We start from the raw sequence: 68,531 nt of genomic DNA on the forward strand, positions 1-68,531 counted from the left end.
AGCTATAGATAGATAGATAGATATAGATAGATATCGATAGATGATAGATAGATAGATAGATAGATAGATGATAGATAGATAGATAGATAGATAGATAAAATATAGATAGATAGATAGATAGATAGTGATAGATAGATAGATAGATAGATAGATAGATAAATGACAGATAAAAAAGATAGATAGATAGATAGATAGCTATAGATAGATAAATGATAGATAGATAGATTAGAATAGATAGAACAGATAAAAAGATAGATAGATAGATAGATGATAGATAGATAGATAGATATAGATAAGATAGATAGATAGATGATAGAATAGATAGATAAATGACAGATAAAAGATAGATAGATAGATAGATAGATAGATAGATAGATAGATAAGATGCAGATAAAAATAGATAGATAGATAGATAGATAGATGCATAGAGACATAGTACTATAGATAAGTATATAGATAGATAGATAGATAAGATGATAGATAGATAGATAGATAGATGATAGATAGATAGATTAGATAGATGATAGATAGATAGATAGATAGATAGATAGATTAGATAGAATGATAGATAGATGCATAGATAGATAGATAGATAGATAGATAGATAGATGATAGATAGATAGATGATAGATAGATAGGATGATTGATAGATGCATAGATAGATATATAGATAGATGATAGATAGATAGATAGATAGATGATAGATAGATGCATAGATAGATATATAGATAGATGATAGATAGATAGATAGATGATAGAATAGATGCATAGATAGATATATAGATAGATTGACAAAAAGATAGAGAGATAGATGATAGATAGATAGATGATAGATAGATAGATGATAGATAGATGCATAGATAGATAGATGCATAGATAGATAGATAGATAGATAGATTAGATAGATAGATAGATGCATAGAAGATATATAGATAGATAGATTGACAAAAAAATAGAGAGATAGATGATAGAATAGATCCATAGATAGATAGATAGAAGAGAGAAAAATAAATAGATAAAAATCTTGAACAACAGAAAGTGACATCAGTGAGAGAAATAAAGAATTGATGAGGGTCCGGCGGAGCCCAGGCACGGGGAGGGGGGGGCACAGGGACAGGAGATGGGGGACCCCCCGGGAATCTGCCGCTGCTACAAATTGCTTTCTGGGGGCGCTGAGCCCCATAATGAGGAGGGGGAAAAAATGAAGAGAACACGAGGGATCAGTACCCCAGCCCCTCCCTGTGGCCCCCCAAACACACACTGCCCCCCCCCATACACACATACTGCCCCCATACACACACACTGCCCCCCAACACACACTGCCCCCCATACACACACATACTGCCCCCCCATACACACACACTGCCCCCCCATACACACACACTGCCCCCCATACACACACACTGCCCCCCATACACACACACTGCCCCCCCATACACCACACACTGCCCCCCCATACACCAACACTGCCCCCCAAACCACACACTGCCCCCATACACACACATACTGCCCCCCCATACACACACACTGCCCCCCATACACACACACTGCCCCCCCATACACACACACTGCCCCCCATACACACACTGCCCCAACACTGCCCCCATACACACACACTGCCCCCCATACACACACACTGCCCCCCATACACACACACTGCCCCCCATACACACACCACTGCCCCCCCATACACACACACTTGCCCCCCCATACACACACACTGCCCCCCATACACACACACTGCCCCCCCATACACACACCACTGCCCCCCATACACACACACTGCCCCCATACACACACACTGCCCCCCATACACACACACTGCCCCCAACACACACACTCCCCCCATACACACCACACTCCCCCCCATACACACACACTGCCCCCCCATACACACACACTGCCCCCCATACACACACACTGCCCCCCCATACACACACACTGCCCCCCATACACACACACTGCCCCCCCATACACACACACTGCCCCCCATACACCACACACTGCCCCCCCATATACACACACTGCCCCCCCATACACACACACTGCCCCCCATACACACACACTGCCCCCCATACACACACACTGCCCCCCCATACACACACACTGCCCCCCCATACACACACACTGCCCCCCATACACACACACTGCCCCCATATACACACCACTGCCCCCCATACACCACACACTGCCCCCCCATACACACACACTGCCCCCCATACACACACACTGCCCCCCCAACACACACACTTGCCCCCCCATACACACATACTGCCCCCCCATACACACACACTGCCCCCCCATACACACACCACTGCCCCCCATACACACACACTGCCCCCCCATACACACACACTGCCCCCCCATACACACACACTGCCCCCCATACACACACACTGCCCCCCCATATACACACACTGCCCCCCATACACACACCACTGCCCCCCCATACACACACACTGCCCCCATACACACACACTGCCCCCCCATACACACACACTGCCCCCCATACACACACACTGCCCCCCCATACACACACACTGCCCCCCATACACACACACTGCCCCCCATACACACACACTGCCCCCCCATACAACACACTGCCCCCATACACACACACTGCCCCCCCATACACACACACTGCCCCCCATACACACACACTGCCCCCAAACACACACTGCCCCCCATACACACACACTGCCCCCCATACACACACACTGCCCCCCCATACACACACACTGCCCCCCCATACACCACACACTGCCCCCCCATACACACACCCACTGCCCCCCATACACACACACTGCCCCCCCATACACACACACTGCCCCCCATACACACACACTGCCCCCCCATACACACACACTGCCCCCCATACACACACACTCCCCCCATACACACACACTCCCCCCCATACACACCACCCACTGCCCCCCATACACACACACTGCCCCCATACACACACACTGCCCCCCCCATACACACACACTGCCCCCCCATACACACACACTGCCCCCCCATACACACACACTTGCCCCCCCATACACACACACTGCCCCCCATACACACCCACACTGCCCCCCCATACACACACCACTGCCCCCCCATACACACACACTGCCCCCCCATACACACCACCACTGCCCCCCCATACACACACACTGCCCCCCATACACACACACTGCCCCCCCATACACACACACTGCCCCCCATACACACACACTGCCCCCCATACACACACCACTGCCCCCCCATATACACACACTGCCCCCCCATACACACACACTGCCCCCCCATACACACACACTGCCCCCTTCTCCTTATAATTCAAAATATTTATCATTCCCACATGATTGTAAATAGCGAGAGCCCAATCTACTGATAATGATAATTGTGCAGCAAAATATCTGCTCCCCCCCCCCCCCCAGTGTTACATTTATTCATTCCCCAGTTTGTATCACTCAGTGCCGGGGCCTCACATCCATGTCTGCTCTTCTGTCAGAGTAGCAACCGGGTCTGAACCCCCAAACCTTGTATTCAGAATTTAATATTCACAATGGGCACAGAACCCCTCAGTGACTGCTAATATCCTTATCATTTACAGTAGGGGGTACATTATCCCTTATAATACATGAGTGATACTCAGAGTTCCCTGTATAACTCAGCCTGCAGCCTTGTGCCTTTATATGGGGGGCACAGAACCCCTCAGTGACTGCTAATATCCTTATCATTACAGTAGGGGGTACATTATCCCTTATAATACATGAGTGATACTCAGAGTTCCCTGTATAACTCAGCCTGCAGCCTTGTGCCTTTATATGGGGGGCACAGAACCCCTCAGTGACTGCTAATATCCTTATCATTTACAGTAGGGGGTACATTATCCCTTATAATACATGAGTGATACTCAGAGTTCCCTGTATAACTCAGCCTGCAGCCTTGTGCCTTTATATAGGGGGCACAGAACCCCTCAGTGACTGCTAATATCCTTATCATTTACAGTAGGGGGTACATTATCCCTATAATACATGAGTGATACTCAGAGTTCCCTGTATAACTCAGCCTGCAGCCTTGTGCCTTTATATGGGGGGCACAGAACCCCTCAGTGACTGCTAATATCCTTATCATTTACAGTAGGGGGTACATTATCCCTTATAATACATGAGTGATACTCAGAGTTCCCTGTTTAACTCAGCCTGCAGCCTTGTGCCTTTATATAGGGGGCACAGAACCCCTCAGTGACTGCTAATATCCTTATCATTTACAGTAGGGGGTACATTATCCCTTATAATACATGAGTGATACTCAGAGTTCCCTGTATAACTCAGCCTGCAGCCTTGTGCCTTTATATGGGGGGCACAGAACCCCTCAGTGACTGCTAATATCCTTATCATTTACAGTAGGGGGTACATTATCCCTTATAATACATGAGTGATCCGTAGTCTGCTGGTTCTTCGTTAAAGGGATATAACACAACAGGGGGCTATGGGAAGAGAAGGCTGTGGCTAGACTATGGAGAATAATGGAGTTTTAGGGAAGTCTGAAGCTGCAGGGAACCCAGTCTGTATATAAATATAAAGGAATTATGGGTATTTCCCCATGCAGCAAACACAGCTGCCGGCAAGACAATGGCTGTCAGCTCCGCACCAACAAGAAGGCACCCACCTGTCACAGCCACTGCCCCCCCGTCCCGTCACTCAGTCACCTGACTAGGGTGCCCTGTAGCTGCTATGCCTCACACCTTAAAGGGCAACTAAAGCAGTGACATGGGGTATGGGACAGGCTGGGAGAAGGCACAATCATACTGGTGCCCCAGGGCAGGAAGTGGCCCAGACAGACAGGGGCCCATTTGAGGGCTTTGGCTCCGCCCCTGCCAGCCTATATTGCACGGCGCCAGTGCAGGCTGCAGCATGTATCTCCCTTTATCTTGGGAGCGGTTCTGCGTATTCTGGATTCTGAGCGCAGTTTAGTGATGGGGCCCAGTGCGTACCCCACACGCAGCGCTAAACCCACTTTAAAGCTTTACCTGAAAAACAACCCAATGAAAACACACGTTTCCTGCAATAACGGCGCTGGGTAATCCGGGCGCAAAAACTGCGGCCAAAGTAACCCCCCCGGAATCTTCCCTTTCCCATAAACCTGTCACTCACACCGACTGCTAATAGCACTGACAGGTTTATATGGAACGGCCAACTCCTACCCCCCCCAGCCGGCAATGCACTGACCCCCCCCCAGCCGGCAATGCACTGACCCCCCCCCCAGCCGGCAATGCACTGACCCCCCCAGCCGGCAATGCACTGACCCCCCCCCAGCCGCAATGCACTGACCCCCCCCCCAGCCGGCAATGCACTGACCCCCCCCCCAGCCGGCAATGCACTGACCCCCCCAGCCGGCAATGCACTGACCCCCCCAGCCGGCAATGCACTGACCCCCCCAGCCGGCAATGCACTGACCCCCCCCCAGCCGGCAATGCACTGACCCCCCCCAGCCGGCAATGCACTGACCCCCCCCCAGCCGGCAAATGCACTGACCCCCCAGCCGGCAATGCACTGACCCCCCAGACGGCAATGCACTGACCCCCCCAGCCGGCAATGCACTGACCCCCCCCCAGCCGGCAATGCACTGACCCCCCCCAGCCGGCAATGCACTGACCCCCCCCCAGCCGGCAATGCACTGACCCCCCCAGCCGGCAATGCACTGACCCCCCCCAGCCGGCAATGCACTGACCCCCCCCCAGCCGGCCAATGCACTGACCCCCCGGCATGCACCCCCCCAGCCGGCAATGCACTGACCCCCCCCCAGCCGGCAATGCACTGACCCCCCCCCAGCCGGCAATGCACTGACCCCCCCCCCAGCGGCAATGCACTGACCCCCCCAGCCGGCAATGCACTGACCCCCCCCCAGCCGCAATGCACTGACCCCCCCAGCCGGGCAATGCACTGACCCCCCCCCCAGCCGGCAATGCACTGACCCCCCCCAGCCGGCAATGCACTGACCCCCCCCCCAGCCGGCAATGCACTGACCCCCCCCCCAGCTGGCAATGCACTGACCCCCCCAGCCGGCAATGCACTGACCCCCCCCCCAGCCGGCAATGCACTGACCCCCCCAGCCGGCAATGCACTGACCCCCCCAGCCGGCAATGCACTGACCCCCCCCCAGCCGGCAATGCACTGACCCCCCCAGCCGGCAATGCACTGACCCCCCCCCAGCCGGCAATGCACTGACCCCCCCAGCTGGCAATGCACTGACCCCCCCCCAGCCGGCAATGCACTGACCCCCCCCCCAGCCGGCAATGCACTGACCCCCCAGCCGGCAATGCACTGACCCCCCCCAGCCGGCAATGCACTGACCCCCCCCCAGCCGGCAATGCACTGACCCCCCCAGCCGGCAATGCACTGACCCCCCCCCCAGCCGGCAATGCACTGACCCCCCCAGCCGGCAATGCACTGACCCCCCCACAACAATAACAGCCTCAACTGGATTCCTTTATTCATGAAAATGCTAAAAAAGTGACTTTTAATGTAGTTTATCCAGATCTTGTATTTTATGTCAAATATATATATTGAACTCAAAGGGCTGTTCCTGCTGAATTGTGCTTAGTACAGGGGAATCCCTGTATCAGGAGTCAGAACCAGCAGTGCAGGGAAGGGAAAGGGACAGACACAGTGACAGTTACACATAACTATAAACCCAGTGAGAATGAGGAATGAATGGATATTGGGGAGTTGTATCAGGAGTCAGAACCAGCAGTGCAGGGAAGGGAAAGGGACAGGCACAGTGACAGTTACACATAACTATAAACCCAGTGAGAATGAGGATGAATGGATATTGGGGAGTTGTATCAGGAGTCAGAACCAGCAGTGCAGGGAAGGGAAAGGGACAGGCACAGTGACAGTTACACATAACTATAAACCCAGTGAGAATGAGGGATGAATGGATATTGGGGAGTTGTATCAGGAGTCAGAACCAGCAGTGCAGGGAAGGGAAAGGGACAGGCACAGTGACAGTTACACATAACTATAAACCCAGTGAGAATGAGGAATGAATGGGTATTGGGGAGTTGTATCAGGAGTCAGAACCAGCAGTGCAGGGAAGGGAAAGGGACAGACACAGTGACAGTTACACATAACTATAAACCCAGTGAGAATGAGGAATGAATGGGTATTGGGGAGTTGTATCAGGAGTCAGAACCAGCAGTGCAGAGAAGGGAAAGGGACAGACACAGTGACAGTTACACATAACTATAAACCCAGTGAGAATGAGGGATGAATGGATATTGGGGAGTTGTATCAGGAGTCAGAACCAGCAGTGCAGGGAAGGGAAAGGGACAGACACAGTGACAGTTACACATAACTATAAACCCAGTGAGAATGAGGAATGAATGGATATTGGGGAGTTGTATCAGGAGTCAGAACCAGCAGTGCAGGGAAGGGAAAGGGACAGACACAGTGACAGTTACACATAACTATAAACCCAGTGAGAATGAGGGATGAATGGATATTGGGGAGTTGTATCAGGAGTCAGAACCAGCAGTGCAGGGAAGGGAAAGGGACAGGCACAGTGACAGTTACACATAACTATAAACCCAGTGAGAATGAGGAATGAATGGGTATTGGGGAGTTGTATCAGGAGTCAGAACCAGCAGTGCAGGGAAGGGAAAGGGACAGACACAGTGACAGTTACACATAACTATAAACCCAGTGAGAATGAGGAATGAATGGGTATTGGGGAGTTGTATCAGGAGTCAGAACCAGCAGTGCAGAGAAGGGAAAGGGACAGACACAGTGACAGTTACACATAACTATAAACCCAGTGAGAATGAGGGATGAATGGATATTGGGGAGTTGTATCAGGAGTCAGAACCAGCAGTGCAGGGAAGGGAAAGGGACAGACACAGTGACAGTTACACATAACTATAAACCCAGTGAGAATGAGGAATGAATGGATATTGGGGAGTTGTATCAGGAGTCAGAACCAGCAGTGCAGGGAAGGGAAAGGGACAGACACAGTGACAGTTACACATAACTATAAACCCAGTGAGAATGAGGAATGAATGGGTATTGGGGAGTTGTATCAGGAGTCAGAACCAGCAGTGCAGGGAAGGGAAAGGGACAGACACAGTGACAGTTACACATAACTATAAACCCAGTGAGAATGAGGAATGAATGGATATTGGGGAGTTGCTCAGAATTATATGTTCTGCCATTAGGCAAAAAAAACCAATAGTTTTTGGGTTGAGTTCCCCTTTAAAACAAATCCCATGTATTATACATTAAGACAAATACCAGGGAAGGATCAATAATAACACGAGGGGGGAAAAAGCTCAATAAATGAAATACATTTCTGTCTTTCAGGAACAGATGTTGCTCTTTGAATCAAGTGGAAGTGGGGGGGGGGAGAGGGGGGCAGAGAGGAGGGGGCGGGGCTAATAATAGAATTCTACTGACCGGCTCCGTCTAATCAGCAGCTTCACTCTGGGACGGGTCCCTCCGCTCAGGGGCCACAGGGTGAAACGCAAACAAGAGATCAGGGATGAGAATGAATTTGATGTTGATTCATTTATTAACCCCTTATTTCCCCTTATTACCCCTTAGTTCCTTTATATCAAGCTCAGTTATAGGATTCAGTCAGTTTGTGTGAAACCATCAGGAAAAGTAACCCACTATCCCCCACCCAGAACCCACTATCCCCCACTCTGAACCGACTATCCCCCACCCAGAACCCACTATCCCCCACCCAGAATCCACTTTCCCCCACCCAGAATCCACTATCCCCCACCCAGAACCTACTATCCCCCACTCAGAACCTACTATCCCCCACCCAGAACCTACTATCCCCCACTCAGAACCTACTATCCCCCACCCAGAACCTACTATCCCCCACTCATAACCTACTATCCCCCACCCAGAACCTACTATCCCCCACTCAGAACCTACTATCCCCCACCCAGAACCCACTATCCCCCACCCAGAACCCACTATCCCCCACCCAGAACCTACTATCCCCCACCCAGAACCCACTATCCCCCACCCAGAATCCACTACCCCCCACTCAGAACCCACTATCCCCCACCCAGAATCCACTATCCCCCACCCAGAATCCACTACCCCCCACTCAGAACCCACTATCCCCCACTCCATTACCCCCACTCAGAAACCACTATCCCCCACCCAGAATCCACTATCCCCCACCCAGAATCCACTACCCCCCCACTCAGAACCCACTGTCCCCCACTCCATTACCCCCCACTCAGAACCCACTATCCCCCACCCAGAACCCACTATCCCGCAACCAGAATCCACTATCCACCACTTAGAACCCACTAAACCCCACTCAGAACCCCACCCAGAAATCGTTCCAAACACTGTGGGGGTCATTTTTAAAGTTTTTTGCAAATGGTTGTAAGCTCACTGGGGCAGGCGCTGATGGGAATGGGATAGGGACCTTAGATTGTAAGCTCACTGGGGCAGGCGCTGATGGGAATGGGATAGGGACCTTAGATTGTAAGCTCACTGGGGCAGGGACTGATGGGAATGTGATAGAGACCTTAGATTGTAAGCTCACTGGGGCAGGGACTGATGGGAATGTGATAGGGACCTTAGATTGTAAGCTCACTGGGGCAGGGACTGATGGGAATGTGATAGAGACCTTAGATTGTAAGCTCACTGGGGCAGGGACTGATGGGAATGTGATAGGGACCTTAGATTGTAAGCTCACTGGGGCAGGGGCTGATGGGAATGGGATAGGGACCTTAGATTGTAAGCTCACTGGGGCAGGGACTGATGGGAATGTGATAGGGACCTTAGATTGTAAGCTCACTGGGGCAGGGGCTGATGGGAATGGGATAGGGACCTTAGATTGTAAGCTCACTGGGGCAGGGACTGATGGGAATGGGATAGGGACCTTAGATTGTAAGCTCACTGGGGCAGGGACTGATGGGAATGTGATAGGGACCTTAGATTGTAAGCTCACTGGGGCAGGGACTGATGGGAATGGGATAGGGACCTTAGATTGTAAGCTCACTGGGGCAGGGGCTGATGGGAATGGGATAGGGACCTTAGATTGTAAGCTCACTGGGGCAGGGGCTGATGGGAATGTGATAGGGACCTTAGATTATAAGCTCACTTGGGGCAGGGACTGATGGGAATGTGATAGGGACCTTAGATTGTAAGCTCACTGGGGCAGGGACTGATGGGAATGGGATAGGGACCTTAGATTGTAAGCTCACTGGGGCAGGGGCTGATGGGAATGTGATAGGGACCTTAGATTGTAAGCTCACTGGGGCAGGGGCTGATGGGAATGGGATAGGGACCTTAGATTGTAAGCTCACTGGGGCAGGGACTGATGGGAATGTTATAGGGACCTTAGATTGTAAGCTCACTGGGGCAGGGACTGATGGGAATGAGATAGGGACCTTAGATTGTAAGCTCACTGGGGCAGGGGCTGATGGGAATGGGATAGGGACCTTAGATTGTAAGCTCACTGGGGCAGGGACTGATGGGAATGTGATAGGGACCTTAGATTGTAAGCTCACTGGGGCAGGGGCTGATGGGAATGGGATAGGGACCTTAGATTGTAAGCTCACTGGGGCAGGGACTGATGGGAATGGGATAGGGACCTTAGATTGGAAGCTCACTGGGGCAGGGACTGATGGGAATGGGATAGGGACCTTAGATTGTAAGCTCACTGGGGCAGGGACTGATGGGAATGTGATAGGGACCTTAGATTGTAAGCTCACTGGGGCAGGAGCTGATGGGAATGTGATAGAACCTAGATTAAGCCACTGGGGGGGGTTAGGGGCTGTGGATGAGGGACCTTAGATTGTAAGCTCACTGGGGCAGGGGCTGATGGGAATGTGATAGGGACCTTAGATTGTAAGCTCACTGGAGCAGGGACTGATGGGAATGGGATAGGGACCTTAGATTGTAAGCTCACTGGGGCAGGGACTGATGGGAATGTGATAGGGACCTTAGATTGTAAGCTCACTGGGGCAGGGACTGATGGGAATGTGATAGGGACCTTAGATTGTAAGCTCACTGGGGCAGGGACTGATGGGAATGTGATAGGGACCTTAGATTGTAAGCTCACTGGGGCAGGGGCTGATGGGAATGTGATAGGGACCTTAGATTGTAAGCTCACTGGGGCAGGAGCTGATGGGAATGTGATAGAGACCTTAGATTGTAAGCTCACTGGGGCAGGGGCTGATGGGAATGTGATAGGGACCTTAGATTGTAAGCTCACTGGGGCAGGGGCTGATGGGAATGTGATAGGGACCTTAGATTGTAAGCTCACTGGAGCAGGGACTGATGGGAATGGGATAGGGACCTTAGATTGTAAGCTCACTGGGGCAGGGACTGATGGGAATGTGATAGGGACCTTAGATTGTAAGCTCACTGGGGCAGGGGCTGATGGGAATGTGATAGGGACCTTAGATTGTAAGCTCACTGGGGCAGGGACTGATGGGAATGTGATAGGGACCTTAGATTGTAAGCTCACTGGGGCAGGAACTGATGGGAATGTGATAGGGACCTTAGATTGTAAGCTCACTGGGGCAGGGGCTGATGGGAATGTGATAGGGACCTTAGATTGTAAGCTCACTGGGGCAGGGGCTGATGGGAATGTGATAGGGACCTTAGATTGTAAGCTCACTGGGGCAGGGACTGATGAGAATGTGATAGGGACCTTAGATTGTAAGCTCACTGGGGCAGGGACTGATGGGAATGGGATAGGGACCTTAGATTGTAAGCTCACTGGGGCAGGGGCTGATGGGAATGGGATAGGGACCTTAGATTGTAAGCTCACTGAGGCAGGGACTGATGGGAATGGGATAGGGACCTTAGATTGTAAGCTCACTGGGGCAGGGACTGATGGGAATGGGATAGGGACCTTAGATTGTAAGCTCACTGGGGCAGGGACTGATGGGAATGTGATAGGGACCTTAGATTGTAAGCTCACTGGGGCAGGGACTGATGGGAATGTGATAGAGACCTTAGATTGTAAGCTCACTGGGGCAGGGACTGATGGGAATGTGATAGGGGCCTTAGATTGTAAGCTCACTGGGGCAGGTAACACGGGGGATACATTAGTCGCTGCGCAGGGGGAACATGTGATACAGTTGCTGAGACCCTGTGACAATAGAGTTAGGGGGAGAAGACGCCAGGGAACATATGAGGGAGTTGCGCTCGGCTCCGGCGTAGGCTGAGAGGTTGCAGTTCTACTATACCCGCAGGCACTTAGCCACAAGGACATTCTCCATTGAAAAACAACAAAATATTCTTTTCATTCGGGGGCAGCGGTTGCCGCAGTAACGGGGAGACACTCAGAAGCATCACACGAGCCGCTTTGTTCCGTCCCTATTGAATCCTGGCGGCTTTATTCCTGCAGCCTTGAGCCCCCGGCGCATTGTGCCCCACCGAGAATTGCGAGTCGGGCGATGAGACATTCAGTAACGAGCGATGAGCTTTTAATTAAAGGCACCATGTACTGATTCAATCTGATCCCCCCATTGTAAGCAGCAGTCCTGCCCTGCTTTATGGCTGAGATTCTAGCTATCTGTATAACAGAGCATTCTGTCACAGTGGCACAGATCCTATCTGATCCCCCCCATTGTAAGCAGCAGTCCTGCCCTGCTTTATGGCTGAGATTCTAGCTATCTGTATAACAGAGCATTCTGTCACAGTGGCACAGATCCTATCCCCCCCATTGTAAGCAGCAGTCCTGCCCTGCTTTATGGCTGAGATTCTAGCTATCTGTATAACAGAGCATTCTGTCACAGTGGCACAGATCCTATCCCCCCCATTGTAAGCAGCAGTCCTGCCCTGCTTTATGGCTGAGATTCTAGCTATCTGTATAACAGAGCATTCTGTCACAGTGGCACAGATCCTATCTGATCCCCCCCATTGTAAGCAGCAGTCCTGCCCTGCTTTATGGCTGAGATTCTAGCTATCTGTATAACAGAGCATTCTGTCACAGTGGCACAGATCCTATCTGATCCCCCCATTGTAAGCAGCAGTCCTGCCCTGCTTTATGGCTGAGATTCTAGCTATCTGTATAACAGAGCATTCTGTCACAGTGGCACAGATCCTATCTGATCCCCCCATTGTAAGCAGCAGTCCTGCCCTGCTTTATGGCTGAGATTCTAGCTATCTGTATAACAGAGCATTCTGTCACAGTGGCACAGATCCTATCTGATCCCCCCCATTGTAAGCAGCAGTCCTGCCCTGCTTTATGGCTGAGATTCTAGCTATCTGTATAACAGAGCATTCTGTCACAGTGGCACAGATCCTATCTGATCCCCCCCCATTGTAAGCAGCAGTCCTGCCCTGCTTTATGGCTGAGATTCTAGCTATCTGTATAACAGAGCATTCTGTCACAGTGGCACAGATCCTATCTGATCCCCCCATTGTAAGCAGCAGTCCTGCCCTGCTTTATGGCTGAGATTCTAGCTATCTGTATAACAGAGCATTCTGTCACAGTGGAACAGATCCTATCTGACCCCCCCCCCCCCCCCCCATTGTAAGCAGCAGTCCTGCCCTGCTCTGTTATACAGATAGCTAGAATCTCAGCCATAAAGCAGGGCAGGACTGCTGCTTACAATGGGGGGATCAGATAGGATCTGTGCCACTGTGACAGAATGCTCTGTTATACAGATAGCTAGAATCTCAGCCATAAAGCAGGGCAGGACTGCTGCTTACAATGGGGGGATCAGATAGGATCTGTGCCACTGTGACAGAATGCTCTGTTATACAGATAGCTAGAATCTCAGCCATAAAGCAGGGCAGGACTGCTGCTTACAATGGGGGGGGGGATCAGATAGGATCTGTGCCACTGTGACAGAATGCTCTGTTATACAGATAGCTAGAATCTCAGCCATAAAGCAGGGCAGGACTGCTGCTTACAATGGGGGGATCAGATAGGATCTGTGCCACTGTGACAGAATGCTCTGTTATACAGATAGCTAGAATCTCAGCCATAAAGCAGGGCAGGACTGCTGCTTACAATGGGGGGGGGGGGGATCAGATAGGATCTGTGCCACTGTAACAGAATGCTCTGTGACCTGTGCTCTGATAAACTTCAGGCACACTTTACTGCTGCGCTGCAAGTTGGAGTGATATCCCCCCCCCCTCCCCCCCAGCAGCCGATCAGCAGAACAATGGGAAGGGAGCAAGATAGCAGCTCCCAGTAGGTATCAGAATAGCACTCAATAGTAAGAAATCCAAGTCCGGCTTGGGACTCCTCCAGTTACATGGGAGTAGGAGAAACAATAGGTTAGCTGAAAGCAGTTCTAATGTGTAGCGCTGGCTGAAAGCTCAGACTCAGGCACAAGGCACTGAGATGGCGCCTACACACCAATATTACAGCTACAAATACATTTGTTGGTTCAAGAATAAAAGGTTAAATGGCAGAGGGAATTATTTGCTGTGTAACAGTGTCATTTAGAGATAAAAAGTGCCCCATAAATATCATGGCGCTGGCCCTTTAAGCACTTCCCTCTCTATAGGACGCGGTTGGGCTGTCATCAAACAGACGGTAATTTTCTGCCATTAAGTAAAATTGAGGGAACACACACGGCTGTTTAACTGTAGTCAAAGCCTCAATCAAGATATATTAGGGGCACAAAGGCACAATATCCCCCGGCAGGTCAGGGCCGTTTATCCCACTTACAGGAACAATTGGCCAATCTCTCCCCGCACTACAGATTCTAATTGATCTCTCACCTTAATCCTCTATCAGATAACAATTCCCTTGTAATGTCGGGTTATTTATACAGTAAATGCCCCTCAATTACTCCTTATCTGCGGCCTGTCAGCGGCCCCCACTACTGCACTGTCAGCAGGAAACCTATAGGGAAACTACTGGGAAAGGGAAACTAAAGGAAATACATTTCTGCGTGCATTACATGTATTATAGGGATAATGTACCCCCTACTGTAAATGATAAGGATATTAGCAGTCACTGAGGGGTTCTGTGCCCATATAAAGGCACAAGGCTGCAGGCTGAGTTATACAGGGAACTCTGAGTATCACTCATGTATTATAAGGGATAATGTACCCCCTACTGTAAATGATAAGGATATTAGCAGTCACTGAGGGGTTCTGTGCCCCCCATATAAAGGCACAAGGCTGCAGGCTGAGTTATACAGGGAACTCTGCGTATCACTCATGTATTATAAGGGATAATGTACCCCCTACTGTAAATGATAAGGATATTAGCAGTCACTGAGGGGTTCTGTGCCCCCCATATAAAGGCACAAGGCTGCAGGCTGAGTTATACAGGGAACTCTGAGTATCACTCATGTATTATAAGGGATAATGTGCCCCCTACTGTAAATGATAAGGATATTAGCAGTCACTGAGGGGTTCTGTGCCCCCCATATAAAGGCACAAGGCTGCAGGCTGAGTTATACAGGGAACTCTGAGTATCACTCATGTATTATAAGGGATAATGTGCCCCCTACTGTAAATGATAAGGATATTAGCAGTCACTGAGGGGTTCTGTGCCCCCCATATAAAGGCACAAGGCTGCAGGCTGAGTTATACAGGGAACTCTGAGTATCACTCATGTATTATAAGGGATAATGTACCCCCTACTGTAAATGATAAGGATATTAGCAGTCACTGAGGGGTTCTGTGCCCCCCATATAAAGGCACAAGGCTGCAGGCTGAGTTATACAGGGAACTCTGAGTATCACTCATGTATTATACGGGATACTGTACCCCCTACTGTAAATGATAAGGATATTAGCAGTCACTGAGGGGTTCTGTGCCCCCCATATAAAGGCACAAGGCTACAGGCTGAGTTATACAGGGAACTCTGAGTATCACTCATGTATTATAAGGGATAATGTACCCCCTACTGTAAATGATAAGGATATTAGCAGTCACTGAGGGGTTCTGTGCCCCCCATATAAAGGCACAAGGCTGCAGGCTGAGTTATACAGGGAACTCTGAGTATCACTCATGTATTATAAGGGATAATGTACCCCCTACTGTAAATGATAAGGATATTAGCAGTCACTGAGGGGTTCTGTGCCCCCCATATAAAGGCACAAGGCTGCAGGCTGAGTTATACAGGGAACTCTGAGTATCACTCATGTATTATAAGGGATAATGTACCCCCTACTGTAAATGATAAGGATATTAGCAGTCACTGAGGGGTTCTGTGCCCCCCATATAAAGGCACAAGGCTGCAGGCTGAGTTATACAGGGAACTCTGAGTATCACTCATGTATTATAAGGGATAATGTACCCCCTACTGTAAATGATAAGGATATTAGCAGTCACTGAGGGGTTCTGTGCCCCCCATATAAAGGCACAAGGCTGCAGGCTGAGTTATACAGGGAACTCTGAGTATCACTCATGTATTATAAGGGATAATGTACCCCCTACTGTAAATGATAAGGATATTAGCAGTCACTGAGGGGTTCTGTGCCCCCCATATAAAGGCACAAGGCTGCAGGCTGAGTTATACAGGGAACTCTGAGTATCACTCATGTATTATAAGGGATAATGTACCCCCTACTGTAAATGATAAGGATATTAGCAGTCACTGAGGGGTTCTGTGCCCCCCATATAAAGGCACAAGGCTGCAGGCTGAGTTATACAGGGAACTCTGAGTATCACTCATGTATTATACGGGATACTGTACCCCCTACTGTAAATGATAAGGATATTAGCAGTCACTGAGGGGTTCTGTGCCCCCCATATAAAGGCACAAGGCTGCAGGCTGAGTTATACAGGGAACTCTGAGTATCACTCATGTATTATAAGGGATACTGTACCCCCTACTGTAAATGATAAGGATATTAGCAGTCACTGAGGGGCTCTGTGCCCATATAAAGGCACAAGGCTGCAGGCTGAGTTATACAGGGAACTCTGAGTATCACTCATGTATTATAAGGGATAATGTACCCCCTACTGTAAATGATAAGGATATTAGCAGTCACTGAGGGGTTCATTCACCTCCTTATGGTTTATCAGACAGAACCTCTGTTTGGACCCAGACAGAATCTGAAACCTGAATTTAAGGGATTTTGTGACTAATAAGAGAAAGGGAGAACTTATAATTCCTGGCTGTGCCTGCTCAGTACACCCTGTCGTTCATAGGCATCTCAACTGGGGGGGCCAGGAGGGCCATTGCCCCCCCCCACCCCCCAGGACTCCCCCAGGATGAGTAAAGATTCATAATGAGAAAGCGAAGTGGGTATCAGAACAGCACTCAATAGTAAGAAATCCAAGTCCGGCTTGGGACTCCTCCAGTTACATGGGGGTAGGAGAAACAATAGGTTAGCTGAAAGCAGTTCTAATGTGTATCACTGGCTCCTTCTGAAAGCTCAGACTCAGGCACACTTTACTGCTGTGCTGCAGCATATAGCTCCTGTTTCTATATAGTGACGGACATTTAATGCTGATGCATTGGGAGTGGAGGGATTGTACAACTGTACCATTATAATATAATATTAGTGTCTAACCAGCAGAAAGGGGTCAGCGCAGTGAGAGGTATGTATTGATGAGTTTTCAGCAATGCAGCGAGTCACTCCCTGCGACTACACAGTGCCCCGGGCCTACAGCCCCAGTACCTTGCTTTATGGCAGGGCAGAGAGCCAGGCAGTGCTTGGGAAGACTCATATACTCAGAGGGCCTGTGCTCACTGCTTCCGGCAACTTGGCAGTATGAATTTAGTACAAAGGTTTATTGCTTTAAAAGTTTTGTGCAAATGTAATTGCTATTGAAAGACTCCTCACTGTTTGAACAATGTTGCAAAGCTCAGTCTCCCCCAGCGAGTCAGGTCTGTCAGACTGCTGCCTTGTGTTACAGTGTTTCATATGCCTGAGCCCCCAGGGCAGGGAATAGAGAAGGACAAATAAACTCTGCTTCTATTGGCAATTATATATACAAACATGTCAGGAACCATTGTAAATTAGTAATGAGTGTATATTGCAAAGTTGCTTAGAATTATGTTTTCTTTTTGTCTTTTTGCCGCCCCTGGTACCTTCATGGGTTTCTCAGCAGCAGCCCTCTGAAAGTACGACAAGATGGAGACAGTAGGACAAGATGGAGACAGTAGGACAAGATGGAGACAGTAGGACAAGATGGAGGCAGTAGGACAAGATGGAGACAGTAGGACAAGATGGAGACAGTAGGGCAAGATGGAGGCAGTAGGGCAAGATGGAGACAGTAGGGCAAGATGGAGACAGTAGGGCAAGATGGAGACAGTAGGGCAAGATGGAGACAGTAGGGCAAGATGGAGACAGTAGTGCAAGATGGAGACAGTACAACAAGATGGAGACAGTACAACAAGATGGAGACAGTAGGACAAGATGGAGACAGTACAACAAGATGGAGACAGTAGGACAAGATGGAGACAGTACAACAAGATGGAGACAGTAGGGCAAGATGGAGACAGTACAACAAGATGGAGACAGTAGGACAAGATGGAGACAGTAGGGCAAGATGGAGACAGTAGGGCAAGATGGAGGCAGTAGGGCAAGATGGAGACAGTAGGGCAAGATGGAGACAGTAGGGCAAGATGGAGACAGTAGGGCAAGGTGGAGACAGTAGGGCAAGATGGAGACAGTAGCACAAGATGGAGACATTAGGGCAAGATGGAGACAGTAGGGCAAGATGGAGACAGTAGGGCAAGATGGAGACAGTAGCACAAGATGGAGACATTAGGACAAGATGGAGACAGTAGGGCAAGATGGAGACAGTAGGACAAGATGGAGACAGTAGGGCAAGATGGAGACAGTAGAAGATGGAGACAGTAGGCAAGATGGAGACAGTAGGGCAAGATGGAGACAGTAGGGCAAGATGGAGACAGTAGGGCAAGATGGAGACAGTAGGGCAAGATGGAGACAGTAGGGCAAGATGGAGACAGTAGGGCAAGATGGAGACAGTAGGGCAAGATGGAGACAGTAGGGCAAGATGGAGACAGTAGGGCAAGATGGAGCAGTAGGGCAAGATGGGGCAGTAGGGCAGGAGTAGGGCAAGATGGAGACAGTAGGGCAAGATGGAGACAGTAGGGCAAGATGGAAACAGTAGGGCAAGGTGGAGACAGTAGGGCAAGATGGAGACAGTAGCACAACATGGAGACATTAGGACAAGATGGAGACAGTAGGGCAAGATGGAGACAGTAGCACAACATGGAGACATTAGGACAAGATGGAGACAGTAGGGCAAGATGGAGACAGTAGGGCAAGATGGAGGCAGTAGGGCAAGATAGAGACAGTAGGGCAAGATGGAGACAGTAGGGCAAGATGGAGACAGTAGGGCAAGATGGAGACAGTAGGGCAAGGTGGAGACAGTAGGGCAAGATGGAGACAGTAGGGCAAGATTGAGACAGTAGGACAAGATGGAGACAGTAGCGCAAGATGGAGACATTAGGGCAAGATGGAGACAGTAGGGCAAGATGGAGACAGTAGGGCAAGATGGAGACAGTAAGACAAGATGGAGACAGTAGCGCAAGATGGAGACATTAGGGCAAGATGGAGACAGTAGGGCAAGATAGAGACATTAGGGCAAGATGGAGACAGTAGGGCAAGATGGAGGCAGTAGGGCAAGATGGAGACAGTAAGACAAGATGGAGACAGTAGCGCAAGATGGAGACATTAGGGCAAGATGGAGACAGTAGGGCAAGATGGAGACAGTAGGGCAAGATGGAGACAGTAGGGTAAGATGGAGACAGTAGGGCAAGATGGAGACAGTAGGGCAAGATGGAGACAGTAGGGCAAGATGGAGGCAGTAGGGCAAGATAGAGACAGTAGGGCAAGATGGAGACAGTAGGACAAGATGGGGACAGTAAGACAAGATGGAGACAGTAGGACAAGATGGAGACAGTAGGACAAGATGGAGACAGTAGGACAAGATGGATGGAGACAGTAGGACAAGATGGAGACAGTAGGACAAGATGGAGACAGTAGGACAAGATGGAGACAGTAAGAGAAGATGGAGACAGTAGGACAAGATGGAGACAGTAGGACGAGATGGAGACAGTAGGACGAGATGGAGACAGTAGGACAAGATGGGGACAGTAGGACGAGATGGAGACAGTAGGACAAGATGGAGACAGTAGGACAAGATGGAGACAGTAGGACAAGATGGAGACAGTAGGACAAGATGGATGGAGACAGTAGGACAAGATGGAGACAGTAGGACAAGATGGAGACAGTAGGGCAAGATGGAGACAGTAGGGCAAGATGGAGGCAGTAGGGCAAGATGGAGACAGTAGGGCAAGATGGAGACAGTAGGGCAAGATGGAGACAGTAGGGCAAGATGGAGACAGTAGTGCAAGATGGAGACAGTACAACAAGATGGAGACAGTACAACAAGATGGAGACAGTAGGACAAGATGGAGACAGTACAACAAGATGGAGACAGTAGGACAAGATGGAGACAGTAGGACAAGATGGAGACAGTACAACAAGATGGAGACAGTAGGGCAAGATGGAGACAGTACAACAAGATGGAGACAGTAGGACAAGATGGAGACAGTAGGGCAAGATGGAGACAGTAGGGCAAGATGGAGGCAGTAGGGCAAGATGGAGACAGTAGGGCAAGATGGAGACAGTAGGGCAAGATGGAGACAGTAGGGCAAGGTGGAGACAGTAGGGCAAGATGGAGACAGTAGCACAAGATGGAGACATTAGGGCAAGATGGAGACAGTAGGGCAAGATGGAGACAGTAGGGCAAGATGGAGACAGTAGCACAAGATGGAGACATTAGGACAAGATGGAGACAGTAGGGCAAGATGGAGACAGTAGGACAAGATGGAGACAGTAGGGCAAGATGGAGACAGTAGGACAAGATGGAGACAGTAGGGCAAGATGGAGACAGTAGGGCAAGATGGAGACAGTAGGGCAAGATGGAGGCAGTAGGGCAAGATAGAGACAGTAGGGCAAGATGGAGACAGTAGGGCAAGATGGAGACAGTAGGGCAAGATGGAGACAGTAGGGCAAGGTGGAGACAGTAGGGCAAGATGGAGACAGTAGGGAAAGATGGAGACAGTAGGGCAAGATGGAGGCAGTAGGGCAAGATGGAGACAGTAGGGCAAGATGGAGACAGTAGGGCAAGATGGAAACAGTAGGGCAAGGTGGAGACAGTAGGGCAAGATGGAGACAGTAGCACAACATGGAGACATTAGGACAAGATGGAGACAGTAGGGCAAGATGGAGACAGTAGCACAACATGGAGACATTAGGACAAGATGGAGACAGTAGGGCAAGATGGAGACAGTAGGGCAAGATGGAGGCAGTAGGGCAAGATAGAGACAGTAGGGCAAGATGGAGACAGTAGGGCAAGATGGAGACAGTAGGGCAAGATGGAGACAGTAGGGCAAGGTGGAGACAGTAGGGCAAGATGGAGACAGTAGGGCAAGATTGAGACAGTAGGACAAGATGGAGACAGTAGCGCAAGATGGAGACATTAGGGCAAGATGGAGACAGTAGGGCAAGATGGAGACAATAGGGCAAGATGGAGACAGTAAGACAAGATGGAGACAGTAGCGCAAGATGGAGACATTAGGGCAAGATGGAGACAGTAGGGCAAGATAGAGACATTAGGGCAAGATGGAGACAGTAGGGCAAGATGGAGGCAGTAGGGCAAGATGGAGACAGTAAGACAAGATGGAGACAGTAGCGCAAGATGGAGACATTAGGGCAAGATGGAGACAGTAGGGCAAGATGGAGACAGTAGGGCAAGATGGAGACAGTAGGGTAAGATGGAGACAGTAGGGCAAGATGGAGACAGTAGGGCAAGATGGAGACAGTAGGGCAAGATGGAGGCAGTAGGGCAAGATAGAGACAGTAGGGCAAGATGGAGACAGTAGGACAAGATGGGGACAGTAAGACAAGATGGAGACAGTAGGACAAGATGGAGACAGTAGGACAAGATGGAGACAGTAGGACAAGATGGATGGAGACAGTAGGACAAGATGGAGACAGTAGGACAAGATGGAGACAGTAGGACAAGATGGAGACAGTAGGACAAGATGGAGACAGTAAGAGAAGATGGAGACAGTAGGAGAAGATGGAGACAGTAGGACGAGATGGAGACAGTAGGACGAGATGGAGACAGTAGGACGAGATGGGGACAGTAGGACGAGATGGAGACAGTAGGACAAGATGGAGACAGTAGGACAAGATGGAGACAGTAGGACAAGATGGAGACAGTAGGACAAGATGGAGACAGTAGGACAAGATGGATGGAGACAGTAGGGCAAGATGGAGACAGTAGGACGAGATGGAGACAGTAGGACAAGATGGAGACAGTAGGACGAGATGGAGACAGTAGGACAAGATGGAGACAGTAGGACAAGATGGATGGAGACAGTAGGACAAGATGGAGACAGTAGGACAAGATTAGGGGGAGGGGGGAGATTAACAATTTTTCTATCCGTGTTGCCACTTGCAGGCCCTAAGCTACAGTTGAAATGACAGCGAGGCTGGGGGCGGGGAATAATAAGGGCCAATGGCTGTTAAGAGAGCTCACTCCCCACGTCTCCCCGTGACTCCGCCCCTCAGTACAAATCACACACCGCAGTTTAAGAATAAAACAATATCTTGTTTATCTTGTACATTTTCTTCCTTTTATACAAAAAGATAAATAGCATTTTATTAACACTTTTCTTGCACCGACACAGCGACACAGCCCGACACCTCCCCATTACACACAGCGAAAGCGCGCACGTCACACCACTCCGAGGCACAAAGCGAGGGGTTAAAGAAATCGGCAGAAAATGATCCCGGATTCTCGAGGCCGTGAAAATTTTTTGCATTTTTTTGTTGTTTTTTTTTTTAAAGATTTTTATTTTCAAGGTTGATATTGCGGTTGGTCGGCCTCGTGTCACTATCACAAAACAAAGAACGGATTGAGGGTTCCGAAGGGACCAATAACACTCACACAGGATAACGTGACGCCGGCGGCAAATGAATTATATGAACTGAATGGCTCAGATTGGCGTCACCCCCAAACGCCATTTAATAAGGATAAATTAGAGAAACCCAAGCAATTTCCTCTACTTGCTGCCCCTCGGCGTCCCTTTAACTTATTGCTTGATACGTGGACTTAGACCTTTTATACAGTTTGTCCTGTAATTCTCTCATTGTTACTGATACAGGGGGACAGTCCCCCAAAATATCCACTTACTGTGGGTACCCCTGGAACTATAGGGGGGCGACTGTTACCCCAATGTTTCTATATATCTGTAACCTTGTTATGGGCTAAGGGGGCCCAGCCTGAAGGCCAGTTAGGGGGGGATTTGGGGTGAGTGCTTATTTGTGCCCTGGGTACCCCTGGAACTATAGCAGGGTGACTGTTACCCCAATGTTTCTATATATCTGTAACCTTGTTATGGGCTAAGGGGGCCCAGCCTGAAGGCCAGTTAGGGGGGGATTTGGGGTGAGTGCTTATTTGTGCCCTGGGTACCCCTGGAACTATAGTGGGGTGACTGTTACCCCAATGTTTCTATATATCTGTAACCTTGTTATGGGCTAAGGGGGCCCAGCCTGAAGGCCAGTTAGGGGGGGATTTGGGGTGAGTGCTTATTTGTGCCCTGGGTACCCCTGGAACTATAGCAGGGTGACTGTTACCCCAATGTTTCTATATATCTGTAACCTTGTTATGGGCTAAGGGGGCCCAGCCTGAAGGCCAGTTAGGGGGGGATTTGGGGTGAGTGCTTATTTGTGCCCTGGGTACCCCTGGAACTATAGCGGGGTGACTGTTACCCCAATGTTTCTATATATCTGTAACCTTGTTATGGGCTAAGGGGGCCCAGCCTGAAGGCCAGTTAGGAGGGGATTTGGGGTGAGTGCTTATTTGTGCCCTGGGTACCCCTGGAACTATAGCGGGGTGACTGTTACCCCAATGTTTCTATATATCTGTAACCTTGTTATGGGCTAAGGGGGCCCAGCCTGAAGGCCAGTTAGGGGGGGATTTGGGGTGAGTGCTTATTTGTGCCCTGGGTACCCCTGGAACTATAGCGGGGTGACTGTTACCCCAATGTTTCTATATATCTGTAACCTTGTTATGGGCTAAGGGGGCCCAGCCTGAAGGCCAGTTAGGGGGGGATTTGGGGTGAGGGCTTATTTGTGCCCTGGGTACCCCTGGAACTATAGCGGGGTGACTGTTACCCCAATGTTTCTATATATCTGTAACCTTGTTATGGGCTAAGGGGGCCCAGCCTGAAGGCCAGTTAGGGGGGATTTGGGGTGAGTGCTTATTTGTGCCCTGGGTACCCCTGGAACTATAGCGGGGTGACTGTTACCCCAATGTTTCTATATATCTGTAACCTTGTTATGATATTTTATATCCAGAAAATGACTATATTTGGTTTCAGTGTATAAATTTCCCACAACCTTTTCATTGCAAATAAAATGACAAAACAGAGAATGAAAACAAATGGCAGCAAAGTGAATACAGTAAATACACGTTGGACTAATTGGGGAACTGATTAAAGAGAGTGGAGTTTGTTCTCGGCTCGTTAAAGTGTTGAACACTGAGCTGCTCTTTATCTCAGATCCTAATAAGCTGCAGCTGGGAGGAGGGGGATGGGGTTTGGTTATACAGAGGGCTTCCAGTGGGCTGCTGGTTTGTTTTGATTGTGCTTGTAGAAATCAGGAAGTAGGGACTCAAAATAAATGAAAGCAGCAAACAAGATGGCAGCTTAATTTCCCAAAAAAGCCTGGGAATAATAATAATGCCAGAAATATATACTTTTTCTTATTAATTTTAACCCATTTTATTATAAAGTTTAAATTGGGTTTTGGACCTTGTTACTCCTTAAACCAGACCAGTCCCCTTGTACAGCCTGCGGCCTTCCAGCTGCCGTTTTACTACAAGTCCCAGCATGCTCCACTAGCTGAAGGAATGCTGGGATATTTACTCCGGCCAACCCTGAGTTACAATATAGTAGATATTACTCCCCCCCCCCCCCCCGGGGTATAAAGGAAAGGAGTAGCTGCCTCTGTGTAGCACAGGACTCTGACAGATATACACAACTTACTACAATCTCACTCAATGCAAATATTTTTCCAATATATAAAAAAAACATTTTTTGGTTAAAAATGGCTAAATCTGCTGGATTTTGATCTACAGCTCATGTCATATACAGTATTCTGTTCCTTTCCATATGGACAGTAGTCACCACATATTGCATTCTAGTCTGGCCCATTCAGGGGCTAGCCACCATAGACTGCTCAGTAGCCACGCTCGGATATATCTATGTATATATATGGTATATCTATATAGTTATCTATAAATATATGTATGTGCCCCAATAATATGGGTAGATATTGGCTGCTGGTTGAGCAACTGGCCTATCCCATTGGTTCATGTTTGGCCCTAGAATAATACGAGAAGTCTTAATAGCCCCCTTATGTTATCAGCCCCCCTAGGTCGGGGGCGAGCAGTGAAATGGGTGGGCTAGGCAGGGGAAGGGGCGGAGAAATGGGTAGGTGGGAGGGGATAGCGGGCAGGGCAAAGGCTGCCATGGAAAGAGTCAGGGAAAAGATGGATTATAGGTAGGGTTGTCACCCATAGATTGCAATTTTCCAGTCAAATACCAGCTGGGTGGCCACCCTAGGGGGGACAGATAATCAAATCAGCAAGGTTTGACCAATGGGCATCTATAGATGTATCTGGGTATTACCTTATTAAAGGACAACTAAGCATTAGTAGTTCATAGGGATGCTGGGAAAGCAGCTCAATGGTTCCTTGAACCCCATGTCAGGGGCCAATCATTTAGCCCTTCTAGCCCTTGGGGCCAATCACCTAAGCAGCTAAAGGCTGGGGACGAGGGGTGTTCAAACCCTAAGTAGATTTTCTTTCATTGTGCTATTATAACAACAGTCCTGTCTTGCTTTATGGCTGGTGTTGTAGGTCCCTTGACATTAAGATCAATGCAAGGCGAGGTCAGTGATCTACAATATAAGAGATAGGGAGTCTTATAAAACTGGTCTATAATGTAAAAGTGCAGGGCCGCCGCCGCTGCTGCAAAAGGGGGCGGAGTTTGGGGGCGGGCCAGGGACGAGGTCAAGCAGGGATATGGACCACCATGATTTCTGCTGATATGAATTGTAATGATAAGAATGCATGTATAAAAATGTCGCTGCTATGTAATACAAAATGGCCGGTGTTCAAAAAATACACCCCGAGATATTTAAAAGCTTATTGGCCTGCTCCCTCCGCCTAACGTTATTGGTCCAGCTCCAAAATAACCATATGATTAGGCACTAACATCACTTGTGCGTCACAATTAAAAAGAAAAGCACTAGAGGTTGTCATGGAGATCCAACATTCACTGCCATTGGGTGGATCATCATCATCAACTGTGTGGGGTTATAGACTAAAACTGGGCATTTTGTTGCCTCGTAACCAACGGCGATAGCCCAAGGAAGATTTAGGATGTGCTCTGTTCGTTTGTGCTCTGACCTGCTAGAGAAGACGCGGCTCCTATAGTAAATGACTAGTGGCCTTGGCGGCCGTGCCCAATTAGCGCGAATCCCCATAGGATGAATACACGTAGCCAAGGTAACAATGGTTCATGAGATGGCGCTTGCTCCCCAAGCAAGACGGATGTGTGTGCTTAACGAGTTCACACCACGGCTTTTTGTGCAAAATACCACAATGAAATTCATCACGGACACTACGAACAAAAATAAAATAAATATATATATATATAGATCTAGATATGAAGAGATTTGTTAGGAATAGTTCTCCTCCTCCTCCCTGTAATGGTAAGACTCCTGTCCATCTCCTTGAACGCCTTCTTCTCGCTTTTCCCACCCGTTCGGCCAACCCGTGTTCATCTGCGTGGTGGCCCCGTAAGATTTAGCGGTGCCATAGTTGATGTAATTTTGACTAATATCCCCGGCTTCTTCTGCCAGTTCGTCCTCGTTGATGAAACCGCACTTCTCGTCGCTGGTCTGCTCGGGGTCTGCCCACGGCTGTTTCTCCCCAGACGCAAATATTCCATAGAATATGACTCCGCCATAATGGACGAGAGCAGCGATCAGGAAAACGTATTGCCATTCCTCTCTGCTCTGGGGAAGCGATAAAAAGGGGAACGGTGGATTATTGGCAGGTCCAAAGAAACTGTAGGCAGAACAGCCCTATTAGGTTTATTTAATGGTTAAATGATTCCCTTTTCTCTGTAATAATAAAACAGTCCCTGTACTTGATCCCAACTAAGATATAATTACCCCTTATTGGGGGCAGAACAGCCCTATAGGGTTTATTTAATGGTTAAATGATTCCCTTTTCTCTGTAATAATAAAACAGTACCTGTACTTGATCCCAACTAAGATATAATTACCCCTTATTGGGGCAGAACAGCCCTATTGGGTTTATTTAATGGTTAAATGATTCCCTTTTCTCTGTAATAATAAAACAGTACCTGTACTTGATCCCAACTAAGATATAATTACCCCGTATTGGGGGCAGAACAGCCCTATTGGGTTTATTTAATGGTTAAATTATTCCCTTTTCTCTGTAATAATAAAACAGTACCTGTACTTGATCCCAACTAAGATATAATTACCCCTTATTGGGGGCAGAACAGCCCTATTGGGTTTATTTAATGGTTAAATGATTCCCTTTTCTCTGTAATAATAAAACAGTACCTGTACTTGATCCCAACTAAGATATAATTACCCCTTATTGGGGCAGAACAGCCCTATTGGGTTTATTTCATGGTTAAATGATTCCCTTTTCTCTGTAATAATAAAACAGTACCTGTACTTGATCCCAACTAAGATATAATTACCCCTTATTGGGGGCAGAACAGCCCTATTGGGTTTATTTCATGGTTAAATGATTCCCTTTTCTCTGTAATAATAAAACAGTACCTGTACTTGATCCCAACTAAGATATAATTACCCCTTATTGGGGGCAGAACAGCCCTATTGGGTTTATTTAATGGTTAAATGATTCCCTTTTCTCTGTAATAATAAAACAGTACCTGTACTTGATCCCAACTAAGATATAATTACCCCTTATTGGGGCAGAACAGCCCTATTGGGTTTATTTTATGTTTAAATGATTCCCTTTTCCATAATTTAATTGGAAATTAAGCAAGCTAAGTTAACTACATTGAGGCCATTGCTTGGATAACGGTATTATGGCTACACATGTGACTCTACCAACCAGTTTAGGACGATTAGCTCAATGGTCTGCAAGTGGGGAACCAGTTGACCCCAAACTGCTATTGGCAGCTTCTCTGAGCAACAGAGCAACTCAACTTTGACCAAATTAATGACCAAGTGAGACAACCAAGACGGAGATATGTAAACCTTTCATATATCATAACAAAGGCACCTCCAACATGGCAGTGTCGATCCATTAAACTTACTTTGTGCTTGGTCATTGCTCCAACGATAAGAGGACAAACCATGCCGGATAAGGTGCCGACACCGTTGGAGATACCCATGAGGATACTGGCATAGCGAGGAGCGATATCAAGGTGGTTAACATTGAATCCTAAAGTGAACAAGAATGGCAAGATCTACATTAAATGTATATGAACCATTGGACTGGGCTGTGGGTGGGAGGGTGGTGTATTGGCAACTGGGCCTCTCTTGCTTGGCCAGAGCAAACCAAAAAGTTACCATGAAGTAAGGTTCTCAACCTGCCCAATGGGTTTGGTGTGTATAAATCCAATATGAGTTACCAGAAATGGCGAATCCACTGAAGCCGACTGCAAGGACCAGGAATGATATTGCAACACCTTTACTGTGGGAGTAGCCGACGACAAGCAGTAGGGTAGCCTCCATGCCGAATCCTGCAAGGAACCAACAGAATTGTGGCATCATCAAAAGCAAGAGTTTGCCATGTACCCAATAACATGGCGGCTTTGGAGAGAATCAAGAAAAGTAGGTTAAATGTAAAAGTTATGTTGAGCTGGTTACTCACCTCCACAGTTCATAATTTTTCGCACCGTGGTTGTTGAGAGAATTTGTTTGCTTCTAAGGAAGTCAGCAATTTGTCCTCCAATAGGTACAATAATTGTCATGACCAGATGGGGTACGGCAGACAACATTCCCACCTAACAGGCAACACACAGTTACATACTGGAAATCTTGGGTTTAATATGAGACAGAGACAGGGGAAAGTGTTGGAAGGGTTACTGCCTGCCCTGCTCTCATATCCCTACGGAAATAGGGGTTGGTAGCACTAGGTAGGTACCTAATATATAGGGGCAGAGACAGGGGAAAGTGTTGGAAGGGTTACTGCCTGCCCTGCTCTCATTTCCCTACAGAAATAGGGGTTGGTAGCACTAGGTAGGTACCTAATATATAGGGGCAGAGACAGGGGAAAGTGTTGGAAGGGTTACTGCCTGCCCTTCTCTCATTTCCCTACAGAAATAGGGGTTGGTAGCACTAGGTAGGTACCTAATATATAGGGGCAGAGACAGGGGAAAGTGTTGGAAGGGTTACTGCCTGCCCTGCTCTCATTTCCCTACAGAAATAGGGGTTGGTAGCACTAGGTAGGTACCTAATATATAGGGGCAGAGGCAGGGGAAAGTGTTGGAAGGGTTACTGCCTGCCCTGCTCTCATTTCCCTACAGAAATAGGGGTTGGTAGCACTAGGTAGGTACCTAATATATAGGGGCAGAGACAGGGGAAAGTGTTGGAAGGGTTACTGCCTGCCCTTATCTCATTTCCCTACAGAAATAGGGGTTGGTAGCACTAGGTAGGTACCTAATATATAGGGGCAGAGACAGGGGAAAGTGTTGGAAGGCTTGGAGTCAGTCATGGAAAATATATACAGGGTCCTTACCTTGCTAATCTCAAACCCAAAGACTTCTTCAAAGTAGGCTGGCTGGCTGATCAGGAGAAGATAAAATGTCCAACTCCTACAGAAGTTTGCAACGATAATTGCATAGACCGGCATTGAGGTAAAAAACTTCCTCCAGGGAGTCTTGAATTTCTGAAACAGCAAACAGAGCGCTGATCAGACACATTAGAAATAATCAGGGAGTCAATAGACGTAAGGACCCAGAGGGGGCCGTGGCATTTGATTTAGCATTAAACTGGATATTATAGATTGTGGGATTGGCCCTGGAGAGAAGCGAGTTGATTATAGTTGGTAGAAACAATGATTGGAGGCAGCACAATTACTTTCTAATCAACTTATTTTGTATAATGTTCTCCTAGTTCTTCATGTGTATTCAGCAATTTGCCCTAACTGGCCTTCAGGCTGGGCCCCCTTAGCCCATAACAAGGTTACAGATATATAGAAACATTGGGGTAACAGTCACCCTGCTATAGTTCCAGGGGTACCCAGGGCACAAATAAGCACTCACCCCAAATCCCCCCCTAACTGGCCTTCAGGCTGGGCCCCCTTAGCCCATAACAAGGTTACAGATATATAGAAACATTGGGGTAACAGTCACCCCGCTATAGTTCCAGGGGTACCCAGGGCACAAATAAGCACTCACCCCAAATCCCCCCCTAACTGGCCTTCAGGCTGGGCCCCCTTAGCCCATAACAAGGTTACAGATATATAGAAACATTGGGGTAACAGTCACCCCGCTATAGTTCCAGGGGTACCCAGGGCACAAATAAGCACTCACCCCAAATCCCCCCCTAACTGGCCTTCAGGCTGGGCCCCCTTAGCCCATAACAAGGTTACAGATATATAGAAACATTGGGGTAACAGTCACCCCGCTATAGTTCCAGGGGTACCCAGGGCACAAGCACTCACCCCAAATCTCCCCCTAACTGGCCTTCAGGCTGGGCCCCCTTAGCCCATAACAAGGTTACAGATATATAGAAACATTGGGGTAACAGTCACCCTGCTATAGTTCCAGGGGTACCCAGGGCACAAATAAGCACTCACCCCAAATCCCCCCCTAACTGGCCTTCAGGCTGGGCCCCCTTAGCCCATAACAAGGTTACAGATATATAGAAACATTGGGGTACCAGTCACCCCGCTATAGTTCCAGGGGTACCCAGGGCACAAATAAGCACTCACCCCAAATCCCCCCTAACTGGCCTTCAGGCTGGGCCCCCTTAGCCCATAACAAGGTTACAGATATATAGAAACATTGGGGTAACAGTCACCCCGCTATAGTTCCAGGGGTACCCAGGGCACAAATAAGCACTCACCCCAAATCCCCCCCTAACTGGCCTTCAGGCTGGGCCCCCTTAGCCCATAACAAGGTTACAGATATATAGAAACATTGGGGTAACAGTCACCCCGCTATAGTTCCAGGGGTACCCAGGGCACAAATAAGCACTCACCCCAAATCCCCCCCTAACTGGCCTTCAGGCTGGGCCCCCTTAGCCCATAACAAGGTTACAGATATATAGAAACATTGGGGTAACAGTCACCCCGCTATAGTTCCAGGGGTACCCAGGGCACAAATAAGCACTCACCTCCACTGGCCCCAAGATGTTCGCGCTTTCCCCAATACTCTCCTCTATGTAGTTCCGCTCCTCGTCGGTGATGGTCGGATGCTTCGCTGGGCTTTCATAGGACACCAGGATCCAGAAGAGGTACCAGACGAGGCCAAAGCACCCTGCACACACACATGACAGAGGATCCATCAGCAACCAATGGCAAGGCTATATTATTATTATGTAGAGTTTATCATGGGGCGCAGGAGTAAAGGGGTCACTCACCGTAGACGTAAAACACAGACGACCACCCAGTATATTGCACAAGAATCCCGGCCAATGGCATAGCGATAACTGCTCCTGCATAGGATCCTGGGAACAAGGCAGAAACATTGTCACGGCACTGGCCGAGGGCCTTAGGTAGGTTGTATGGAGGGTAGTTAGGGCAATGGGATAGTTACCACAAAATGACGTTGTTGCCAGGCGACTTCTTTCCAAAGGCGGGGCCCATTTACTCCATATCCCGTGGCAGGCCGGATAGGTGACCCCCTGGTAATGAGAGTAAAGCCGTTGGTTAGAATTATAAAGTCCTGAGATAGATGAATCTTTGTGTGTCCTTCCATCCTGCCACCACTAGGGGGGGCATGAAGTGAACACAAAGAAAAATCCTCGGAAACTGGCATTGCTGCAAAGGCTCCAGTTTTGAGACCAGCCCTCCCAGCAGTCTTAGCAACCCCCTCTAGATAAACTACAACACCTCGGCACAGGTTGGTGCCATAGACTTCTTATTTAATGTGACTGTGACCCAAAGGATTCAATTGGTGGAGAATGCAGAAAAGTGAGACCTAGTTGCTGCGTCGGCACAGAGCATTTATTATTATTTTATCTGGGCAGCGTATAAGCAGAATAATATCATGGGGCAAGAGAGTGGCTCGTTTTCTCGTATTCTCGCCTAACCACCAATGCATCGGCCCCGCCCCTTACCTCCACAAGCCCTTGCAAAATCCTGACGAAGATCACGCAGCCGTAGTGCACTCTCGCCGCCGAGGGGATCAGCATGTTCAGAGTTGAGGTGAGGACAATGGCAGCCCCAAACACCCTGGAATGTCAAGCAAATGATATATATTTATATATGTGGTTACATAGTAGCTGCTACTAAGTAGCTCCGTGTGTCTTCACCCTTAGGCTCCATAACATATTGATGGGTGCAATTTCCACTAAATATCCCATGGGCGCCCCTTGCCAATAGGTACTGCCGACAGGAGGAAGAGGATGCTGGGACTTGTAAGTACGGGGTTAAATATTGTACTGGCTTTTTAAGACTAACTTGGCTTACGGTGCTAATAATATCTGTAACCTGCTGTCACATTCCCATTAATTATAACTCCACACCTGTGAGTGGCAAAGCCCCATGGGATCCCACCGAGACTGCAACACTGTGTTCCACCATCTTCCCACGGGCACCAGGGTAACAGAGCCATGTTATACTTAGTCTCCTCCCTTGTGTCTGCTGCTATTGGGCACCTCCCTACCCATATGTATAAATACAAATATACAGAGAAGGGATGTTCTGGGCACACAATAAGCTGTACCCCCATACTGTACTGTCTAAGGGAAACACTATGGCACCTCCTACCCATATGTATAAATACAAATATACAGAGAGGGAATGTTCTGGGCACACAATAAGCTGTACCCCCATACTGTACTGTCTAAGGGAAACACTATGGCACCCCCTACCCATATGTATAAATACAAATATACAGAGAAGGAATGTTCTGGGCACACAATAAGCTGTACCCCCATACTGTACTGTCTAAGGGAAACACTATGGCACCCCCTACCCATATGTATAAATACAAATATACAGAGAAGGAATGTTCTGGGCACACAATAAGCTGTACCCCCATACTGTACTGTCTAAGGGAAACACTATGGCACCTCCTACCCATATGTATAAATACAAATATACAGAGAAGGAATGTTCTGGGCACACAATAAGCTGTACCCCCATACTGTACTGTCTAAGGGAAACAGTATGGCACCTCCTACCCATATGTATAAATACAAATATACAGAGAAGGAATGTTCTGGGCACACAATAAGCTGTACCCCCATACTGTACTGTCTAAGGGAAACACTATGGCACCCCCTTCCCATATGTATAAATACAAATAAACAGAGAGGGAATGTTCTGGGCACACAATAAGCTGTACCCCCATACTGTACTGTCTAAGGGAAACACTATGGCACCCCCTACCCATATGTATAAATACAAATATACAGAGAAGGAATGTTCTGGGCACACAATAAGCTGTACCCCCATACTGTACTGTCTAAGGGAAACACTATGGCACCCCCTACCCATATGTATAAATACAAATATAGAGAGAAGGAATGTTCTGGGCACACAATAAGCTGTACCCCCATACTGTACTGTCTAAGGGAAACAGTATGGCACCCCCTACCCACATGTATAAATACAAATATAGAGAGAAGGAATGTTCTGGGCACACAATAAGCTGTACCCCCATACTGTACTGTCTAAGGGAAACAGTATGGCACCCCCTACCCATATGTATAAATACAAATATAGAGAGAAGGAATGTTCTGGGCACACAATAAGCTGTACCCCCATACTGTACTGTCTAAGGGAAACACTATGGCACCCCCTACCCATATGTATAAATACAAATATACAGAGAAGGAATGTTCTGGGCACACAATAAGCTGTACCCCCATACTGTACTGTCTAAGGGAAACACTATGGCACCCCCTACCCATATGTATAAATACAAATATACAGAGAGGGAATGTTCTGGGCACACAATAAGCTGTACCCCCATACTGTACTGTCTAAGGGAAACACTATGGCACCCCCTACCCATATGTATAAATACAAATATACAGAGAGGGAATGTTCTGGGCACACAATAAGCTGTACCCCCATACTGTACTGTCTAAGGGAAACACTATGGCTCCCCCTACCCATATGTATAAATACAAATATACAGAGAAGGAATGTTCTGGGCACACAATAAATAATGTCCTAATCAAAATGATCTGAATGGAAATCTTCCATACATAAAATGCAGGAATTAATGATATTCAGCTGAGGATATATATTATATTAAACCAAAATGTTCAGCCAATTTCAGTTCCAATCAGGCCTCGATAAAGGATTCATGGTTCAGCTGCTAATAAGAAATCCTGAATAAATCTCACGTTCGCACGGGCAGGGAAATTGGCGCTGGGAGTAGAGGGATTATGTCGGGCAAACTTTGCCTTTAACACCCCAGAGTGCAGCTCGCCGTTTCCGAATGAAGACGCACAACACTTGCCGTCGGCGCGGCCTTATGCCGTGTGACCGGGGCAGCCGCCAGTTGGTTTCCTGAGCTCAGCGGCCGCATTAATATGCTAACATGGATTTTTTTTTTTGCTTTCTAATCTAATATATTAAAAATCCTGCTTTCATTTATTATTGGGCCACATCTGAGTCCTGCGAATATTGAGTGGAATCCCTGGGTGATTCATTAAATCAACAAAATGTCTATATTACTAGAGACAGACAAGGAGCGCACAGGCAGCATATGGTCGGCTACCAGCTGGGAGTGGGGGCTGAAGGCTACTGTGAGAGAAGCCCCCCTTGTATTTATTACCTGGGCAACAAAGCAGGATTATTCAGGGCCATTAGTATGTCCTGTACACCAACCATTGTAGGGAGAATGAGTGGGGAGCCTGTAGGTATAATAGGGCAACATGGAGACAGTACGGCAACATGGACACCGTGGAACTATACTGATACTGAGTAAGCTAGAAAAGATCAAATAAATTGGGTGAAATAAAGACACTAGGACAGATTGGAAATAGCTGGGCAAGATGGAGACCGTAGGACAAGATGGAGACCGTAGGACAAGATGGAGACAGTAGGGCAAGATGGAGACCGTAGGACAAGATGGAGACCGTAGGACAAGATGGAGGCAGTAGGGCAAGATGGAGGCAGTAGGGCAAGATGGGGACAGTAGGGCAAGATGGAGTCAGTAGGGCAAGATGGGGACAGTAGGACAAGATGGAGACAGTAGGGCAAGATGGAGACAGTAGGGCAAGATGGAGACAGTAGGGCAAGATGGAGACAGTAGGACAAGATGAAGACAGTAGGACAAGATAAAGACAGTAGGGCAAGATGGAGACAGTAGGGCAAGATGGAGACAGTAGGGCAAGATGGAGACAGTAGGACAAGATGAAGACAGTAGGACAAGATAAAGACAGTAGGGCAAGATGAAGACAGTAGGACAAGATAAAGACAGTAGGGCAAGATGGAGACAGTAGGACAAGATGAAGACAGTAGGACAAGATAAAGACAGTAGGGCAAGATGGAGACAGTAGGGCAAGATGGAGACAGTAGGACAAGATGAAGACAGTAGGACAAGATAAAGACAGTAGGGCAAGATGGAGACAGTAGGACAAGATAAAGACAGTAGGGCAAGATGGAGACAGTAGGACAAGATGGAGACAGTAGGACAAGATGAAGACAGTAGGACAAGATGGAGACAGTAGGACAAGATGAAGACAGTAGGACAAGATAAAGACAGTAGGACAAGATGAAGACAGTAGGACAAGATAAAGACAGTAGGGCAAGATGGAGACAGTAGGACAAGATGAAGACAGTAGGACAAGATAAAGACAGTAGGGCAAGATGAAGACAGTAGGACAAGATGAAGACAGTAGGACAAGATAAAGACAGTGGGACAAGATGGGGACAGTAGGGCAAGATGGAGACAGTAGGGCAAGATGGAGACAGTAGGGCAAGATGGGGACAGTAGGGAACATTGGATACAATAGGAGAAGATAGATGGGAAGATGGATAAAACAGGGCAAAAGGGAGACAGTAGGGCAACATAGGGGCATCAGAGCAAGATGGAGATAGTAGGGAAAGATGGAGACAGTTGAGCATGACAGAGACAGTAGGGCAAGTTGGATACAATAGGGGAGGATAGATGGGAAGATGGAGAAAGTATGAAAAGATGGAGAAAACAGGTCAAGAGGGAGACTGTAAGACAACATAGGGACAATAGAGCAAGATGGAGACAGTAGGGCAAGTTATATACAATAGGGGAGGATAGATGGAAAGATGGAGAAAGTAGGATAAGATGAAAACAGAGAGAAAACAGGGCAAGCAGGAGACTGTAGGACAACATAGGGACAATAGTGCAAGATGGAGACAGTAGGACAAGATGAAGACAGTAGGGCAAGATGGAGACTGTAGGGCAAGATGGAGACAGTAGGGCAAGATGGAGACAGTAGGGCAAGATGGAGACAGTAGGACAAGATGAAGACAGTAGGACAAGATAAAGACAGTAGGGCAAGATGGAGACAGTAGGGCAAGATGGAGACAGTAGGGCAAGATGGAGACAGTAGGACAAGATGAAGACAGTAGGACAAGATAAAGACAGTAGGGCAAGATGGAGACAGTAGGGCAAGATGGAGACAGTAGGGCAAGATGGAGACAGTAGGACAAGATGAAGACAGTAGGACAAGATAAAGACAGTAGGACAAGATGAAGACAGTAGGACAAGATAAAGACAGTAGGGCAAGATGGAGACAGTAGGACAAGATGAAGACAGTAGGACAAGATAAAGACAGTAGGGCAAGATGGAGACAGTAGGGCAAGATGGAGACAGTAGGACAAGATGAAGACAGTAGGACAAGATAAAGACAGTAGGGCAAGATGGAGACAGTAGGGCAAGATGGAGACAGTAGGGCAAGATGGAGACAGTAGGGCAAGACGTGGTCCGACTGGGCCATCAGGGCAAAAAAAAACCTGGTAGGCCACGGCAAACCAGACCCGTTCCCCTCAGGGGAACCCCCCCAGTCCGTTGTAAGATGGAAGGCAGCAATACAGTAAGATAGAAACAAATAAAAAAACAACAACATAGTCCTCAGCGCTACACCCTTATGTTATCGCTGCACTACAACTTCCAGTACACACTGACCGGATTACTGATCCGACTCTTTAAGGATCTGATCTCAAATCCATTCTTCCCGTGTATTAAACCAGATTCTGGGATCAGTTAAAAACATACAAAATTACCAGTGGGGGATAATCTGTGTCTGGTGATTAGAGATTTTGTGACTATAAAAGCTTCATATAAATGTAATTTTTTTCCATTTATTTCCCCTTACATAGTGCAACCCTAGGCCTGGGTTATTGGGCAGAACTGGGAGAGCGGTGTCTTTGCCTCCGGGACTGAGTGTCACAAATCCCTGAGCTGAACATGGCGATTGGGCGCGACACGGAGTAATTTATGCGCCACGTTGGCGAGTATTAGCAGGTGCCAGACGGGTGCATCTGTGTTCCGTGTAATTTAATTTATTTCCAGCTCCTTAATTCTCCGTCGCGCTTATTTTGCAATAACTACAGCTTGTGTGACAGCGTTCCATACTAATGTTTTATTACTGCCCATTCATTTAATGGCCTGAGCCGCTCCGCCGTCCTAATTACACCCCCAGCGTGGAATCCCGGGTTATTATCCCATTAAGGCTTCCTGCACAGCCGCGCCATCTCCATTGTGCCTAGAAATTGCATTTGTCATTATCTGATCCCGACCAATTCCCATTGCAATTCTCTTACATTACTAACCCAGTGAGAGCTGTAGTTCAACTATATCACCAGGGCCACAGGTTGGGCATTTCTACTTTATTCTAACATTACCCATAAGTCTGACTAATGCTAACAGTACATGTAGGACAAGATGGAGACAGTTGGGCAAGATGGAGGCAGTAGGGCAAGATGGAGACAATAGGGCAAGATGGAGACAGTAGGACAAGATGGAGACAGTAGGACAAGATGGGGACAGTAGGGCAAGATGGAGACAGTAGGACAAGATGGAGACAGTAGGACAAGATGGAGACAGTAGGGCAAGATGGAGACAGTAGGATACGATGGGGACAGTAGGGCAAGATGGAGACAGTAGGGCAAGATGGAGACAGTAGGATACGATGGGGACAGTAGGACAAGATGGAGACAGTAGGGCAAGATGGAGACAGTAGGATACAATGGGGACAGTAGGACAAGATGGAAACAGTAGGGCAAGATGGAGACAGTAGGACAAGATGGGTACAGTAGGACAAGATGGAGACAGTAGGGCAAGATGGAGACAGTAGGACAAGATGGAGACAGTAGGACAAGATGGAGACAGTAGGGCAAGATGGAGACAGTAGGGCAAGATGGAGACAGTAGGACAAGATGGAGACAGTAGGGCAAGATGGAGACAGTAGGGCAAGATGGAGACAGTAGGACAAGATGGAGACAGTAGGACAAGATGGAGACAGTAGGGCAAGAAGGAGACAGTAGGACAAGATGGAGACAGTAGGACAAGATGGAGACAGTAGGACAAGATGGAGACAGTAGGGCAAGATGGAGACAGTAGGGAAAGATGGAGACAGTAGGGAACATTGGATACAATAGGGGAAGATAGATGGGAAGATGGAGATAGTAGGGCAACATAGGGACAACTGAGCAAAATGATAGTGCAACATGGACACGGTTGAGCAAGACAGAGACAGTAGGGCAAGTTTGATACAGTAGGGGAGGATAGACGGGAGACAGGACCAGCAGTGCAGAGAATCGCTTTCAATAACAACTCCATTCACAAATAATCAGGGCAGAATTTGAATGTAAATAGGAAAGTTGCTTAGAATTAGATTTTGTTTCTCCAGGCATTAATATATTCTTCATTATTTGGGTGGGAATCCTTTTTAAAATTTCATAGCCGTGTTCTCCCTAGGAAATAACTCCGAAACGTTCCAGGGATATTGTCTGCCCAGGCTGGATTCAAGATAAATGGGCTAAGTAATAATTAATGAATGGGTAATTACCAAAGTCTGTCCTGTCTGGTTCTGCCGCACGTGGCTTCTGGCTGAGCCCAGAGGAACCGACAGAAATTACACTCACTCCAAATCCCCCCCTAACTGGCCTTCAGGCTGGGCCCCCTTAGCCCATAACAAGGTTACAGATATATAGAAACATTGGGGTAACAGTCACCCTGCTATAGTTCCAGGGGTACCCAGGGCACAAATAAGCACTCACCCCAAATCCCCCCCTAACTGGCCTTCAGGCTGGGCCCCCTTAGCCCATAACAAGGTTACAGATATATAGAAACATTGGGGTAACAGTCACCCTGCTATAGTTCCAGGGGTACCCAGGGCACAAGTAAGCACTCACCCCAAATCCCCCCTAACTGGCCTTCAGGCTGGGCCCCCTTAGCCCATAACAAGGTTACAGATATATGAAACATTGGGGTAACAGTCACCCCGCTATAGTTCCAGGGGTACCCAGGGCACAAGTAAGCACTCACCCCAAATCCCCCCCTACCTGGCCTTCAGGCTGGGCCCCCTTAGCCCATAACAAGGTTACAGATATATAGAAACATTGGGGTAACAGTCACCCCACTATAGTTCCAGGGGTACCCAGGGCACAAATAAGCACTCACCCCAAATCCCCCCCATAACTGGCCTTCAGGCTGGGCCCCCTTAGCCCATAACAAGGTTACAGATATATAGAAACATTGGGGTAACAGTCACCCCGCTATAGTTCCAGGGGTACCCAGGGCACAAATAAGCACTCACCCCAAATCCCCCCCTAACTGGCCTTCAGGCTGGGCCCCCTTAGCCCATAACAAGGTTACAGATATATAGAAACATTGGGGTAACAGTCACCCTGCTATAGTTCCAGGGGTACCCAGGGCACAAATAAACACTCACCCCAAATCCCCCCCTAACTGGCCTTCAGGCTGGGCCCCCTTAGCCCATAACAAGGTTACAGATATATAGAAACATTGGGGTAACAGTCACCCTGCTATAGTTCCAGGGGTACCCAGGGCACAAATAAGCACTCACCCCAAATCTCCCCCTAACTGGCCTTCAGGCTGGGCCCCCTTAGCCCATAACAAGGTTACAGATATATAGAAACATTGGGGTAACAGTCACCCCGCTATAGTTCCAGGGGTACCCAGGGCACAAATAAGCACTCACCCCAAATCTCCCCCTAACTGGCCTTCAGGCTGGAACTACTGTTGGATAAATGAAAGTGCCCATCTCGCTGATTATTATGGGTTATGCCAGATATTGCCCATGTTTCACATAAAGCTGCAGCTGTAAAGTCTCAGGCTCGGGAGTGAAGAGGAGGCGGCTGTGCAGCAGTTCATCCTCGCTCACCGCTTGTTGCAGGAAGACAGTTAACAGCTGGGCAAATCTGTCACAATAGCCCTGGGGAAAACCTGTTTATAGAACACTTTACCCTTCTACTTAACTGCTGTTACTAGTGAACCTACTGCTTTCCACTCTGAAACCATTAATAAACAGATATATATATATATAAGGTGTAGGTCAAAGCAAACATCATAAAGCCAAGATTAACATAGAAGATGCCAAATTCCAAATAAACAGAATCCCACTGTATCACTAAAGCTACGAAGCGTTGCCTAGTGGTCACCTATAGTGATGAGCAGGTGCCCGTGCCCATAGCCCCCCCCAGGGGCCCTCCTAACCCCCCTCGCAGGGCAGGAGCGGTCGGGCAGGGGTAGGGCCGCAATGGTCGGATCTGGGCTGCCGAAGCCCACTAGAGCCGGGGCCCACCGGGATTTTTCCCCGTGTCCCGGCAGGCCAGTCCGACCCAGGTCCCATTTCACTTTGCCGAAAAATTCACAAAACTGTAAAAAAACATGAGGTTGCCAAGCGAGCGGATCTTTTCCCGATATCCCCACCTACGGGTGGGCAATATTGGGCTAATTCGGCTGTTTTGCCCTGGGGCCAATCGCTCGAATTAGAACGACGGGTATAGGTGCAGTCGGTTCGGGGACTGCATCAACGAGCGGATACGGTCCCCGAACCGACTAAATTTTTAAACCTGCCCGATCGATATCTGCCCGATTTCAGGCCAGATATCGGTTGGGCAGGCCCGTCGTTGCTGCCCCGATAAGCTGGCGAGTCGGTCTAAGGGGGCGGGACTTGGCCTACAAGGGCATTTAAGGACAGACCTGGTCATATCAGTTCTGCCTACACTCATTTGTATTCAAATCCAACCGCCAATTAAATTCATTGATACTAAAATTGTCTTCCAAAAATGAAAACATAAGGCAATTAGACAGTCGCTGCTGAATGGGCTAAATGTTCAGTATCACTGGACCATAGGCCACATATATAAGAAGGTGTTGCCATACTGTTCCCCATTGACAGACAAGCCAATAGGTTGGACACCCCTTATTTATTACACTGAGCCCCAGATTTCCTGTATAATGGGGCTTAATAGCGAGGTCCCTTTTCCCGGCTAGGGGGGGGGTTCCGGGGGCTGATATAATCATATAATCATATTATCTCTGGGATGAGAAGGACATTTCCGACAGACACAAGGCAGTGAATATTAAGTCGGGATTAATACACAGAGGTCGCCGCGCTGAATGTCTCCGCAATTCCCAGCAGATCTAATTAAGCGCAGGAATCGCACCCCGGCAGCCGGAGAGCTCGCCAAGCGCCATAGAAACCAAGGTGGGAGCTGTCGCCCTGCCATCTGGGGGAGAAGCGCGTCCCTTTCAGAGGGAATGAGAATGAGTTTCCCAATATCAGGAATTTGCTTCTCCATTTAAATTCATCCTGTTGCCTCATTAATGGGGAAGGTAACGAGTCCCTTTATTATTGTGTATTTATTATACAGTCAGAATGAAGTGACGCCCCATACAGCAGCCCGGCTCAGATAATACTATTCCCAGGTATCAAACAGCGCATCTATATTCACAGCAACATACAGTATATATATATATATTTATATAGAGAGACAGACGGGCAGCACGTACTACTGACTGACACAAAGACATAAAGACAGAGAGAAGAACAGATGTTTGGACAAAACAGAAGAAACAGATCCAAAGATGTGATGATAAGCACAATATATAGATAATATAGACAACATTAAAAAGAAATAAAGATGGAAGATAGATAGATAGATAGATAGATAGATAGATAGATGATAGATGATAGATAGATAGATAGATATTTGCATATAAAAAGATAATAAAAATACAAGACAGAGGTTTGGACTTTATGGATAGGGCATAATGGATAGATAGATAGATGAAGGATAAAGATAGATAGATAGATAGATAGATAGATAGATAGATAGATGAAGGATAAAGATAGATAGATAGATAGATAGATAGATAGATAGATAGATGATAGATAGATAGATATTTGCATATATGAAGATAATAAAAATACAAGACAGAGGTTTGGACTTTATGGATAGGGCATAATGGATAGATAGATAGATGAAGGATAAAGATAGATAGATAGATAGATAGATAGATAGATAGATAAATAGATAGATGATAGATAGATAGATACATAATAGATAGATAGATAGATAGATACATACATACATAATAGATAGATTGATATATAGATAGATTGATAGATAGAGATAGATAGATACATAATAGATAGATAGATAGATAGATAGATAGATAGATTGATAGATAGATAATAGATAGACTGATATATAGATAGATTAGATAGATAGATAGATAGATAGATAGATAGATAGATAGATGATAGATAGATAGATAGATAATAGATAGATTGATATATAGATAGATTGATAGATAGATAGATAATAGATAGATTGATATATAGATATATAGATAGATAGATAGATAGATAGATAGATAAAAATCCTGAGTTTCAGCAACAGAAAGTGACTGTGATATCAGTGAGAGAAAATAAAAAATTCATAAGGGTCTGGCACAAGTCAAAGCAAAAGGACATTGATAGATAGTAGATAGATAATGGATAAAGATAGAGATAGGCAGATGGATAGATTGATATTGAAGAGATAGAGATAAAGAGAATAGAAACACAAGAGAGAGGAGTTGGGGAGAAAGGGGGGTACATTCAGGGATGAGACCATGAAACACCCGGGGGGAGGGGAGTGAAGATTAAACAGAAGCAGATACAGGTTCATCACTTATTAGTAGGATAATAAAATAATTTAATCAGATTATTAGATTAGATCAGCATTTCGGAACCTTCCAACAGCCCAGAGCATTCTATCTCCTGCACAGAACATAAGGGCAAGTAAACCCAAACTGTAGCTGTGTGTATAATGTGGGTCGTTGTGCCCCCAATCAATCCATGAAATCTCTTTAGCCCAAATACCACGACAACAACAGTCAATGAATGAATAACCAACATCCCCGAGAGCCTTTATTAAAGCCCCGGCCCTGTGGGACTGACAATTAAATGCATAATGCACCCCCCACCCTTCTCCTTCTTTCACCCTCCCCCCTCCTTTGCAAATGGATCGGCCCGTACCTGTTAGCCGCTAATCTGGATGCTATGTATCCTCCCGGGATCTGGGTCACTATGTAACCCCAAAAGAACGAGCCGTGAATCATTCCGACTATCTCCGGATCCCAATTAAATTTGGCTTTCTGCAGAAAAAAAATACAATTCTCAATTTTAAATTTCATACCATTTTTATTGGCCGGTTTGAAATGTTTTTTAATGACATATTTTTTAAAAATAATTGTCTGAATTTTTTATTTTTGAAATATCCAAGATGGTTCCTGTACTTTAGGGAAGAATACGGATCTTTATATAGAGAAAATGGGCTTTTTTACTATAAAATTCTGGACATGTATGTAGCCTGGGCAGCCCGGGAAGGACACACTGCCTCCCTCGTACCCGCCTGCGCACTCACACACACGCAATGTCACGCCACCTTCCTTTCTATTGCTCTCAAGGCTCCGCCCCCACACGTTCCCCTCTTCTTATATATTCAGACCCAAAAGCCGCAATGACACATTTTTGTTATATTTAAGGTTCTGTGATTTCCTTGCCATTTTTTGTAACTCTATCTATCTCTCTATCTATCATCTATCTATCATCTATCTATCATCTATCTATCATCTATCTATAAATACAGGTATGAGACCTGTTGTCCAGAATGCTCTGGACCTGGACTTTTCCAGATAAGGGATCTTTCTGAAATTTGGGATCAAGTACAGGTACTGTTTTATTATTACAGAGAAAAGGGAATCATTTAACCATTAAATAAACCCAATAGGGCTGTTCCGCCCCAATAAGGGGTAATTATATCTTAGTTGGGATCAAGTACTGGTACTGTTTTATTATTACAGAGAAAAGGGAATCATTTAACCATTAAATAAACCCAATAGGGCTGTTCTGCCCCAATAAGGGGTAATTATATCTTAGTTGGGATCAAGTACAGGTACTGTTTTATTATTACAGAGAAAAGGGAATCATTTAACCATTAAATAAACCCAATAGGGCTGTTCTGCCCCAATAAGGGGTAATTATATCTTAGTTGGGATCAAGTACAGGTACTGTTTTATTATTACAGAGAAAAGGGAATCATTTAGCCATTAAATAAACCCAATAGGGCTGTTCTGCCCCCAATAAGGGGTAATTATATCTTAGTTGGGATCAAGTACAGGTACTGTTTTATTATTACAGAGAAAAGGGAATCATTTAACTATTAAATAAACCCAATAGGGCTGTTCCGCCCCAATAAGGGGTAATTATATCTTAGTTGGGATCAAGTACAGGTACTGTTTTATTATTACAGAGAAAAGGGAATCATTTAAGTATTAAATAAACCCAATAGGGCTGTTCCGCCCCAATAAGGGGTAATTATATCTTAGTTGGGATCAAGTACAGGTACTGTTTTATTATTACAGAGAAAAGGGAATCATTTAAGTATTAAATAAACCCAATAGGGCTGTTCTGCCCCAATAAGGGGTAATTATATCTTAGTTGGGATCAAGTACAGGTACTGTTTTATTATTACAGAGAAAAGGGAATCATTTAACCATTAAATAAACCCAATAGGGCTGTTCTGCCCCAATAAGGGGTAATTATATCTTAGTTGGGATCAAGTACAGGTACTGTTTTATTATTACAGAGAAAAGGGAACCATTTAAACATGAAATAAATGGTTATGAGATGTGGTTCCCTCTCTGGTTGGCAGGCTATCAGAATAGGGTAAATCCTGGCATAAATCGCTCACCTCTTTGATAATTTTCCCTCCGTGATGAATGGTGCTGTTATTAACCATATCCACAATAGCCACTCCCAGATTGCAGCGGATCCCAAAAGAAATGCAGAACCCAAGTCCGCTCATGATGGCGATGATGTACCTCCTGGGGAGCCCAAAACAGGTGCAGTCACATAATGGGGGCTTCTTCTCCGCCACTTCCACGGGTTTCCCATCTTCAGTCAACTCGATATTTTCACCGGTTTTGTTTTTCTTCTCTAAAACTCTTTAAAATAAAGAGAAATCAGGGGTTGGGGGGGGGGGGCGTCAATAATGCTCAATTTTATACACCTTTTTGTATCACTTCAAAAGATTTAATCAACGGAGAGTCAATGTATTAGAAATGATTATATTCCCCAAAAACAATTGTTTAAAAACAATTCCAATGATATTTTGGTGATATTTCTTTATTTCTTTTTATTCTTTCAATATAAATGTCAAATGCATTGAAAATGAAATACAATACCGTTACGTTATATAAAAAAATAAAGGGTTAAATCGTTCGGATCTAAGTTGTAAATGTATTGCAAATTCATAATGTTTCGTTTAAACGAAAAATTAAAGATTCAGTTACAGGGATAAATATTTTATATATTCTTCTCCTTATTTATAGTTACATAATTGTGCTTATAATAATACATTTGGTTCTGGATGTTAAATAATATATATATAAATATATAATATATATATATTTTTTTTTTTTAATTTATATATAATTTTTATTTTATATATTATATATATATATATATATATTATATATATAAAATAAAAAATAATGTATATATATATATACAGGTATGGGATCCCTTCCCTTTCGGAAAGCCTGTCTCCCATATATATCCCAATTTTAATAAAATAATTCATATTTTTAAAATTGATTTCGTTTTTATATGTAATAATAAAACAGTACCTGTACTTGATCCCAACTAAGATATAATTACCCCTTATTGGGGCAGAACAGCCCTATTGGGTTTATTTAATGGTTAAATGATTCCCTTTTCTCTGTAATAATAAAACAGTACCTGTACTTGATCCCAACTAAGGTATAATTACCCCTTATTGGGGCAGAACAGCCCTATTGGGTTTATTTCATGGTTAAATGATTCCCTTTTCTCTGTAATAATAAAACAGTACCTGTACTTGATCCCAACTAAGATATAATTACCCCTTATTGGGGCAGAACAGCCCTATTGGGTTTATTTCATGGTTAAATGATTCCCTTTTCTCTGTAATAATAAAACAGTACCTGTACTTGATCCCAACTAAGATATAATTACCCCTTATTGGGGGCAGAACAGCCCTATTGGGTTTATTTAATGGTTAAATGATTCCCTTTTCTCTGTAATAATAAAACAGTACCTGTACTTGATCCCAACTAAGATATAATTACCCCTTATTGGGGCAGAACAGCCCTATTGGGTTTATTTCATGGTTAAATGATTCCCTTTTCTCTGTAATAATAAAACAGTACCTGTACTTGATCCCAACTAAGATATAATTACCTCTTATTGGGGGCAGAACAGCCCTATTGGGTTTATTTCATGTTTTTATTAATTCTTTTAATTTTTGTAGACTTAAGGTTTAGAGATCCAAATTATGGAACAACCCCCTTAACCGGAATACCCTTAGTCCCGAGCATTCTGGATAACAGTTCCTATACCTGTAGCTACATCTTTTGTTTAAAACTGGATAACCTGAAGCATTCCAATAATTCCAATAAAATGTGATATTTTATTCTTTTATACTACAACCCCAGAAACATATTTTCAATGTAAAGAAAAAAAAATAGAATTCTTCTTAATAACGACCATTAATATCTTTATTTATGTCATTTTGTTTTCCTGGTTTTTTTTTTTTTTAGAGAGTTCCTACCTTATTCATTTTAATGTCAAATATGTTGCCATAGGCAAAAAAAAAATATGATTTTCAAATTCTATTGAAAAATAAAATCCCTGAATTTCGTTTGTATGATATTGTTCTGACTTCAAAATCAGAAAACAAACGTATTGTGATTTAGCTGAATTTGGCTTTTATTACTTTATTTCCATCCATATCTATATTTTTTTAGATTGCAAATGCAAAACCAATATATATATAACAAATATATATATTTCACAATACAATGGAAACAAATAATCGTTCAATTCTATGATAACGAAACAAATAAATTGGCTAAATGTGTGTATTTTGGATTCATTAACATTCCCTTTTCGTTATGCAGCAAAATGCTAAATATGTACGACTTGTCATCACGGCTAAAAGTTGATGTGTGCGTTTATTAACTATTTATATGCTGGGCGGAACAGACACAAACCCCTTGGGATTTCACTATTAAACGTATTTTTTTTTTTGCAGGTTGTGACAATATTTAAGTGAACCATTTAGCGTCGATTTCAAATTATTTGCGTGTATAAATCTGAATGCCCCAAAGGATTCAAACGAATTACATCAAGGCAGATACAAGGTGTTTGATTTATAACAAATAAATAGGATCGTTATTTCCGGAAATCTGAAATATCGAAATAATATCATAATGAAAAAGAGGTGAGATACCTGTATATCTGTCCAAGGGATTTGCTGGCGACATTCTTCAGCCCTTCTTTGCCTTTGACTAAAACCCTTTGCTTTATTACGTCCATTATTGCTACAGGTGCGTCTTCCTTTTTGCTTCTCGTTAAATCGTGCCGAAAGAAAGGCAGTTTCTCATATTGGTAGAAAATTCCTAGGATGAAGGGTACAAGCTTCCCGATCGCTCAAGGAGACAGAAGGAAAAAAGACTATGGGAACCCAGTTACAAAGTGGAGCAGTCGGTGCGCTTCCCAGACAATGTCATGTTCTCGCTTTGTGCTTTGCGCCTCTGGTGACTTAAAAATCCATTTTTTATTTTTTTTTTTGTCCCCAACAAATGTTTCCCCTTCGCAGCAGAGTTGTAGAGATTTGACTGGAAACCTCCAGAAAGTCTATTTCTACATATACAGAATAACACTTGTTAGCAGCGCAGTATTCTCATTGCCGGAATAGGTCTCTCCTCGGATCACTGCTAGGAAAGACACGTTTCAGACTAATAAGGAGAATGGTCCTTAATTAAGTGGAGAGGTTGCAGAAAGAAGCGCTGAGTCGCTGGTGGAGTTGCTGGTTGAGTCGCTGGGAGCTGCTGGGAGCAATTCAGCACCACGGACAGCTCTGTGCCGTTGGGCGCAACCTCCTTTTCTCTCCTCCACTACCAACTTTCCAGGGGGAATTGGGCGGGTTGCCTTGAACTGAATTTAATCTCGGGCTCTTGAGTGTGGATGCTATGGTAACCGCTGGAAAGATGTCATCATCCCCAGTCTACAGATCGGAGGCACTGGGACTGCTAGTTTATTAAAAATTGACAACTAAGTCGACCCCCCCCCCATTCACACTTCTAGATTGCTGATCTCATTTGTCTCCTATACATTGATCTCCAGTCATGTTACTCACACACCCCATATGTTACATGTTGCAGCTGCCAAACTCCTTTTCTGCTCATTTACACCTATTGGCATAGGGATAGGGATGTAGGGAAGTGCGGCAATGGGCATTGTTCTCTTATGGCAACTCTATGGCTACTATAGGAAATTCAGGTGTGTTGTTTATAGATAGATGGTAGATAGATGATAGATGATAGATATATAGATAGATACATAGATAGATACATATAAAGATGTAGTTAGTTAGATAGATAGATGATAGATAGATAGATAGATAATAGATACATAGATAGATACATAGAAAGATATAGATAGATAGATAGATAGAGATAGATAGATAGATACATAGAAATATATAGATAGTTGATAGATAGATAGATAGATACATAGATAGATACATGGAAAGATATAGATAGTTGATAGATGATAGATAGATAGATATATGATAGATAGATACATAGATAGATATAGATAGTTAGATAGATCGATATAGATAGTTAGATAGAAACATAGATAGATATAGATACATAGATAGATATAGATAGTTATATAGATAGATAGATATAGATAGTTAGATAGATACATAGATATAGATAGATAGATACATAGATAGATACATAGATAGATATAGATAGTTAGATAGGTACATAGATATAGATAGATAGATAGATAGATAGATAGATAGATAGATAGATAGATACAGAGATAGATATAGATAGTTATATAGATAGATAGATAGATAGATAGATAGATAGATATAGATAGTTAGATAGAAACATAGATAGATATAGATAGATACATAGATAGATATAGATAGTTATATAGATAGATAGATATAGATAGTTAGATAGATACATAGATATAGATAGCTAAATAGATAGATAGATACATAGATAGATACATAGATAGATATAGATAGTTATATAGATAGATAGATAGATATAGATAGTTAGATAGATACATAGATATAGATAGCTAAATAGATAGATAGATACATAGATAGATACATAGATAGATATAGATAGTTACTTAGATAGATACATAGATATAGATAGTTAAATAGATAGATAGATAGATAGATAGATAGATGATAGATAGAGGGTTTGACTGGTGCTTCAGTTGCCCCTGCACCTCCCGCTGGGCCCCTGTCAGGGCTTTCACATCCCCCCCACGCCAGTCCCCCACCACTCATCCTGCCTCCTCCCCAAATGTGTGTACCATCAGCTAGTCACTGGCTAGCAGGAGCGCCCGGTGGGGATCGGGTCTGGGCCGCTGGGGGCCCACCAGGGCTAGGGCACACAGGGTTTTTTCCCAGTGCCCCAGTTGAACCCTGGATAGATAGTAAGGATGCACCAAATCCAGGATTCGACTCAGGATCAAGCCTTTTTCAGCAGGATTCAGATTCAGCCGAATCCACACTCCTGGCCGAACCAAATTCTTAAATCCACAAGACTTTTTGTCACATAATCACGGAAGTCAAAAATAGATGATATCTATCTAATAGATATCTATGGAATAGATTGATGTAATGGGGGTGTACTGAATCCACTGTTTTGGGATTTGGCCGAACCCTGAATCCTTTGGGAAAGATTCGGATGAACACTGAACCGAATCCGAATTATCATATGAAAATTAGTATAAGGAAGGGTTAAAGAGAACAAGGCTCGGCAAAAAAACCTGAACTGAATCCTAGATTCGCTGCATTCCCAAGATATCATAAAGAATTGTCATCTGCTTGCAGTATATTTATATAACACCTTGACAGCCCTCCATTATTCTTCTTGGGGTTGATTTGCACCAATCAGCCAATAAACCCCCCTTGGTTCAACTGGTGCAATTTAGGTGCTTTGTAATTCCTTTTCGCTTCTTTTTATTGTTTAATTTACACCTGTTGGCATAGGGAAATAGTGTAGGGATGTGCAACTCTATAGCAGCTATAGTAAATTAATGTGTGTTGTTATAGATGTTGATAGATGATAGATAGATAGATGATAGATAGATAGATAGATAGATAGACAGACAGATAGATAGATGCACAGATGATAGATAGATGATTGATAGATAGATAGATAGATAGATGATAGATAGATAGATAGACAGACAGATAGATAGATGCACAGATGATAGATAGATGATTCATAGATAGATAGATAGATAGATGATAGATAGATAGATAGACAGATAGATAGATAGATGCACAGATGATAGATAGATGATTGATAGATAGATAGATAGATAGATAGATAGACAGATAGATGATATAATAATAAAGAATTGTATTTTTATAACATGACGCCAGCCGCCCCTTATTCTTCTTGGGGTTGATTTGCACAAATTCGGCCAATAAAAACCCCCTTGGTTCAATCTGATTGTGTAAGGATTTTGCTCTATTCAGACTACTGGACATGTTAAACACACACACACACACACACAGGTGGGAATACACTCAATAAGGCCCATGCTAATCCCATTCACTCTTGACAATGGTGCCCTCTAGTGGACGAAATAAAACATTGCTTTGTATTTTTAATGCAAAACTGAGCCTTTTGGGCTGCTAAGAAATCTATGGCTGAATCTCTAGCTCATTTCTAATTTTTTTTTGTTGTTTCTGAATTGATTAACAACGTTTGCCAAGATATAAAGGTGTTAAAAACAGAAAGCTAACTTGTTGGGCACTATTAATATAGTGTACCTGCCCCAGACTCTTTCGTTCCCATTGCCTACAATTGGTTTACTACCCTCCTTGGTCTTTTTACTGGCAATGATTTTGCCTACCTGCCCCAACCTCCTGCCTTCCCTGCTGTCAACAGACTTGTGCTACCCGTCTTGCCATTCTCCCCTTTACTGAATAAGATCTTGTACTACATGCCCTATCTTTTTCCTTCCCTACAGCCTACAGTCCTGTCCGACTCTCCCTGGACTTCTGCTAGTCAGCTAGCCACATTGCCTGGCCATATTTATCCATAGATGAGACTTGGGACAGGTCTGAAAAAGAATTTGTATAAAGCTCCTTGTTCTTCAGCCTTGTGCTCAATGAAAGGAAACAATACAGAGGAAGGAGGTCAAAGTAATAAATCAAGGAGCATAAGGAGTTGGGTTTATTTGGCTTTATGGTTATTGATTGGAGGTGAGAAATAACTCTGCTTTGACAGCTTTACAAAATGTCAGGACGTCTCATTTCCTCCGGCCTCCCTGAGCAGAACAAGATGAGGAATGATAGAGTGCTAGCTCTAAGGTTTGCAGAAAACGCCAAGCCGGTATTTCCCCAGTGAGATCTAGAAGCTTTGGTTTAGTTAAGTGTTTTACCAAGATGCTTTAGGGAATTCTATTCTGAGGCAATTTGCAATAGGTTTTCATTTTTGGGGGTTTTTTTGGAGTTTTTCAGTTATTTAGCTTTTTGTTCAGCAGCTTTCCAGTTTAGAATTTCAGCAGCTATCTGGTTGCTAGGGTTTGTTTATCTTAGCAACCAGGCAGCAGTGTGAATGAGAGACTGGAATATGAATAGGAGAGGGACTAAATAGAAAGATAAGGAATAAAAAGTAACAATAAAAATAAAATTGTAGCCCCAGAGAGTAATAGTTTTTTGGCTGCCGGGGTCAGTGACCCCCATGTGAAAGATGGAAAGATGAAGACAACAAAGACAATATGGCCTGACTTTGCCTAGGACAACTCCCATTGACTTCTATAGAAGCTCACAGGCTTTTAGATGGCGAAGCTTTACTGAACTGCACCCCACATACGTGGCCTTGGACCCCATGAATAACCCCACGGCTGGAATCAAACTCAGGAACCAATAAAGGGCATCCCAAACATGAACATACAAACCTGGCAAAGAGATGCTGTTCAGGGCAGGTTGGGTGGAATCCATACTCCTGGGCAGCTGGATTAGAGCCAGTCTTGATCACTGCTGGGGCAAATTCATGCTCAGGGTACGTATAACTGCCCCACTCTCTCAGTGGCAAGGAGTGGGCCAAGGACCCTGTTGCTGCTTGTTTAGGGTGAGAAGTTTATTCCTATTGGGTGTCAAACCACTGCCGGAACGCTCTTTATTGGGTAGGACCCGCTCACCCAATACTCCATGGAAGCACCCTGCCAGGAATGTTGGGAAAAACACAGATATATTGTATAACAGCTGAAATACTGATGGCAAACCTGACTAGTATAGAGGGATTCTCCTCAGCAGCCAGACTTCATCTCCCATAATCCACTTCCCCAACCATGTGACTAATGGCAGAGAGATTCCCCTCAGCAGCCAGGCCTCATCTCCCATAATCCCCTTCTCCAACCATGTGACTAATGGCAGAGAGATTCTCCTCAGTAGCCAGACTTCATCTTCCATAATCCCCTTCTCCAACCATGTGACTAATGGCAGAGAGATTCTCCTCAGCAGCCAGGCCTCATCTCCCACAATCCCCTTCTCCAACCATGTGACTAATGGCAGAGAGATTCCCCTCAGCAGCCAGGCCTCATCTCCCATAATCCCCTTCTCCAACCATGTGACTAATGGCAGAGAGGTTCCCCTCAGTAGCCAGGCCTCATGTCCCACAATCCATTTCCCCAACCATGTGACTAATGGCAGAGAGATTCTCCTCAGCAGCCAGACTTCATCTCCCATAATCCCCTTCTCCAACCATGTGACTAATGGCAGAGAGATTCTCCTCAGTAGCCAGGCCTCATCTCCCATAATCCCCTTCTCCAACCATGTGACTAATGGCAGAGAGGTTCCCCTCAGTAGCCAGGCCTCATCTCCCATAATCCACTTCTCCAACCATGTGACTAATGGCAGAGAGATTCCCCTCAGTAGCCAGGCCTCATGTCCCACAATCCATTTCCCCAACCATGTGACTAATGGCAGAGAGATTCCCCTCAGCAGCCAGGCCTCATCTCCCATAATCCCCTTCTCCAACCATGTGACTAATGGCAGAGAGATTCTCCTCAGCAGCCAGACTTCATCTCCCATAATCCCCTTCTCCAACCATGTGACTAATGGCAGAGGGATTCTCCTCAGTAGCCAGGCCTCATCTCCCATAATCCCCTTCCCCAACCATGTGACTAATGGCAGATAGATTCTCCTCAGCAGCCAGACTTCATCTCCCATAATCCCCTTCTCCAACCATGTGACTAATGGCAGAAAGGTTCCCCTCAGCAGCCAGACTTCATCTCCCATAATCCCCTTCTCCAACCATGTGACTAATGGCAGATAGATTCTCCTCAGCAGCCAGACTTCATCTCCCATAATCCCCTTCTCCAACCATGTGACTAATGGCAGAGAGATTCCCCTCAGCAGCCAGACTTCATCTCCCACAATCCCCTTCTCCAACCATGTGACTAATGGCAGAGAGGTTCCCCTCAGTAGCCAGGCCTCATCTCCCACAATCCCCTTCTCCAACCATGTGACTAATGGCAGAGAGATTCCCCTCAGTAGCCAGGCCTCATGTCCCACAATCCATTTCCCCAACCATGTGACTAATGGCAGAGAGATTCCCCTCAGCAGCCAGACTTCATCTCCCATAATCCCCTTCTCCAACCATGTGACTAATGGCAGAGAGATTCCCCTCAGCAGCCAGACTTCATCTCCCACAATCCCCTTCTCCAACCATGTGACTAATGGCAGAGAGGTTCCCCTCAGTAGCCAGGCCTCATCTCCCATAATCCCCTTCTCCAACCATGTGACTAATGGCAGAGAGGTTCCCCTCAGCAGCCAGACTTCATCTCCCATAATCCCCTTCTCCAACCATGTGACTAATGGCAGAGAGATTCCCCTCAGCAGCCAGACTTCATCTCCCACAATCCCCTTCTCCAACCATGTGACTAATGGCAGAGAGGTTCCCCTCAGTAGCCAGGCCTCATCTCCCATAATCCCCTTCTCCAACCATGTGACTAATGGCAGAGAGGTTCCCCTCAGTAGCCAGGCCTCATCTCCCACAATCCCCTTCTCCAACCATGTGACTAATGGCAGAGAGATTCCCCTCAGTAGCCAGGCCTCATGTCCCACAATCCATTTCCCCAACCATGTGACTAATGGCAGAGAGATTCCCCTCAGCAGCCAGACTTCATCTCCCATAATCCCCTTCTCCAACCATGTGACTAATGGCAGAGAGATTCCCCTCAGCAGCCAGACTTCATCTCCCACAATCCCCTTCTCCAACCATGTGACTAATGGCAGAGAGGTTTCCCTCAGTAGCCAGGCCTCATCTCCCATAATCCCCTTCTCCAACCATGTGACTAATGGCAGAGAGGTTCCCCTCAGTAGCCAGGCCTCATCTCCCACAATCCCCTTCTCCAACCATGTGACTAATGGCAGAGAGATTCCCCTCAGTAGCCAGGCCTCATGTCCCACAATCCATTTCCCCAACCATGTGACTAATGGCAGAGAGATTCCCCTCAGCAGCCAGGCCTCATCTCCCATAATCCCCTTCTCCAACCATGTGACTAATGGCAGAGAGATCCCCCTCAGTAGCCAGGCCTCATCTCCCACAATCCCCTTCTCCAACCATGTGACTAATGGCAGAGAGATTCCCCTCAGCAGCCAGGCCTCATCTCCCATAATCCACTTCTCCAACCATGTGACTAATGGCAGAGAGATTCCCCTCAGCAGCCAGGCCTCATCTCCCATAATCCCCTTCTCCAACCATGTGACTAATGGCAGAGAGATTCCCCTCAGCAGCCAGACTTCATCTCCCACAATCCCCTTCTCCAACCATGTGACTAATGGCAGAGAGGTTCCCCTCAGCAGCCAGGCCTCATCTCCCATAATCCACTTCTCCAACCATGTGACTAATGGCAGAGAGGTTCCCCTCAGCAGCCAGGCCTCATCTCCCACAATCCCCTTCTCCAACCATGTGACTAATGGCAGAGAGGTTCCCCTCAGCAGCCAGGCCTCATCTCCCACAATCCCCTTCTCCAACCATGTGACTAATGGCAGAGAGGTTCCCCTCAGCAGCCAGGCCTCATCTCCCACAATCCCCTTCTCCAACCATGTGACTAATGGCAGAGAGATCCCCCTCAGTGCAGGATTCCTCACAGCAGAGAAGTGAGTGCTGCCTATCACATATTAGGAATATCAGAATGATTTCATGTTACAGTCTAACTGATTTCCTAACTTTGTGTTTGTTATTATGGGGAATTAAATAACTAAGTGCTCAAAACTATATCTCCTGACCCCACACTGGGTGCCCTTGTGTGTCAGTTATTCTGTGTATTTCAGCTATACCTTATGACAATGCATCCTCTGCATCCTCAGGGCTATTCTGGATAAGGGGTCTTTCCTTAATCTGGATCTCCATACTTTAAGTCTACTAAAAAATCAATAAAACATTAATTAAACCCAATAGGATTGTTCTGCCCCAATAAGGGGTAATTATATCTTAGTTGGGATCAAGTACAGGTACTGTTTTATTATTACAGAGAAAAGGGAATCATTTAACCATGAAATAAACCCAATAGGGCTGTTCTGCCCCAATAAGGGGTAATTATATCTTAGTTGGGATCAAGTACAGGTACTGTTTTATTATTACAGAGAAAAGGGAATCATTTAACCATGAAATAAACCCAATAGGGCTGTTCTGCCCCAATAAGGGGTAATTATATCTTAGTTGGGATCAAGTACAGGTACTGTTTTATTATTACAGAGAAAAGGGAATCATTTAACCATTAAATAAACCCAATAGGGCTGTTCTGCCCCAATAAGGGGTAATAATATCTTAGTTGGGATCAAGTACAGGTACTGTTTTATTATTACAGAGAAAAGGGAATCATTTAACCATTAAATAAACCCAATAGGGCTGTTCTGCCCCAATAAGGGGTAATTATATCTTAGTTGGGATCAAGTACAGGTACTGTTTTATTATTACAGAGAAAAGGGAATCATTTAACCATTAAATAAACCCAATAGGGCTGTTCTGCCCCAATAAGGGGTAATTATATCTTAGTTGGGATCAAGTACAGGTACTGTTATTATTACAGAGAAAAAGGAAATCAGTTTTAAAATTCTGTATTATTTGATTAAAATGGAGTCTATGGGAGACAGGCTTTCAGTAATTCGGAGCTTTCTGGATAATGGGTTTCTGGATAAGGGATCCCATATACAGAATACAGAATAAACTGGCCCAGCACTGACTTGGTAAAGAAGATGTGCCGTCACAGAAAAGTATTGCTGAACTATACAGAATCCATAACGTAACGGGGGTCACCAATATATAACAGATAAAGTGAGGCAACTCGCTCACGTGGGGTTGCTTTTTATGGTGCAACAATACAACCATCCGAGTTCTGAGTCTCCAATTACACAGAGATTTACTGAATGGAGACGGCAGACAGGGCAAATAAGCAGAGGTGATTAATTAGCCTATAATTCTACGTGGGCGCCGATAAGGTTATTACACGTGTTGAGTCACTGCGGCGTTTACGGAATTGTGCTACAGAGGTGCGCGAACCGAGCTGCAATGGGCGATATTACATTAAGGGGATATCTTCATTAATCACTTTATAATTCCAGGTAGCTTTGCAAAAAAAATCTTTTAATAACAGCACAACCATGAGCCATATCCATGTTTTATATGTACAGGTATGGGACCTGTTATCCAGAATGCTCGGGACCTGGGGTTTTCCGGATAAGGGGTCTTTCCGTAATTTGGATCTCTATACATTACGTCTACTAAAAAGTATTTGTATATTGAATAAACCCAATAGGGCTGTTCTGCCCCCAATAAGGGGTAATTATATCTTAGTTGGGATCAAGTACAGGTACTGTTTTATTATTACAGAGAAAAGGGAATCATTTAACCATGAAATAAACCCAATAGGACTGTTCTGCCCCCAATAAGGGGTAATTATATCTTAGTTGGGATCAAGTACAGGTAATGTTTTATTATTACAGAGAAAAGGGAATCATTTAACCATTAAATAAACCCAATAGGGCTGTTCTGCCCCCAATAAGGGGTAATTATATCTTAGTTGGGATCAAGTACAGTTACTGTTTTATTATTACAGAGAAAAGGGAATAATTTAACCATTAAATAAACCCAATAGGGCTGTTCTGCCCCAATAAGGGGTAATTATATCTTAGTTGGGATCAAGTACAGGTACTGTTTTATTATTACAGAGAAAAGGGAATCATTTAACCATGAAATAAACCCAATAGGACTGTTCTGCCCCCAATAAGGGGTAATTATATCTTAGTTGGGATCAAGTACAGGTAATGTTTTATTATTACAGAGAAAAGGGAATCATTTAACCATTAAATAAACCTAATAGGGCTATTCTGCCCCCAATAAGGGGTAATTATATCTTAGTTGGGATCAAGTACAGGTACTGTTTTATTATTACAGAGAAAAGGGAATAATTTAACCATTAAATAAACCCAATAGGGCTGTTCTGCCCCAATAAGGGGTAATTATATCTTAGTTGGGATCAAGTACAGGTACTGTTTTATTATTACAGAGAAAAGGGAATCATTTTCAGAAACTAGAATTATTTGCTTATAATGGAGTCTATGGGAGACGTCCTTTATGTAATTCAGAACTTTCTGGATAATGGGTTTCCAGATAAAGGACCCCATACCTGTACTAAATCAGTCTCTGAATACCCAGACTTGAGTCTAAATGGTCTCCAATAACTGGTCACATTCCTTTGTGGCGTTTTGGGGTTTTGAATAAAAATAAGTCATTTGAAAACCATCCTTTGGTGATATCACAGAAAAACAGCCTTAAGAGCTCGTTAGGCAGGCTTCATAGGATTGTCATAGCAACTGTAAGTACTGATATACAAAGCATGCAAGCCATTGATTTAAACAATAATACAGAATTAATTATAAAACATCAAATGTAGGTAGTCCTTCTATTCAGGAGCTCATTAGACATACAAGTGTCCTGCAAACCCGCAGAAGTGTCACTTTATTGTTACACAAAAGGATATTTTACTAATTACAATTCGCCCCAGAGCTGTGTAGTCACCGAGAGTCATTCTAGATCAATGGAACTACAAGCGAACGCTGGGTTATAGAGTAAGGGGCTCATTTACTAAGCAATTTTGAGAAAAAGTCGATTTTTTTTTTTTATTTCTAGATATTTTCGAGATTTACGAATCTAAATAACTCGTATAATTCGAGACTCATTAATTAGGTTACTTTTTTCACCAGGTTTGATCAATCGAGTAACATTGAGTCCTATGTAAGGTTTCAAATACTAGAAATGTTTGAGTTTAACTTGAAAATGGTTAAAAACATGTATATTTATTGTCAGCCTATCCTTTTACTACACACTTTCAAGGGGAAGTTAATCCCATCATTGTTTTCAATGCCACCCAGTTTCAAAGGGAAATTAATCCCATCATTGTTTTCTATTTCACCCAGTTTCAAAGGGAAGTTAATCCCATCATTGTTTTCTATTTCACCCAGTTTCAAAGGGAAGTTAATCCCATCATTGTTTTCTATTTCACCCAGTTTCAAAGGGAAGTTAATCCCATCATTGTTTTCTATTTCACCCAGTTTCAAAGGGAAGTTAATCCCATCATTGTTTTCTATTTCACCCAGTTTCAAAGGGAAGTTAATCCCATCATTGTTTTCTATTTCACCCAGTTTCAAAGGGAAGTTAATCCCATCATTGTTTTCTATTTCACCCAGTTTCAAAGGGAAGTTAATCCCATCATTGTTTTCTATTTCACCCAGTTTCAAAGGGAAGTTTATACCATCATTGTTTTCTATTTCACCCAGTTTCAAAGGGAAGTTAATCCCATCATTGTTTTCTATTTCACCCAGTTTCAAAGGGAAGTTTATACCATCATTGTTTTCTATTTCACCCAGTTTCTAGGGGAAGTTAATTCAATCATTGTTTTCTATTTCACCCAGTTTCAAGGGGAAGTTAATCCCATCATTGTTTTCTATTTCACCCAGTTTCAAAGGGAAGTTAATCCCATCATTGTTTTCTATGTCACCCAGTTTCAAGTGAACCTTAAACACAGTATTGTTTTCCAATATTGAGCGCCAAATGATCCTAAAATGGAGCAATTTCTGTTTGGGAAAAATAAAGAAGATTCATGGATTTATACCGTGACGAGTTTATACAACTTTCATTAATATACCTTGCAAATATTTCTAATGGGATATTTAGTAGTTTTGAAATCACTTTTATCACATAGTGTTTGATAACCTACCACCCCTAATTTTACATTTGGATAAAATTTCACCTTTATTGGAACTCGCAATAGATCCTATTGTCTCTGGTTGGTTACAAGTCATGTTGGTGTCATAATACTTATTCCTCAGGAGCACAGTGGAATGTGGGCAGTCAGGCACAATTAGGCACTTACATAGGGAAGGCATATTGAAGTTCCCTATCAGGTCCACTGAGATGCTGCCAATCTGCCAACAAGATAGGGATTCCGGCAGACAGTTTGGAAATGGAGCCAGTGTAAGTGCAATGGTTTGGGCAGTGCTAGAACCATCGTCCTGACTTTGTAAATGTTCTTATTTTTACTGATCGCAACTTTTTGAAGCCAAACTTAAAGCTCAGTTGGATTACACTGGACATACCCTTCTGCTTCCGTTCCAGCTCTTCAAGGGTTTAATTGAGTGCACTATCCTGCAGACCTGTTCTCGAAAGTCTGCCCCAGCCAAGAAACAAAAGAGAGGGTTGATGCAAGTGTTCAGGCTACACACCGCCATCTCTATGAAGAACACGGCATCAGCAGTTTCAATGGCTTTGTCCAACTTGGGTTGAATCACTCTTAGGATAATACAAGAATTCCTCGATGCGTGATAGGGGAGATAGAGAAGAGCAAAAATGACCCAAGCTGAAAACATGAGCTTGATCAACATGTCCCGCTTCTTCAGCCTCTGGAGTTCAATACGACGCAGTTGCCCCAAGCTGCTGCAGTAACAGTAACATATGGAGGCAAATGGAAGGAGACAACCGGCCACCGTGCTAAATAAAGAAAGGGGAAGGGAAACATCGGTGTTTTTGGAAAAAACATAAAGAGAACAGATTGTTTTGTTGTTTTCACACAACTCCGTCCCAGCTATGAAGGTCACCGGCACACTGCTGATAAAGGTTATTGCCCAGATAGTCAGACAAAGAGCAAGGGCTTGGCTCTTCCTAAGCATCCGTAGAGACTTGAGTGGATGGACGATAGCCAGATATCTATCTATGCTCATGCAGCTAACAAAATAAATGCTGCAGTAGAAGCAGCTATGGTATAAGGTCCTGGTCACCTTGCAAAGCGCATTTCCAAAGCTCCAGTGCAGCCCGTTGAAATGATAGTAGATAAGGCACGGGAGGCACAATATCCAAGTGATATCGGCCAGTGCTAAATTGCAGAGGAAAACTGTACTCCGGGTCCAACGTTTGATGCGAGAAAACAGAATCCAGACGACGGACAAATTCAACGAGAGTCCCACCAAGACCACGAAGAGAAACGTTGCAGGAAAAACCTTGCTTTGGATGACGCCCAGGAAACTATCGGCTTTATGGCAAAAATCCGAGACCACTCTCTGCAAGGTTGAAAAAAAAAACAAATTGAAAAGAAGCAGCATCTTACATATCATTCACGCTACACAGAAAGCTACAACAAACATTAGTGGGCTTATTTATCAGTTTTCAAGTTTGTTTGTTTTTGTAAATTGAATAAACTCGCATATCAAATGGTTGCTTATTTATTAATAAGGAAAACTCGTTAGACTAAAAACACTTGAATACAGGGTCGGACTGGGCCACCGGGACACTGGGAAAAATCCCGGTGGGCCCTGGCTCCAGTGGGCCCCAGTGACCCAGACCTGACCCTTGCTGGTGCCCCCCTGCCCGACCGCTCCTCCCCGGCGCGTTAAATTTACACGCTCAGGGGAGGACGTCGGGTGGGGGGCCCTGTGAGGGGGGGTTAGGGGGGCCCCTGGGGCACCTGCAGGGCCCCTGGGGTGGGAGCCCCGGGTTTGGCCCTTCACCCCCCAGTCCGACCCTGCTTGAATATCTCAAGTTGAGTTTACAAGAGTTTGAGAATACGGCTTGACTTTGCCTATGACAACTCCCATTGACTTCTATAGAAACTCGCAAGCTTTTACATGGCAAACTATTACATTCGAGTTGTCCGGTTTTTTGCACTTAATAAATACCAGACATTCAGTTTTCACACCATAACTCAAATTCAAAGTTTTTTAATCCCAAAAGAACTTGAATTGAGAACAAAAACTCGACCGTTGATAAATCACCCCCTCGTGGATTACAGGCTGAGTGGAAACTTCCAAAGCGAAGAGCTATGAAAGGGTGGTGTGCTTCTGCTGTAATGCCAAATGTTCATCCAACGGGTGGAACCAATAAAATATACCCACCATGAAAGACATCCAACCTTTAAAAAACTAAGCAGAACCAACGTGCAGTCTAAAGAAGTCCACGTCTGGGACACCAAGCTTGGGCAATATGAATTTATATGAGTGTTGGTACATGTGTCTATGCCGGTGGCCTTTGGAAGGTTGAATTGGGGGTACATTTCCAATAAAGCACATTACTCCTACCTGCTCTGAAGTTTCCCCCATCCTTCGGCCGAAGACTGCTTCCACTGTTTGCCTCTGTCCGGTCTCCCAATGCTTTTAAATTTGTTTGTTCCTGTAGTCTGTTTACCAAGGTAACCAATGGGCTGCTGAAAATCTATCGATAGAGGGAGCATTTCTGTTATGAAAGGTTCTCATTGCTACCACGCTGAAATGTTCCTGTCACCTCGGGTGATAACAGGTGGCAAGGACTTACACCTGCCCATTATACCCATTGAATTATTTGCCTTCTTCTTCTTCCAACTCTTTGCAATTATTAAATGTCATATATTGTCTACTGAGGACCAGAGCCTCGGATAATGCGTGTAAATATAGATTTGTACTTGTGTCACTTCTCTCTGGTATTGACCGAGTGAGAAGATATCGGTAGCCACCCATCTAGCCTCTCTCGGAGCGTTTGGTCTGTAGCTTTCTGGCAGTATGCTATTTTTTTTTTCATATAAACACAACCGCAGAGTGCGCCAACCAAAATATGCGCTCGTTACAGGTACCTGGTGAGGTCAAACAAAAGACAGCAGATAACAGAGACCAAACAATGAGGAGGCTTGGGCAAATGTTTGCATACCTACCTCTCAGTTCTACAGGGTCTCCATGCTGGCCAAACACCGGCACATCCACTTGTCTGGTGAGGTCACCAAATGAGTAGATCTGGGCCCAATTTGGCCACCCACACGCTGGATCTGATCGGATCATACAGAGGAACCTGCAGGCCTGTCAGATTTGGACCACATCCGCACACCCATGGAGTACCTGCCCTATTTATAGCTGGACAATTTTCAGACAGGCCTATGCAAATAATTCAAAAATTATATACAGGTATGGGATCCCTTATCCGGAAACCCGTTATCCAGAAAGTTCTGAATTATGGGAAGGTCATCTCCCATAGACTCCATTATAAGCAAATAATTCAGATTTTTAAAAATTATTTGCTTTTTCTCTATAATAATAAAACAGTGCCTGTACTTGATCCCAACTAAGATATAATTACCCCTTATTGGGGGCAGAACAGCCCTATTGGGTTTATTTAATGGTTAAATGATTCCCTTTTCTCTGTAATAATAAAACAGTACCTGTACTTGATCCCAACTAAGATATAATTACCCCTTATTGGGGCAGAACAGCCCTATTGGGTTTATTTCATGGTTAAATGATTCCCTTTTCTCTGTAATAATAAAACAGTACCTGTACTTGATCCCAACTAAGATATAATTACCCCTTATTGGGGCAGAACAGCCCTATTGGGTTTATTTCATGGTTAAATGATTCCCTTTTCTCTGTAATAATAAAACAGTACCTGTACTTGATCCCAACTAAGATATAATTACCCCTTATTGGGGCAGAACAGCCCTATTGGGTTTATTTCATGGTTAAATGATTCCCTTTTCTCTGTAATAATAAAACAGTACCTGTACTTGATCCCAACTAAGATATAATTACCCCTTATTGGGGCAGAACAGCCCTATTGGGTTTATTTAATGGTTAAATGATTCCCTTTTCTCTGTAATAATAAAACAGTACCTGTACTTGATCCCAACTAAGATATAATTACCCCTTATTGGGGCAGAACAGCCCTATTGGGTTTATTTAATGGTTAAATGATTCCCTTTTCTCTGTAATAATAAAACAGTACCTGTACTTGATCCCAACTAAGATATAATTACCCCTTATTGGGGCAGAACAGCCCTATTGGGTTTATTTCATGGTTAAATGATTCCCTTTTCTCTGTAATAATAAAACAGTACCTGTACTTGATCCCAACTCAAGGTTATTACCTTATCTAAGCTAATTGAGAAGAGCTGTATAGCCTAACAAAACCGCAAACTCCTAGGACCTCGGAGGGGAAACAGATTCAAGATAAAGAGATTAATAGAGCACTTTTTTTGATTTATCGATGAATTAACAGTGATGAAGTTTATATTGGGCACTTTATGAAGATAAAATTATTCCATTGATTTCTTGACACATATATATATAACCACCGAGACTTAAATAGGTACTGAATTCATTCATATTGGGAATAGCTGGTTGTTGAATTGAGAGAAGTGGTTGCCTAGTTGTTGATAGTGAGGCAACTACAGAGGACAAGGGAAAGTTGCTACGTATAATTATAACCAATAAAAAGTGTTATCTTTTCACTTCTTAATTTATATTTTGTCTTATTTACCCTTATTGGCTGTAGGATCACCGTAGGAGCTTTTATAGTAATAAGTGTGAGAGTTGTAGTTGCTTTGCGGAAGGTCGGACTGAGCAACAACACCTATCAAATACCCTTTCATCCTCATTACTCACAGCTACTAATGATGCTTTCCCGTTTATTGAGTATTTCAAGGCCCAGTAGGACTCACGTGGGACCTGCCCATCTGTCGCTAATGACGTGCGACTTATTGTTCAACAAATTAAGGAAATGGCCGTGTTTTGTTTGTTCTTATGCGGATTACACGCTCTGCGCGATGTTCACGTAATGATTTCAATTAGAGATAGATAAAATCTGTGTATAGGTTCGTTTAATTAGTGAATGTGAGGTTGGTATGCCCTCCATTTATTTCCATCACAGGAAAGGCCCCCAATTCATTTTAGAAGAATACCAACGTAACCTGACTGCCCTTACAGTCAAGACCCTGTTCCTATGCTTATGGTGATATCTCCTTTCCTCCCAACCCCAAATGAATCACTCATTTCCCCTCTCTTGGTAGGAAATCCCATAACCTGACTGCCCTTACAGTGAGGAACCCCTTCCTATGCTGATGGTGAGATCTCCTTTCCTCCCCACCCCCAAAGAATCACTCATTCCCCCTCTCTGGGTAGGGAACCCCTTAACCTGACTGTCCTTACAGGAAGGAACCCCTTCCTATGCTGCTGGTGAGATCCCCTTCCCTCCCCACCCCCAATGAATCACTCATTCCCCCTCTCTGGGTAGGGAACCCCTTAACCTGACTGTCCTTACAGGAAGGAACCCCTTCCTATGCTGATGGTGAGATCCCCTTCCCTCCCCACCCCCAATGAATCACTCATTCCCCCTCTCTGGTAGGGAATCCCATAACCTGACTGCCCTTACAGTAAGGAGCCCCTTCCTATGCTGATAGTGAGATCTCCTTTCCTCCCCACCCCCAATGAATCACGCATTTGCCCTCTCTTGGTAGGGAATCCCATAACCTGACTGCCCTTACAGTAAGGAACCCCTTCCTATGCTGATGGTGAGATCCCCTTTCCTCCCCACCCCCAATGAATCACTCATTCCCCCTCTCTGGGTAGGGAACCCCTTAACCTGACTGCCCTTACAGTAAGGAACCCCTTCCTATGCTGATGGTGAAATCCCCTTTCCCCCCCACCCCCAATGAATCACTCATTCCCCCTCTCTTGGTAGGGAATCCCATAACCTGACTGCCCTTACAGTAAGGAACCCCTTCCTATGCTGATGGTGAGATCCCCTTTCCTCCCCACCCCCAATGAATCACTCATTCCCCCTCTCTTGGTAGGGAATCCCATAACCTGACTGCCCTTACAGTAAGGAACCCCTTCCTATGCAGATGGTGAGATCCCCTTTCCTCCCCACCCCCAATGTATCTCTCATTCCCCCTCTCTTGGTAGGGAACCCCATAACCTGACTGCCCTTACAGTAAAGAACCCCTTCCTATGCTGATGGTGAGATCCCCTTTCCTCCCCACCCCCAATGTATCTCTCATTCCCCCTCTCTTGGTAGGGAACCCCATAACCTGACTGCCCTTACAGTAAAGAACCCCTTCCTATGCTGATGGTGAGATCCCCTTTCCTCCCCACCCCCAATGTATCACTCATTCCCCCTCTCTTGGTAGGGAATCCCATAACCTGACTGCCCTTACAGTAAAGAACCCCTTCCTATGCTGATGGTGAGATCTCCTTTCCACAAATTCACAGAAGGTACCTCATAGTTTTATGGATTTGTCGTAAAGCTGCCAAATTTTAAAAAGTGTCATATACATGGCATAAAAAAAAATTGTCCTTATTGCTGTGGTTTCTGTGCCAAAAAAATTAATTTGCATTCAGAAAGGGTTCAATTTTGGGGGGGTTGGGGGGATTTTTAGCCACATGCTGCAACTTTTAACCCTTCCCGATCCTAATTAGCATATGCTAATCAGGATTCAGATTGGGTTCGGGATTCGGCAGAATCCATCAGGGTGGGTTCGGCCAAACCCTAAAAAGTGGGTTCGGTGCATCCCTATGTTTTAGAGTCAGGGGCCAAAACACACCCGACAAAAATGACCACAATAAGGCAAAAATTACAAATGTTCACCATCAGTTTATTTTCACAGGTCAAATTTCAGAATAGAAATACGGAATCAACTAAAATCAATAGAAATAACAATAGTGTCATAATGTAAAACATTTCCCTTCATACATACATATATATATATATATATTTACTTTAGCAATACTGTTGGTGCAAACACACTGCCCTTATTTACAGTTTTCACAATTAAACCTGAACAGGACATTTCGCTTTCACAGAGCCCAAAGGGATGTCTGGCTGAGGATTCTGGGATGCGTAGTTCTCCGTTACCGACAAATTGGCATACTGGTTTCAGACAGGGTCGGACTGGGGGGTGAAGGGCCCACCGGGGCTCATGCCCCAGGGGCCCTGCAGGTGCCCCAGCTGGCTGTGTCCCCTAACCCCCTGCAGGGCCCCCCACCCAACGTCCTCCCCTGAGCGCGTACATTTAATGCGTCGAGGGAGGAGCTGTTGGGCAGGGGGAGCGCCGGCAAGGGTCGGGTCTGGGCCGCCGGGGGCCCACTGGGATTTGTCCCCGTGTCCCGGGGACCCAGTCTGACCTTGATTTCAGACCATTATGAAACTGGAATCAACAGTCTAATCCTCCTGAGATTACTTACAAATGTATTTGTGACCAAGCTACCCAAAATGAGCCAAACCAGCTTATTACGGAAAGCATAGAAACCCATGCAAGCATAGAGCGGTGTGATATCTGTGCAATTAAGCCACATACCTGGAGAGCAATTGATCAACCACATTCTAGACAATCGGTTGGATTATGACAAGCAAGTACTGGGTCATAAAGACCTGGGATGACTCGCAACACATGCACAATATATACCAGGTTCTGACTGAGGCCCAGCTTGGGGACAATCGTATCACTGTGGCGCCACCCACCGACCAATGATCTACAGTTTGGCTGGAAAATGTTTATACATAGATCATTGGTCGGTGGTCTGTGCATGTTCTGCTGTGGGGGTATACATTATGGGGCTCATTTACTAACCATCAATTGTTTAATTTTAAAGGGGGGCCTGTCACCCACACATAAAAAGTTGTATAATAAAAGTCCTTTGAAGATTAAACACGAAACACAAATTATTTTTTTTTATTAAATCATCTATACCTGTTATAAATGTATTTAAAAATCTGAGCTGTCAATCATATATTGCCTGCCCCGCCTCTATGCCGCAGGCATAGAGGCGGGGAAGGCAATATATGATTGACAGCTCAGATTTTTAATAACAATTACTTTCACTTTCCATTCAGCACTTCCTATACGTCACCTAGATGGCAAATGTATAAGATTTTGGGGTGATACAAAGCTCCACCCACAAAATAGCACCAGCCTGCTGGCTGTGACTACTAATTCCAAGACCGAAGGGAAAATAAATTCAATCATTGAAACAGTGTAAGTAAAGTTTATTTCGCTCTACCAACCCGATTCAAAAGGATTTGGAATTATTTCTTAGGGCGACAGGTTCCCCTTTAAACTCGATTCAGAAGAAAAAAAAAATGCTGCAACTTTACTATGCGCTTAAACAGCTAAAAATCCGAATTCAACAGATTTTCGGTTTTGTCCAAAAACTCAAGACTTTCTAGCAGCGGGATTCGAAAAGTTGTTTTTTTACGGCCTTTCTCCGGGCGACTTTTTTTCCTTTTTTTTTTTGTAAATATCAGACATTTGAGAAGACAAATAAATTTGCCCCCATAAGATTTGGCGATTTTTCCCCAATATGCCTACCTAAGGTGGGCGATGGGCTAATATGATCGTTTAAATGATTGGATTACAGCAATGGAGATAGGAGCAGTCGGAACAAAGACCACATTGATTGGCTCATGGATCCGGGTTAAAAAAA

At 45.3% G+C, this 68,531-nt stretch overlaps 1 protein-coding gene across 2 annotated transcripts; it reads right to left on the minus strand.

The window, feature by feature from the left end:
• Window positions 1-24,334: 24,334 nt before the first annotated feature.
• Window positions 24,335-53,005, minus strand: slc17a6 (solute carrier family 17 member 6). Of its 2 annotated transcripts, XM_031900389.1 has the most exons (13): window positions 52,715-53,005; window positions 47,991-48,474; window positions 45,411-45,663; window positions 43,694-43,812; window positions 32,315-32,429; window positions 31,792-31,879; window positions 31,616-31,702; window positions 31,370-31,512; window positions 29,769-29,918; window positions 28,902-29,034; window positions 28,660-28,770; window positions 28,342-28,469; window positions 24,335-27,034 (listed from the first exon to the last, which is right to left on the minus strand). In XM_031900389.1, exons 2-13 carry the CDS (start codon window positions 48,074-48,076, stop codon window positions 26,696-26,698), a joined length of 1,752 nt encoding a protein of 583 aa, XP_031756249.1. In that variant the 5' UTR covers window positions 48,077-48,474; window positions 52,715-53,005; the 3' UTR covers window positions 24,335-26,695. The 2 variants fall into 2 exon arrangements, with proteins under 2 accessions (XP_031756249.1, XP_004913390.1); XM_004913333.4 differs by lacking the exon at window positions 52,715-53,005 and having other exon boundaries at window positions 47,991-48,787.
• Window positions 53,006-68,531: the final 15,526 nt, after the last annotated feature.

This window comes from Xenopus tropicalis, chromosome 4, assembly GCF_000004195.4.
Source record: "Xenopus tropicalis strain Nigerian chromosome 4, UCB_Xtro_10.0, whole genome shotgun sequence".
NCBI lineage: Eukaryota > Metazoa > Chordata > Amphibia > Anura > Pipidae > Xenopus > Xenopus tropicalis.

Coding starts and splice junctions, on each gene's coding strand:
- slc17a6 (XM_031900389.1), bottom strand. CDS start 48,076: ATGGACGTAATAAAGCAAAGGGTTTTAGTCAAAGGCAAAGAAGGGCTG. Junction 32,430..43,693: donor TCCAGATTAGCGGCTAACAG/GTACGGGCCGAT, acceptor TTGACATTCCAG/GGTGTTTGGGGCTGCCATTG. Junction 28,470..28,659: donor CAGTGGATTCGCCATTTCTG/GTAACTCATATT, acceptor TGTTCACTTTAG/GATTCAATGTTAACCACCTT.